The sequence below is a fragment of the Sus scrofa genome, chromosome 12 (genome assembly GCF_054392235.1).
Source record: "Sus scrofa isolate SSC_HxYL_T2T_F1_AM1 chromosome 12, Sscrofa_HxYL_maternal_Yorkshire_Landrace_v2.0, whole genome shotgun sequence".
Classification (NCBI taxonomy): Eukaryota; Metazoa; Chordata; class Mammalia; order Artiodactyla; family Suidae; genus Sus; species Sus scrofa.
Window position 1 is genome coordinate 38,603,320 of NC_139394.1, and position 71,586 is coordinate 38,674,905.

The following is a 71,586-nucleotide window of genomic DNA, read 5'->3' on the forward strand; positions in this document are numbered from 1 at the left end:
CCTGCCCCCATGGTTTTATAAGGCAGAGAGATTATCCAGTAATCTGCTAGGGTCACATCAGCTGTGGGGCAGATTTACAGGCCCAAATGGGGACAAATGGCATTCTTTTGGCTACAAGACTCTTTTAAGGAGGAAAGGGAGGGTGCAGGACTGAAGGCCAGATTTTACAGGCCTGGGAGGGGAAAGTGACTACCATTCTATGAGCCACACTGGACTGTCTTTCAGTCCAAGGGTATTGAGAGAAAATCTCCACTCTCCCCTCCGCATCCCAGACCCAGGTCTCTCCAGGGAGGACCAAGCGGCAGGGCCCCTTGAGAAGAGTGGAGACATCTGGACAGCTGTGACTGTTTGGATTAACGAGCAACCCAGTGAAGCAACACTTCCCATTCCCAGACCAAAGCAACATAAAGAATTCTTCCTCCAGCTGTTTTCACTGAGTCAATAAAGAGACTAAAAGCAATAGTCAGAGGAAGTTTGGAAAGCCTCCGTTCTATGTAAAACAGAGGTGGGTATCCAAAACGTTTTTAAAAAATGGTGTCAGATCCGTCTTGACTTGCCATCTGGTGATACTGTTGCTTGGGACTTGTCATGTCTCTCGTGATAGCTTCTTTGGAGGCAGCAACCATGCCTTCATCACCTATATATGCCCTTTAGTGCCCAATAGTGCCTGGCACACTGCTGGTACTCAGTAGCCATCTGATGAATCCAGCTGAACAGAAATGGGTAGGAGACCCAGCCTAAAACCCTCTTCAAGGAAAGTGAGTTTACAGCATGAGAAGAAATATTTTGATTTTTTTTTCCTTTTTCTTCCTTTTTAGGGCTGCACCCCCGCGCCACATGGAGGTTCCCAGGCTAGGGGTCCAATCGGAGCTACAGCTGCTGGCCTACATCACAGCTACAGAAATGTGGGATCCGAGCTACATCTGTGACCTACACCACAGCTCATGGCAACACCAGATCCTTAACCCACTGAGCAAAGCCAGGGATTGAACCTGCAACCTCATGATACCTGGTCAGACTCGTTTCCACTGCGCCACAACAGAAACCCCAAGAAGAAATATTTGAAACCCATCTTCTCTTGACTTTGCTCAAGCTGACTGGCAGGGGAGCGTCTCTTCCCAGAGCCAGTCCGGTATATTTCCATCCTCCCTTCTCAGTGGTCAAACCAGCCCATTAGTCCCTCCCACTCTCCAGCCCAGTACCAAGACGTATACACCTGGAGAAGCAGCAGTGCTTCAGAAATGTCTCCATCATCATAGTGAAGTGGTGAAGCTTCTGAGGTATTAATTAATCCATCATAACATTTGTGACCGGTTAACTTTAATTTGTCAAAATAAATCTGCAGTTTTTGCATGTTAGTAATACAGTGCTGGTATTGACAGGAAAAAAATCATCTGCTTACATAGAAACCTTCGTTTAGGAGCACACCTTAGGAAGGAAATGGATACACAATAAAAGGCAAATGCAGGCCAAGCAGCGAGCCCTAGAGCATAACAGGCTGGATGTCAGATTTGAGGATTATCTAATACAACCGTTTAGCTGCCAATCTGATAAAGGGGAAGCTCTCGACCAGGTAGGTTACAACCAGAAGGGAAAAACTCTCTGCTTTTTCGTGGGCGGTGGCCGTCGTGCCTTCAACACTTGGTTGAATCAGTTCATCAGCATCAAAAAAATTCCAGTTCCAAGACACAGGAGAATTTCACCACACAACCTACTTGGGCCTCCCCTTCCAGCGGCCCACCGCCACCCCCATCCTGCCAACTCTCTCCCTCCCAAAAGAACACACAACGTGTGACTTTATTATTGCAGACAAGCTTCTTAAGTGAATAAAGAATGCATACAAAATAGCATTTTAACTGAAGTCATACAATGAAGTCTCACTCCTGTTTATTATACAATGAAGTGATAAAACAATCATTTCTAGTATATATCTTTTTTTTTTTTTTTCTTTTTAAGATCTAATACTTTCAGGGTTCTGACGACCACACTCTAGCCTGTGGGTAGGGTCCACACCTGCCCCCACTGAGGACTGCTCCTTGGGCCACTGTGGAGGAAGCCTAGGCTGTCTCAATCTTGGAGGACTGCGACTGCCAGCCCAGCCAGAGAGGGACGGCAGGTCCCAGCAGGCAGAGCCAGAACCCGGTCCTGGGGCTGCTTGTCAGGAAATACGGGCTTCCTCCAAATGTGGCCACTACCTCCCCAATCCAGGCCTCAGCAGGACCAAGGCATGGGCCTTCCCTACACGAGTCCTTCCAGTAGTCCACACATAATGCTCTACATATTAAAAACAAACCATCTTGGTACTGTGGATAGGGACAGTTGTAACAAAGTCATAGCTACATATTTTTCTCTACATTTTGTTTATTGAGACAAACTAATTAAAAGGCACAAACATAGGGCATGTTTACATGGACATTATAACAAACATATACATTAAAAGTGTAGGAATGTGTTGCCTTCCTGCTAAACAGAAAGTTCCTAAGCTTTTATATATACAAAAGTTGTACAATTTAATGTCCTAAAGTACAAAAGATCATTTATAAAATTATTTTACACTAAGTACTATTTATTTTATTTTTTTACTACGTAGTTTAACCCCCTCGAACTGCTTTGTATAATGACACACAGATACCTGTCCCTGATGTAGGAAGTCTGCCTCAGATGCAAGGTATTTTGATGCTTGAACTGACACGGTGGGGTATAAATGGAAGTCGTCTAGTTTGATAGTCAGTCCTGCAAACATTCTGCAAGATTAACACAATATCCATTTCTCTTAACCGCAAAGTTAAAAAAGGAAAACACCCAAAACATATTGCAACTTAAAAAAAAAAAAAAATCAGACTTTTGGTTTTAGTAACTTAAAAATGCTTTAAAAACATTAATGTGTGGCATGATGGTATAGAGAGTATCTGTTTCCCTAGCTTTTGGTTTCTACTTTATGTACAGAGATAAAAACATCCTGCTAAGAAATAAAAAGCACATGTCTTAATGTGCACAATCACTGCTGGACTTCTACAGGGAGTGCAGACAGCTGTCTCCCTGAAAACCCCAGAAAGCTGATACGAGTGTTTCCTCGAGAAAAAGAAAAAAGAAAAAAAAAAAAAAAGTGATGTCCATATTTACAAAGTTGAACAAATCTGCACAATACTTGATTAAGAAACGGAAGGAGAAATAAAAAAAAAAAAGAGAGAGACACTGCTTGTTCTGAAGGGGCATACTACCTAGTTAGTGGTTAGAATAAAAATTGTATACAATTTAATATAAGACATAAACTCTAGTGAGCAACTAACACATCTTTCCCTGCTGAAACATCAACAGGCTGATTGGGAGAGAGAGGGGCATATCACATCCCAGTGCCTCCAGCATCTTCCAATTTAAAGCAATAGATTTTAACTGTTCCAAAGTACTCCTTGGCTCCTCAAGAGGAGTCCCACTGGCCTCCGTTTGTTAGAAGTCTGCCTGTCCGCACACTTGACTTCTCCTCTGTCAGTTGCGGCCTTTTCTCACCAAAACACAATTTGTATATTTTGTTTTTTCTTTTTAATTTTTTAAAAAAAAGTCCACTACAATGCTATGTTCCATCAGGATTAGTATGCTGAGCAATATTTACATCTCCAAATATCAGGTCACAATCCCTATTATATGTTGAAGTTAGAATGATAAATTATCATATGCTTTGCATATCAGAGCTGGTATCACCTTTCCCATAGGGAATGCTGCCTGAAATTAACATATTCCCAAAGGTAAAATGCATATTCTCTGAAATGCATTTTATTATGACAATGCATGTATTTACTCATAAAAACAATAAACACAGACAATTCTACACTAGCTCTCAATCTGTGGATTTAGAACTTCAGGTTAAAATCAGCCATCCACCTTGTACATATGGGGAGAAGAGTTTTGCTAGTGTTTAGAATAAAATGATTTCTTGGGATTAGAAACAGTAATGCTGTTTTGTTTTTTTTTGTTTTTTTAATTTTGAAATGGGTTTTGCTTCTTTATGATTGGTTCTAATTCTGGCATTTCATCTTGCCAACTACTATCCTGTTTAAGCAATGCGGTCAGCTAAAAGGAATTCTGGTTTAACTAAAGTGGTCCAGTGATAAGTGACATACACACCCTACTTTGAACAATCCCAGCCAAATTGGAGAAAAATGCTGCTACACTATTATTAACTAACATAATAAAATCTCCCTTGGTTTACTTTTTGCTTTAATAAACTAAAAGTAAGTTGCTGGTAAATATTTACTTTAACCCATATTTTGATTTTATAATACTGTTTACCAAGGTGGTGATGTAGGCAAAGCTTGGGGCAAGAAAGGCATGCTCTCTACAGGCCTCATTGCTATATTGAGAGGGGCCGCTAATGTCATAGGCGTGGGCAGGTTCATTGGAGACGTGATGGTGACAGGGTGTGCTATATTCACTGGGGCAGTGACGGGGGTGGGGAGGTTGACTGGGGTGGTGAGTGTTAAGGGAGAGGTCATGGATAATGGACTGGTTATAGTTACAGGGTGCCCTATGTTCATTGGGCTGGTTATGTTAACTGCACTTGAAACATTGACTGGACTTCTCATGCTCATTGCAGCTGCCACTGTGACTGGGTTTGACATAGTCCCAGACGATACAGAGGACGTTATATTGAATGGAGTAGTGAGAGTCACAGGTGTCGTAGCAGCCGTGGAGGTTTGGCACAGGTTAGCAGCTTCTAAAATAAGAAGACAAAAGGATCTTTAGATTCTCAAAAACAGTGAACACAATTCAGTTTCTCAATCAACTTCTTTTAATTAAAAAAGACAGACATTTAATAAATTACAGTTTTCAACCTGGTGGTCAACAGGAAGGGAGGAGCCTTCTGAGCACAAGCCTTGGGGCCAGGAATCCTGGCCTGAGAGCAGATCCCTTTACTGATACTGTGCGCCCAACAAGGACTTAGGCAACTGATTTAGCCTTGGTGCCTTAGGTTTCGAGTTTAGATTTACCTACTTACCTCATGGTGATGCTGGGAAGATCGGTTAATTTCTGCAAGGCTCTCTGAGGGGCAGAGATACCAGGTTGGGCTAAGTATTCTCACTAGCACTTCATGTAGTTCCTCTGAGTTCTAAAGACTTTCCTGGGAAGAGCCAAGCACCCGCAGAGCTGGGCCAATGGTTACACAATAACAGATAATCAGAAAAATCTTCTCATAAGGCACACCATAACTAGCAGAGAGAGGTGTGTGTCCTCCAGGCTATGTATGCTAAAGCCTTCTCAGAGATGAAGCCACATTCTGTTAAGGTTTTAAAAATCCATCATGTAGGGATTGATAAACAAGCTATTTTAATATCATCTGCTTACTTCAGACTTAGAAAAATCATTCTAGTTAAATCATCTTGTTTCTGGTTATGCTTCTTAAAGATGTTCGGAGAGTCAGTTTCCCTCAGAAGCTTTACGTTCTCCTCCTCATTCTGGTTTCCTTTTCTCTTTCTGATGCTGCCATAAGCACCTACTTAATGCCTAGTGTCATTTCACTGTACATATCACACACACCACCAACCATACTAAGGGGAGACTAACCAGACTAGGAGACCCTGAAGTGAGTCGGGGGACCATCGTCCTTGTTATCAGCAAAGCCAGGGCACCTTTTAAGGAAAACTTCCCTCAGAGGTGACCCCTCCAACCCCACCCCTCAAACAAAATTCAGCACCACCTGCTGGTGTGTCAGAAAAGAGCAGTAAGAAGACAGATGGGGGTGCTGGCTGTGGCTTGGCTGTGAAAGTGGAAATGCATTTGAAACTAAAAATGGAGGGCTGCACACACACACCACGGGTGGGTCAAATCACCTCAGGTGGACCCTTGAGTCAGGGAGCAGCCCTTCCTTGATCAGTATGCTGTAACCTTGGCATCACTCCACGCTCCAGATCAGGGATTCCCAAACATGGCCGATGATCAAAATCATTTATCTAGGGAGTTTTTGTTGTGTGTTTTTCTATTTTATTTTATTTTTTTGTCTTTTTAGGGCCGCACCCACGGCATACGTACGTTCCCTATAGGCTAAGGGTCGAATCGGAGCTATAGCTGCCAGCCACAGCCACAGCCGCAGCAACGTGGGGTCCAAGCTGCGTCTGTGACCTACACCACAGCTCATGGCAACGCTGGATCCTTAGGCCACTGAGCAAGGCCGGAGATCGAACCTGTGTCCTCATGGGTGCCAGTCAGGGTCATTTCCGTCGAGCCACCACTGGAACTCCCTGTGGTGTGTTTTTTAATGGCTTCCCAGGAAATTCAATCTTGAGATGTAGATGGAACTTGGGAAATCTATCGACTTAAAAAGCTCCTGAGATGATGATCTGATTGTCATTCAGGTTTGGAAACTTATATTACCTTATTTAAGCCCAATATTTAAAAGGGACCTGCTGATTCTAAGTTCAGGTTTTTAGGTCAGGGGTCTCTTCTCCTCCAAAATGTGACATTTACTAACATGAACACCAACACAGAAGTTTCTCTTTGGTCATTTCCAAAGAGATTCATGCTACAAATAGGAATACAATAGCATTTTGTTTCATGGAGGTCAGAAGATGAGCTAAACAATTGAGTTTTATTGTACAAGCACACTGAAATACAATACCAAGCAGAAGAGTGGAGAAAAAAAGAGAGAATGAGGGAGAAAACCAACTCACTTTTGAGGTGATGGCAGCCTTGCTAAAAATACTCTCCTGTTTTCACCTGGTGAGTTTTCACTCCCCCACGTGCCATCTCCCCACCTTTTCTTTTTAATCTAACCCTGTCCCTTTCTGTACCTTAAACTTTCACCCTTACTTCTCTGAGTAAAATATCCTTCACAACATGCTTTCAACCCACTATACAATTATCATGCCATATAAACAATTTTCTTCCCCACCCCCCATCCTCCACCCCTTCTATTACAAAACATTTTTTCAAAATAATGGCAAATATTCATTTGGAAGACAAGAATAAGCAGCACCTGAGACAAAAGGGAAAACCTGTCTGAACTGCTGAATTCTTTTTTATTTTTGCTTTTTAGGGCTGCAGCCATGGCACATGGAAATTCCCAGGCTAGAGATCGAATTGGAGCTGCAGTTGCCGGCCTACACCACAGCTGCTGCCACATGGGATCCAAGCCCAATCTGTAACCTACATCACAGCTCACAGCCATGCTGGATCCTTAACCCACTGAGCGAGACCAGGGAGTGAACCCGCATCCTCATGGATACCAGTTGGTTTCTTAACCCACTGAGCCACAATGGGAACTCCTGAACTGTTGCCTTCTTTTCCTCCAATGCCACTAGACATATTAAAAAGAATGTTTTTCCTTTTATCTTCAGCCAAGTACAAGATGTTTAGAAGGGATCTGAGGTGAGGGATAGCTGTGCCACATGAAAGCAAAGGATGAAGGAAACCACACAGCAAAGGAATTAGAGTGGAGACCACATGCAGAAGATCCCTTAAAATTGAAAATAAAACAATAAGACGTGACAAGGGTGCAGGAGGAAAAAAGGAGTCAGTCCTGTGCTGATGATGCACCAACAAAATGATTTAACTCAAAGAGCTGCACAAGAGTGCAGAAGCCAAAGCTACAACTAGTAAGTTAAAAAGCTGTGTTGAAAACTGATACTCCAACCAATTCTTTATAAGATATACATGAGAGAAAAGCAAACCACTCTCAGTTTTATAACAATTACAGTAAAAGTCACCAACAACTAAAATACATCCATGTTAACCTAACGCCAGCCCCAGTGACAGCCTAAATGAGATTAAGAGGCCAAGAGAAAAGACATCAGCATTACAGTCTGAAACGTAATAATAAAATTGAGAAAGAACACGGAAGAGCAGAAAATAGCACAGTTATAAGAAAATGAATTTATGTACATGTAAGGGTACTTCCTACCTCTAAGAGTGGGACTATTTCAGAAAGGAAAGAAAGGGAGCTCTCAATGCATGGAGGTTGATATAAAAATGAACATAAAAAAGGAATTTTGAGTGCACATAGCAAAGGACTAAGTTTGGCTCCAAATTTGTAATGAAAAGTAAATCAAGAGAAAGAACATGACAGAAAGTACTGAGTTTTTATTTCCTAGTTTAAAAAAACAAAACAAAAAATTTCTCTGGAAGCTTAGAAGCTTTGTTTCTAATAACTTTACCAGAAATTTCCCAGCGTATAGTATTTCCATAAAGCGTTTCCATAAAGCTGGATTCCTTAAGCCTGTGGCTGTTTTACTCTGCTGACTTGGCATACTAAAGGAAAGCCCTTCTCGAGCCATCTCTGAGCACTGGAAGCCTCATCTTACCTTTCTTTCTTGCCTTGACAGCTTCTTCCCACAGTCTCAATGTCTCTACCTGCTTCCCTGGCCAGCTTGTCACATGTTGCTGCTGCTGCTGTTGCTGCTGCTGCTGCTGCTGTTGCTGCTGCTTCTGGTTGCTGGTCTCTTCATTCATGCATGCTACTCCAAAGACAAACCAGAAACACTATATTTACCTTGAAAAAGTGTGGCCATTTTTTCAAAATCTGCAGCTTAGATACCCTACTCCTCATGCCTCCATGATCTTTATCATTTCACTGATAGGTTTTGTTTGTTTACTACAATCTTTGCTGCTTGTGTCTTTATTGGTCAAAACAGATAAATTAATTTGAAAAAATCTAGAGAGCTGCTGCTGTGGCTCAGCAGGTTAAGAACCCAATATAGTGTTCATGAAGATGCAGGTTTGATCCCTGGCCTTGCTCAGTGGGTTAAGGATCCAGCATTGCCACAACATTCGGCATAGGCCAGCAGCTACAGCTTCAATTTGACCCCTGGCCCAGGAACTTCCATATGCCACAGTATGACCATAAAAAGAAAAAAAAATCCACAGAGCTAGGGAAAACCAACAAAAAAGAGAAAAGAATGCTATGTTACATTAAAAAGTAAGTGTCTTTCAGGGAGTTCTCACCATGGCTCCCTGGTTAGCGAACCCGACTAGTATCCATGAGGACTTGGGTTCAATTCCTGGACTTGCTCACAGGCTTGCTGTGGCTGTGGTGTAGGCCAGCAGCTGTGGCTCTGATTCGACCCCTGGCCTGGGAATCTCCACATGCCATGGGTACGGCCCTAAAAAGACAAAAGACAACAACAACAACAACAAAAGCATGTGTCTTGTGTCTTTCAGAATGGAACTTGGACAGTATCTGCATGGAATAATTAATGCTCATCAAAATATCTAACATACTTGGTTACTTGACCACAATAATATACATGAAATTTCTGTAAAGTTCATGAAGTTTGACATACTGGATAATAAACCCAAGGTACAAAGGAGCAAAAAAGAATGAGATTTAGGGAGTTCCCGTGGTGGCGCAGTGGTTAACGAATCCGACTAGGAACCATGAGGTTGCGGGTTCAACCCCTGCCCTTGCTCAGTGGGTTAACGATCTGGCGTTGCCGTGAGCTGTGGTGTAGGTCACAGACGCGGCTTGGATCCTGTGTTGCTGTGGCTCTGGCTTAGGCTGGGGGCTACAGCTCCGATTCAACCCCTAGCCTGGGAACCTCCATATGCCGTGGGAGCGGCCCAAAGAAATAGAAAAAAAAAAAACAAAAAAACAAAAGAAAAAACAAAAAAAAAAAGAATGAGATTTAAAACACATTAACCGTTCTTTCTCATTCCCCTTTGGCCACCTATTTTGAGAATTTAATGTTTCTGCTGCATGAAATGCCTATATAACGGAACACAGAATTAAGAAAATACCTTATTCTGGTGCTTAGGGAGATCTAAAGAAAAAGCCTGGGCAAAAATGCATTTTATCCACAAGTCCCTGGAATACTCTATCTTCAACTCTGAATTAAAGATAAGGAAAGCATTTAAACTTTCAAATGGATATGATAACTCATTTCTCTACAGATTGGGGTTTGAAAGGTAAACTGATTTAACCTGCTTTTATCTTAGGCTCATTAAGGACAATCAGGAGGTAAGAAGCACTTGTGCTTGAGAATCTTCCTAACACTTAACAAAAACAATTAAATTGCCTGGCATAAGATGCAGTTTCTTAGTATGGCTTCTGCTGCCACAACTCCAACATACTAAAGCTTTTTACTCAAACTCACAGTAGAGGGGACACACTGAAAAGCAGCTGCAGGGGAACTGTGCTCTTCAGACAGGGGTGTTATTAGCAGAAAAGGACAGGATTAGAAGCAAAATTAATGCTTTAATTAAACGTCTCCACATAATTTAATTAATATGGAAGTGTATCAGTGCTGTCTGTATACATGTATGTAAAGTATATTTCCAACATACATAGACGCTCTCCATTGATGCAACTACACACTTTAATAACAGGGGGAAACATGTAGGGTAAACGCTAATATAGTCCTGAGAACACAAGTGAAAATACCTTCAATATATTATAAAAACATTTAGGTTCCATCAATGTCAAATGCAAAAGAAACACAGTTTCAAGTGGCACCTACTTTTACTGATGCCTTGTTTACATGTGTTACAGTTGATACTTTGGCTCTGCCCGTGTGTCTTTAAGTGGCTGGTGATGTACGCTGCACTCAGGAGCTTCCCACAGATGTTACAGGACACCTTGCCTTCGTGGCGCACCATGTGTGTCCGCAGTCTGTCTTTGGTGGCAAAGGCAGCAGTGCACGTCTGCATGAGGGAGGAAAACTTTTTTTAAATATAGACTATCCTGTTCTACTCATTTTAAAGTACGTTATATTCTAGGTATTATTACCCTACCCATGTCAGCAAGCAGACTGAGTTAGCTGAATTTTAACTGCATGTGTTACTTAAAATCATAATAAAACACTTGGTGAATTTTAGATTCTTACATTCTGGGGAGAAAAAAAAACATATCAACAGAGTAGTGAAAAGATGTAAGCTTAGACTCAGTTAAACCTGGATTTAAATCCAGCTTCCCTGGTCCACTAAACAGTGTTATACTGAGCAAGTGAGCTAACCTATCTGAATTTATTTCACCTGTAAAATGAGGATAATACCTACTTCACACAATTACTGGTGGATTAAAAGCCTGGCCCAAGGGCTCACACATAGCAGGTACTCATTCAATGACACTGGCTTCCTTTCTCCAATTGAATTTTTCTTAGAATTCAAATCATTTACTTAATAAAATCAGTCATTAACAAATGTAACTGAAAGAAGCCCAAAAAGACTTCCAGCCACAAACCAGAATTATTGATGCCTAAAACAGTCATTTGATTTAGCAAGATTCTTAACCTTTTCTTACCAGAATTTGTGCTGAATACAATCATTGACATGAATAGATTTTCAAACCACCAGAAAATGCTCCAATTTGGCAAAAGCAGAGTAAAACCCAAAAAGAGGTAGCATTTGTGAGAAAATTCATTTCTTCTATTTTAGTTAAAACAACCTGAACCATCAGCCCAGAAGTTAATTTAAAGCACTTCATTCATTTATTCATTTCAAATACACAACAACCTCTGACCTCTGCAAGATAATAATTTTTTCTCTTACAACAATTGTTGCCCAAGGAAAGAAAAATGTAGCTTAATAAAAACAACACATTTACTTTTTTTTTTTTTTTTGCTTTTTATGGCCGCACCTGTGGCATATGGAAGTTCCCAGGCTAGGGGTCGAATCAGAGCTGCAGCTGCCGGCCATAGACACAGCAATGCAGGATCTGAGTCGAGTCAGCAACCTACACCACAACTCATGGCAATGCCCGATACTTAATCCACTGAGCAAGGCCAGGGATGGAATCCACATCCTCACGGATACTAGTCGGCTTTGTTACCGTTGAGCCACAATAGGAACTCCCACATTTACATTTTTAAATCTTGCCTCATGGAAATAAAAGCTGTCATTTATATTTTATAAAACTAGAATTCAAACGGACCACATTTACTCAAGTCAGTGATTTTAAAACTATTCAAGAACGGTGAGATTTGATTGGCTCAGACCTTCTGGATAATGTGCATTAAGTGCTACACTAAGGATAAGTCATTTTAACTCTTACTTGGCATTTGAAGGGTCTTTCTGTTGAATGGACATGTTTTACGTGACAGCTTAAGTGGTCAGGCCTGTGAAAGAGAGAGTTTCAACAGAAGATGTAATGGAACAAACATAGAGAAATGCTACTTACTGTGATGTTTACATGCTTGGCAGATTTGGGTGGGGGCATTTTAAAGAAAGCTAGCAGAATTACCAACTTCCCCACCCCCCAGTGCAAGCCTCCTTACCTCTCTTACCATAAACGAAAGTCTTAGTCCTTTACCTGTTAATTTTCTCTCTTAGTCAACATCAAATTAATATTAGGTCTTGATTCTTTACAATCACAAAATACCCAAAGTTTAGTCCTAACACTTGCCAGAGACAAGTGTTACTATATTAAATTTAAAAGCCTTTAAAAATGAAAATTAGTGAAATGTTAGTAACCACAGAAAAATGGGAAAAACGTTCTTCTAAAAGTTTTAGGAGTATCCAAGGTCACCCAAACTTTCAGGATACGTTTCTTTGATTTGTGCAGTGAATCTCATGTCTAGTCATCCAACTGAATTAAAAACTGACGGCTTTGCAGTGATACAAAGTATTGACGTGCCAAATGAAGGCCTGAGTCCACCAAAGCACTTCCTAAATGAAATAAGTTAGTCACTATGTCACCACTTGTCAACCACACCAAACTGGATTTAGACACAGAGGTGCAATACCTTCATTCTGTCACCAACCTGCACTAATAACACAGGCCTGCACATGTCTATTCTCACACAAACCTTTTAGATCACATAGAGATTGTACTGAAGCCATAATGGGGAAAAAAAAAAAAAAAAAAAAAGGCAAAGCAAAATGCAGTACCTTGAGAAGCCTTTCCCACAAACACTGCAAGTATAGGGTTTGGTGATGCCTCCTTCATGAGACCTCACATGGTAAGTCATCCGGTCCTTCCTCTTGAAGCGCTGGTTACAAATAGGACACTCGAAGGGCTTTTCGTCCGAGTGGGAGAGCTTGTGCCGATTGAGGTGGTACACATCTCGGAAGGCCTTCCCACACATCTCACAAGCATGGTTCTTCTTGACAGGCTTACTGGGTTTCTTGACCGACTGGGTCACGGGCATAGCTGTGGTGCTGGCACTGCTGCTGGGGTTGGTGCCCGAGGAAGATGTAGTGACTGTTGACAAGATGCCTGCAATGGTTGAGACCAACGAAGTTCGGCTGCTGTCCCCAGCGATGGTGGAGATAAGGGGAACCACCGTGGTGGGGGTTTTCTTTGGCCGGGACACCAACTTGATGCCTGTGTGGCAGGACTCGTGGCGCCTCAGGTGATAGCTGTCCCTGAAAGCTTTACTGCAGTAAGTGCACACAAAGGAAGTTTTGGGTTTTTCTTTCTTAATCCCAATGGCATCCTTTAATGTTTCTGGAGCAGCCTGAGGTTTCTGAGTTATTGGTATTGGGAGCAATGGTTTCTGATCAGGGGGTTCCACAGCAGAGCTCAGGAGGGGCAGCAAGCTGTTCTGTGCTGCCTGCTGTTGGTGATGGGAGGCTTCATGGGCCTAAAACCAAACATTTACACTTCAGAAACTCAGCCTCTCACAATGACCTTCAACATTCAACATGCTTCAGACAATAAAGACCAGAAGAAATAATCAACAAGCCTGGAAGCTACTCTCTGCAGTGAAGGTGCAGTAGCCACCTAGTTACTCTCAGAGCTCCTAACACGAAGCATTAAAATCACTGCACAGACACAAAACTTTTGCGAATAAGTTGCTGACAGTGATCTTGCTTGCAAACAGCTGACTAAACTACACACCACCCTGGTTCATAAGGGACACACCAGCTGATGAAATCAGTCTGCATTAGTCTGTCAGTGCTGAAACCAAGTTTAAATAACTTGTCAAAAAAATTACACTCCAGACTTAAGTATTTAACAGTACCTTACTGCAGTAATGCACAAACCGTGCGTGCGCACAAACACACACACACACACACACACACACACACACACAATCATCTATTTGTCTAATTTCTACCCAGGAAAAGAAAGGCACTGTGTCACTCCTCCTTTCCATCAGAAACCTAATGACTGAAGAAGGAGGTTGTTGCTAAGTGACCAAAGGAATCTAGTTCTCTGACTACGTGTGCTAGTTGTTAAGTTTACTTTTAAGGTTTTCACTTAACTAAAAGATTTGGTTGAAATGGAACCTGCTGTTAATCAACCTGGAAGGCACCTGTGAAGGCAGCCCACAGCAAAACACCTGTCAGTTGTTTCTCAGTTTAATCTTACACTACAAGTCTGCATCCTTTAGCAACACTAGTTGTTTAATTAAACCCTAAACTCTCCAAGAGAGACTACTAAGAGAAAACACACCATAAATAATTAAAATTCATTTTCACCTTCTTCTAGCAGTTGTAGGTCTCCTTAAAGCATTAGACATTTGCTGTTATAATGTGCTTCTCTACTCCCAAACTAGGGGCTGGACACTGCCTGGAAATGTTTCAGCTGCACTGAAACCAAAATTTCATTGTGGAGCAGGTCCTTGGTATTTATGAGTAGTTACTCTCTGGTTTTGAGTCTTCCAAAATTCTCCACTACCTCCACAGTGATAAACATTTAGGAAACGATGGAAAAAATTCCTGAAATAGTTCTTCCTAATATGTTGTACTTTTTTTTTATCAACATTGTGTTTGAACTCTTCACAGTGAGCCCAAGCCCCTATCCTTGAGTTTTGTTATCCTAAAAGGATACATGCACTCAGAGGTAAGCGATCCAATATTTTAAGCACACAATGTCCTAGGAAGGGCCCATCCCATCATCTTAGACACCCTAGATACTTATTTACCCTTCTCACTCTATAATCATAAGTCCTACAGTTAACTCCATTAAGGAGAAAAAAACACAGGGACAGACAGTCACACTCACACAGAACTCCTCTCCTGACCAGTAAGAACATCTACCACACACCGCTCCACGTTACTCTGTGCTTAGCTGTTTACTCCACATTAACAGCTAAGCCTAGAACCAACTCCCCCGGATCATTAGGAGGTGGGGTATCCAGAGTTACCACTTTCAATTTGATAGTCTTAACTGACTCTATCTTTGAGTCCTAGAAGTACTCACAGAAACTGTGTACTTACTTATGAGCATCCTTCTGGACTTAGTGCTCATAATGAATTACAGTCCATTTTCCATTTAATTTATGGAGCTTCTGTAAGTGTCAGGGTCCTACCCAATTGACATCAGCAGGAACTTTACAGACTCTGGTCTCTAATCTTACCCCTTTCCAACCTGACTGTAGGATACCCAAGTTTCCATACAGTATAGAAACGGTTAATAGCTGAAGATAGCTCAACATATACTATTTCAAAGGCTAACTAACAGATCAGATAATAGGGAATGCAAATCTTCTGGACAAAGTTCAGACTTATAATGTTTAGAGGCATTTTTCAATTCTAAACAACCATTAGTTTGATGGAGTACTAAAAGCACTTACTGCCATTTTACCAATTCAGATGTCTGTGGCAACATAAAGTATTTTTACAGCATTGCTGAGGCTCACTCTCACACGAGGGTCACACCAGGTCCCTGCTTCTTGGGTGAAATGCTGTAGAATGCCTCGACCACTACAGGAATCACTCTCTGAGGATTCCTAGGATCCCCACACTTCTACATGAAGCCTTCTAAGAGGGGAACTGGATTTCCCCAACTTGTTCTCTGGGGGAGAGACAGAGTAAAATAACAACCATGGCCTGCCTTCAGTTAAGTGATTTAAAATATATATATAACTTCTGGGTAAACTTTTATTTGACTACCATCATCAAACCAAAGTTTTCATTTCATCTCCCATCTCTTTCAACTGCAAGGCTTTTTTAACCCTGCCCGAGCTTTCCTTTAACTGGGGCTGGCAAAAAACAAAGCAGATATGTTATTTCATCACCCAGGGTGGTAGGATATGGCACCGTGAAATTTCCAGTGCCAGAGGGCAAAAGATTTTGTTCTGAAAGAAATTAGCATCAGTGAGTCATATCTTGAATGTCCTGTTAGGAGAATCATCCATCAAACATTTTAACAACTATGGCTTTCACTTTCCACCAGGTTATTTGGAAAGCAAATTGTTTTCAAATATAAATTCAATAGGATGCTCCAGGAAACAAACAAGAGAGTTTAACTCTCCATTTCCCCCAGTGAAAATTACTTAAAACTGGAACTGAGTAAGTCTATTCATACCTTTCCAGAGAAAAGACTGAAATATTCTCTTTACCCATTCAACTGTCCTCGGCTCTAAATTATAAGTTTTCCAACAATTTTCACTGCACACATTGCCAAGCCCAGGATCAAATATTAGCTTTCACACTTCTCCATCAGGTGGAAAAAAAGATTTTAATAGCTGAAAAAAAAATTAAATAATATAAAATCTAATTAAAAAGTTGATCAATAAATGCTTGGCATTTGCTTTACCCAGGAAAAGAATAATTAAAGTATTCTAAAAGACTTTTTAACTAGTTTTCCAAAAATTAGATATGGGTTTCTTCTTCACATAAGGACCCGCCCCTCCCCTTAAATCTCCATGAAGAGAGAGCATGTTTAATATGGTAAATCTAAATCATGTGAAAATTGCTTCAGTGGCCCATTAATCCCATATTTTTAAATGACCACTTGAAAGATTTTCTAGAGAGGGCATTTGCCACCTTTACACCAACCTGGATGCAAGCTAATTACATATCATTTCTTTTCCAATGCATTTTAAATTGACTTATGACATTAAGGAGCTCATTAAATGTTACAACAATATTAGATCAGAATGAGAAAAGGGTCAAGTTAGTAAATTCCGCAGTTTTGAGTATGTTCAATTTTAGGAAGCCTGGATATATCTCAACAATTACTTAAAAACCAAATTACTCACATTGGAAAGAACATACGTCTTAAAACAATAAATTATCTCTACACAACAAGCAATATTTGAATTATCCAATTCCCCATATTAACTCCACTGGGATGGGTCCAGGGGCTGGGAGGATTTTTTTTTTTTTTTTTTTTAATTGTGCATCCGTTCCTGGTTAGTTCCAAAAGGTCTCAAGCGCCCAAGCTACACATTTGGGATTTGACGAAGCTATTCAAAGAAGGAAAATAACTCGGAGAGGCGGGAAGAACGCACTTAGAGTGCCGAGCTTCCTAACCTCCTCCAGTTCGGAAGTTTCCCCGTGAGCTCATCACTACTGCACACTAAGTGCTTCGTTTGCAAATAGTAACGAAGCAGGGGGAAAAAAAATAAGTCCTAGGTCTTCCAAATAGGGGTCTCCACCTAAAGTGGGCGGGCAAGAGGATGGCCAACGTATCGGCCACAATCACCTTCAAGTTTCTTGCAAAAAGTGAAGACCAACACCCCACGAATGACTCATCCTGGGGGCTTTGTAAGCGGACTTTGTTTGCTCTCTCCACTTGCCGTCTCCCCCACTTGGTGGGAGGAAACGTTCGAGGTGGGACGAGAGAGAAACGCACCCCGGGAGAAGGTGGGGCCTCCCGGAGTCCCGGCCCCCCCCCCGCACCGCCCCCCCTCCCCGCGCCCGGCCGGGGGATTCCCCGGGCTGAATGAGCCGGCGGGAGAGCTGGACAGAGGGAGAGGGTGTCAGCTGCCAAGGCTCGGCAGGGGCTTGGGAAAGAAAAGACGTAAAGCCAGTGAAAAAGTTTGGGGAAGGGACACACATTCGCAGCGCCCCCCAAATGGTGTAAACACGAGGGGGGGGCGGCGGGAAGAGGGAGTGGCGGGGAGCCCAGGGATACCCGCTATTCACGGGGATGGGGGGGGTGTCAGAAAGTCAACACACACGCACAAAAAGAGGAGAAGGAGGTGAAAAGAACGGAGAGTGAGTGGAAGATGGATGAAGTGGGGGGGGACTGAGTAGGACGTGGGGACCCCCCTCACCCCACGGTGCGGGCCCGGGCCCGGCGCGCCGTGGCCGAGTGGACCGCGCTATCCAGCGGCCCGGCGCCCTCCTTTCTCTGGGCCGCGAGTGGTGACAGCGACCGGCCTCCTCCCTTCCCCTTCAGGGCGGGAGGAAAGGGTGTGTGCGTGTGTGTGCTGGGGGGGCCCGGGGTTCACCCCGAGGCCTGCTCTCTTCCCCGCACCCCGTGAGGCCGCCTCCTTTCACCTCAGCAGCCCCGCTCCGCCGGGGCGGGCGGGCGGAAAAACAAAGGGGGATTAAGGCCGGGCCGGAGAGCGGAGCCGGGAGGGAGGGGAGGAGGAGCGCCCGCCCGCCAGCCCGGGGCCCGGCCCCCCTGTCCCCCCCGTGCCCCCCCCGGGGGGGGCCCCAGTACCTGGAACAGGAACGCGGTCCAGTTGGCCTCCATGGCTGCGGCGGCCGACCCCCCTCCTCCCCACTCCCCCCGCTCGGGGAGCCTCCTCAGCCGGAGGAGGCGACAACAAAGCGGCGGCGGCGGCGGCGGCGGCAGCGGCAGCGGCGGCTCCTCAACATGGCAGCGCCGAGCGCGGCCACTTCCGGTAACCTCCGGGACGCACCACCGCCGCGGCGAGCGCGGGCGGGGGGGGAGCCCCGACCCGGCCGCCGCCGCCCCCAGCGGCCCGGACCCCTCCCGGGCGTTCCCGCGGCCGGCTCGCCGTCTCGGAGCTCAGCCAGGGCCCGCCGGCGGTGGGGTCAGGGCCCCCGCGGGGGGGCTGGGGTGGGGCGGGGGGCGGGGATGGGGCGCGGCGTCCCCCCCCGCGGGGGTGTGTGGTGCTGCGGTCCGTGGCTCAGGCAGCTGGAACAGGGGGAGCTCAGGAGAGAAGATGGAGGACGCCAGGGTCTGGCGCTGGCTCGCTGGGCAAGGCTGGGCCGGCTCTCGTGACTCAAACCCGATGCCCAGCAGCATCGCTTCCCTATCAGACCCTCAGGGGAAGGCACAGACGGCGGCGGTCACCTGGCTCGTCAGGCCCTTTTTTGCGCAGCACAGCCCCTACCTCCAAACTGGGGGAAGCCCCTTCGACTTGGAGAGTCTCTCCACTCTGGTATTTCATCTCAGCGAAACCTTCCGCACTCTTGCTAGGATACGCATCTAACTCTGAGTGGCCTTCCAACTCAAGCAGGGAATCCCACTGGGGTGCAGCCACAGATCTTCCCTGGGCGGAGGGAGACACTTCCCACGCGTAGAGGTGTCATTGCTGGGTTATTCTTGGGTGAAGGGCTGAGCGTCCCCATCTTCCCTTTAACTCCAGATATGATGTGAAATTCTACCAAACACCCCCTCTCCCGCCAAAAAAAAATTTTTTTTTCTTAAAGTATAGGCAAATTATTTCAGTCTTTTAGTACAGTCCGCGCCCTCACCCCCCAAAACAAAAATCGAACTTCTGGTTGGACAGCGTCAGATGTCACTGAGGTGACCCTAGCCTGTTTGCAGTTCCAAGTCTTCCGTGTAGGCGTCACTGCTACTGGAACTTTGTATGATGATGCCCTGAACATTTTCTATCCATTCCTCACATAGAGGTAGCTACTGGGAATATTAGAAACAAGCTATTATTATACAAGTGCCTCCAGTCCAAGAAGTCTCCTGTGGCGGGAAATGAGGGGGCAGACTATCAATGATATTTTTATTAACTCTGGTTTTAAAAAATCCTTCAGATGGTCACATTATTTCAAGGCTTCAACATCTTTCGTAACTGACTCTTATCTCATCCGCTCCATTTATTCCTCTTAAGTCACATTCTAATCGAGGTCACCATCTCTGACTTCCCCCATACAGACACAATAAAAATAATACGGTGGCAGAATTCTATTGGTAAAAGAGACTGAGGAGGTATAGTAATTTGCCAGTCTGTGTTTCCTTTCCATCCACTACACACGTATACCCCTTTCCCTCAGTCACCAGAATGCAGGGGGTGGGGGCTGCAAAACATTGGTCTGGTTCCTTTTAGAGGCGATTCTCTATTGGACACTGCCAGGAGGCCTGGGGGATGAATGAGAAGCTCTGCAGTGTTTGGATCAGTGGCAGAAGCAGGTGACTTGGTCAGCCTCAGACGGGGGTGGGGTGGGGTGGGGGGGCAGAAAATGAATAAATAGTTTCCTGATTATATTCCTTAGCTAAGCTGCTACAGTGGCCCCTAAGTCTCCTACAAATGTCCATTAGTCACTTTTGGAAAGAGAAATAAAATGCCTAAGTTTATATGTATATAAGATAAGGAGAGAACTAAGATGTAAACTTAAGGAGTTAACTAGGTAAGCGAAAACCTTTTTGCTCTGACCTTAGACACTGCATATTCTTTTGTTTTCATTCAGTAAATGCAAGTCTCTGCTTCTTCCCTGTCTTTCTTAACATGTTCACTTCAAGGTCTCAGTACTACATCTCCTCAGTTTTTCTCTTCCCCTGTATAGCCTCTCCTACTTTGCTGCCTTTCAAACTGGTGAGAGTGAAGCTTCAGGATCATGAAAACTAGTACTGAATGAAGACCATTTTTCTAATGACGATATTGCTGGACTCTCTTGAACATCTTTTCCCAGGATCTAGAAAACCCTTCTCTAGTGAGCCTTCTCACAGTACCTCTGGAGAGGGTTTTCCTCACTACCATAAAGTAGATGTCCAGTGAAAAACGGTCCAGTTCTCATTGTTGAAGAGCTGGGATTCAGAAGTATCACTTTTTTTGAAGCAAATGGCTTTGTTTTTTTTTGGCTGTGCCCACAGCATGTGGAAGTTCCCAGGCCAGGAATCGAACCTGCACCGAAGGTGACAACGCCAGATCCTTAACCGGCTGCACCACAAAAGAACTCTGTGTAAACGGCTAATTTTTCTTTCTAACCATGAGATGAAACCAGAGTTCCTGATTGCTCCCCAAACCCTCCTTTAAAGAGAAAAATTAACGACCTTTTAAATTCAGATGAAATGTTAAATCTTGGGATATTTTTCTCTGGAAAAAGTTTGGAAAAGAGTACTCAAAAACCTTCAGCTCCAACTGTTTTGAGGAATGTAATGAAACTAAGATCAAAGACTCCATCCTTAGGACAGACAAAATCTTTAACCACAAACAAAACTCCTCCTCCTCAAGCAGGCTTCCACAGATTGTACTAAGGTCCATCAAAACACTAGCAATGTCGAAAGACAATAAATTCATCTTGATTATTGTAAAGAAAAAAAAAAAAACTTTCAGTGGTGTCACCTCCAGATAGGATGAATAAACCGAAATGTCTGGTAACTAAGCCAAAAAACACAAGTGCTACATCCACCCAAATAAAATTCACATTCCCTCCTCACCCTGTCCTTCTATCCATCTCTCCTACTCCGATGTGTATAACCTGTCACTTTATCTTCAGGGCCCCAGTTTCCTCATCTGGAAAATGAGGACAAGATAAATACCTAACTCACAGAGGTGTCTTATGGATTAAATGAGAAATGTATACAAAAAGCTAGACCATTTTCCTGGATTATAACAGGTGCTAAGTAAATATTTTTATTGGTGCTATTGAGTGGTTCTAGATTAACTTTTGGGCTGGGACCTCTATGTAAGAGCTCTGAGCCACCTCCTCTTACTTTCTCTCAAACTAACAGGTTTTTTCCCCATGCCCCATGCCTCTCTCCTTCAAAGAGCCCTAAGGGGAATAGCCAAAAGGCTAATGACACATGACAAAAGAAGAGACCTATTAAGATCAGCTTTTCTCAAGACAACTTTTAGCAAATGCTAAAAGGCAACAGGATATTTCCTTCCCATTTTGGAAAGGATTTTAAAATCCTGTGGGTACATTAAGGATTAAGATTAGATTCACCAGCCTAGGAATAGAAACTCTGCTATTGTCAATTACCTTTTCCAGGTAAGACTGCCCAACAAACCAAAACCAAGTCAAATTCAAAACTTTTTGTAGAGACCATCCAGTTAGAAGCTCCAGACTGGCAGTTAATGCACTACTTAACTCTTCATGCAAGAAAGGTAGAACTGACAATTAACAGGTCTACTAATAAAAACCAAGACTACAATATTTAGAAATACCAGAAATATCAGCCAGAGAGAAATGTTACCCTTCATTACCAGCCTCAATGGAATCCAGAAGGAAGCATACTCTACCAGACCAAAGGGAACAGCCCCCTGCCCCAGCCCCAGCCCCAGTCCCAAGACAAAAGCAAAAGCGACCAAGCTTGGGGAGAGAGGAAAGCAGAAGTAATCTCACTCCCCTCCTCCCTGCTTAGGGTTTAAGCCAATTGCCTGTGGCCCATGTGGTCAGAAGTTGGGTTTGTGTTTCAACTTTACTACCTAAAGTGTAATACTAGTTATTTCTGCTCTAACTAGTAAGGTGAGCAAGAGGAAACAACAAAGAATTTTCCCCCTAAATACCTATTTAAGTTCCTTGACAGCTGGAACATAGTCACAGAGAATAAAGGGAATGGGGAACAAATCTACCCATTTTCCTAGTAGACGTTTAATTCATCTGGTAGTAGAGGGTCCTTATACATTCTACTAAGAAAGGCCACATACCCAAGATGCCAAAAACAAGTCCAAAGCCATGGAAACACATCTATCACCTTAACTCTTCTTTGAAAAAAGGTGCCAGAAATCAATGCTCAACCTATCAGTTCCATCCACAAAGCATGTGAGTAGAAATACCAAGTCCTGAATAGCTGAAGAGGACATCCAACAAATAGCAAGCAAAACAGCATAGGACACAAGAAGGAAAGAAACTAAGACGGGTCAAAAATACACCAAGTAAGAAATTCAATACAACTGGAAAACATATTCTCAGGCACCAACATTTCTCCTTTGGACACCTGTTCCTCCCTGCCCTTAGATGCCCCAAGCCCAGAGTAATGGCTGAGCCTGAAAAAAAAGTTAACACTTAACAGGTCATGCAAACTTGGTAGGCCTGAACCAAACTGCAAAGCTTATTCAGTTACATCATACTAACAGTTAAAACCATAAATTAAATCCTTACATAAGCAGTTATTCTGGTACAAAGGAAAAGCTCTTTTCAGTGGCTATAGCCTCCCCCCCAAATACATTCCAGTGGAACTCTCTTGTGACCCAGAGGGTTAAGGATGCTGTGTTGCCACTGGGCTTGGGTCACAGCTATGGTGTGGGTTCAATCCCTGGCCTGGGAACTTCCACATGCCTTGGGCACGACCAAAAAAAAAAAAAAAGAAGAGAGAAAAGAGGGATTAACAGCACTAAACAGCATTGTGCTAGCAACCCATCTGTATTACCAGAAAAAAAATGATATTCATTTGAAAAAAAAAAAAAAATGGTACTTGTTAATGCCTGTCCAAATGTTAATGTGAAGAGTAGGGCAGAACAAAAACATACATATATCAAGTGAATATTCTTTAACCAAACTCCCAACAAAAACATCTCTTCAATTTCTTCTTCATACCAGACTTGAGGATAGTCCAGAGTTCAAACAGGATTCTGTTTCTCAGAGGTCTCCAAAGAGTTAGCATATTAATATATGCAGATTTTATGTCTCCCTCTTTCTGAGTTGGTGGTCCTTCCTCTCCCTTTCATTGGTCTAGATTTAAAAAAAAAAGCTTCATTGGGTCAATCTGATCTTCAGCTGAAGATCCCTCCATTCCTGGTAGTGAAGGAAACAGGGAATAATGAAATGAGCTTGAGGAATCTATGTAGTATGTTCCCAGGGTGAGGGAAGTGAGCAGTGGTGACCCAAGACACCGATGTGACATCACAAGACTAGTTAGACTAAGCTTTAGGAAGGCTGCTCCATTCCAGACAGCAATGCCAAGAGTGGCAACACAAGGCCAGAACAGTTTAAGATTTGGCTAAGGCTCCAGGGGAGAGATTTGCTTTTTTAAGGATGTTTCTTGACCCCGAGAAGTCTCTGAACCAGAAGCTGCCTAAAGTTCTACAGTGATCTGGTCCAGGCATATAAGCAAGTGCAGGGAACCTGGCAAGCTGGTTGTTAAAGCTCTACATTGGGACAACAGCTGTACTCCGCATTTACACCTTGGCTGTGTAATAAAACATCAAGCTTACCTGCTATCCACAAGTACTACTTGAAGCATTTCACCCTTGGTTGCCCAGAGTAGTAGCAGAAAGCTCTTTGCTTTACTTGAAGAAAGAGGACCAAAATTCCTAGAAGCAGGATAGATTTTGACTTGAACGATTGACAGTGGTACACAAGAAAGATGGGTCAGATTCAGAGAAACTAGATTTTTCCTTTATAGTAATTTTAGTCTCTTTTAACAAAGTACATAAGACTCTTCTCATCTAATTGGCATTAGTTAATTAGTCCTCTACCCCCAAGGCCTGACCCTGTCCTCTGCTGTTTTACTGACCTTAAGTGAATGCCCCCGACTCCCCAGTTCCCAGCTGTTTCCTCTTATTTTTCCAGCTTCCTCACCACACCCCCCAACCTCTCATTTCACTTTCTTTCCCCTTTCATTCAGCAGTGAATGCTCAGAGAGCAGATGGCAAGTACTCAACTCAAGCCGGTGAAAACGCTTCCTGAGCATCAGGTTTAAGGCAATCCCAGAAATAGGAATCCTGGGGGTTGTGATACACACTAGCTCTGCCTTTTAGTGATTTATACTTTAGACAGGAGAGGCATGGTATACTCTTCACATATTAAATATCTTCAGGCAAATTTATTAAAATTAGGTTTATGAAATGAGATTTAAAAAAGCCTTAGTTCAGCTTCTCAGGGACAAGAGGATTTTTTTTTTTGTTTGCTTCGGAATTGATAACTTATTCTTAATTTGTCCAGTCACCTATGTAATACATTTAGCAAAACTCATGAAGCCTTAGGAAGACCCATGTATGTTCTACACACAAGTTTATTTAGCTAAAGTTGGGTTATTCTGATCACTTACGCAAAACATGTGGAGGGATCCAAGTGGGTACTACAATCTGCGATCAGCCCTCTCACCCAGAAAATATAAAAGGAAACCTTGAATCCTAGAAGTAGGTTTGGGATTTGCTCCACGATGATCTCCCTAAAACCACAGGAATTTGGGGATGGAAACTTACCAGGGAAAATAGGAGGAGAGAGGGGAAAATGCATCCCAAGTCCAACATCTCCAATCAGTAAAGTTTAATTTGGCCTCTTCTCGTGTTCTAAGAGTCCTGGTAAACACCTGGTCCTAGAGGTGTTTGGGACTGTCTCTGAATCAGCTCAGAGACAGTCCCAGAGTCAGGCTGTGCCAATTCCAACCTAGAGTGAAATTCTCAAGATTTTGAAAGGCCAGCCAGGAGGACCCCCGAGGGACTAACTTCCTAGTTTATAATGAACTCTAATCAGCTTGAAAACAAAACAAAGACGTCCTAATAATGTAGGCTCTCCTTAGAAAAATGGCCTATGTGTAGAATTATGCCATAACTACTATCCTACTTCAGTAGACAAATATTTATCAAGCCTTTGTTAAATGTCAGGAACTGTACTAACCACTAGGAAACTTTTAAGAATCTCCTCCAGCAGAGAAATCAAAACTTGAAAAGAAATAATTATAGAGCAATCAGACATTTATACAAAGTATTTAAAAAGAGCACTAAAGGGGCTACTTGCTCTAATAATGAATGAGACTTTATCTCACTGGTTCACTGCAGATTATCATCTAGGGCTGCTGAATATCAAAATTGATGCTTAAAAGGCTGTGTGCTCAGGGCTAAGTGTAATGCAGACTGTTAAGCTACGCACCCCACTGTCTTGTAGCTAGGCTCTGGGCCATAGCTGCAGTGACTAGATTAACAACTTTGAAACAGCCCCCAGCAACTTGGATAAGAGCATGGATCAAAGATGGCACCATGGGACACCCTAGTGGCATCAGGTGGATATTGCAAGTGGTGACCGCTTGGGTCAAAGACTTCCTCTTAACAATCTCCCACTGGAAAAAGCATGGCTTTTTAAAAAGCAATATAGTAGTAAAATAAACAGAAATTTGTCACTAGAAGATGCAGATTCAAGTTCTGGGCCTGTCACTTTAACATCTAGAGCCTACTTCCACAAACTGCAAAATAAGGCTAATACCATTTGAGGATTGAAAGGAGTACTTCATAAACAGCTACTACTTTCACTAATAAGGCCATTTCCTCCCCCCCCCCAACCCCCAAAATTTTCAATTAAGGTAGAAGGGGCACAAACTCTTTCAGTCACTACTTTGGAAATAAGCCTAAATCTAATTGGAGGAACACACTACATATAAGATCTAAGCTATGTGGCCCATCTGCCTATGATCTCATGAACCCATTTATCCATAATCATTTAAGGTGCATGCATACTAACATTACTGGGCCATCTTGAAAGTAGTGTTAAAAGTTATTAACAGTCTTTGCTCTCAAAGAGTTTACATGTAGCTTGGGGAAATAAAACATACACACAACAGCTAAAGGCAACATGCAAATGTATGCATTTAAGACATTAAATGTTGAAAAGCAAAGCAGACAGTGCAACTGGCCCAACAATGTTTTGATCTTTAGCTATCATCAAGGTGCTGAATAATTTTTAATGGCAAATGGAAGATTTGGGTGTGTGCATTAAATGTGTGCTGAGTCTACTGGCTTTGAGAGAACTGCTGCTAGTTGATTCTCTATCAGCCCAAAGGCCAGGGTCAGGGGTCTGGAGTAATGTTAAGACTTTCCCAAACCAAAAAAACAACTATTATCCAGTTTCTTCACTCTATATATGAATTCCCTTTATGAATAACTACTAATAAAAAAGAACCAAGATGACTCAATCCCAATGAGGAATCTGCTAGAAACTCACTGAGTTAGGGCCACCAAATTCAGAGGTAATTTAAGGCTTCTTCTATAAAAAGCATGCTTGGGGGGAAAAAAAAGAGAGACCCAGGAGGAAGCAGCAAGAGAAGGAATTCTTTTACTTTTAGGAGACACTGAGTTCTGTATTGAAGTGTGCTCATCTTGCAAAACTTTGACTTTACAAGACTGATTTTGGGGAGGCAATGGTTTTCCAACTGTATTTGCTTTAGCCTGGCATTTAAATTAGTTGACTCTTGTAAAACACAGGCTTAACTGTGCCAGCTGGTTACATGTATTTTTTTTCTCAAGTAAATATGTATTACAGTACTACACAAACTGGTTAGTTGAAACTGTGGGTGCTGAACTGCAAATGCAGAGGCCTGACTGTAGTTATTTGGGATTTTCCACTACTGCATGGAGGATCAGCACCCCTAAGCCTGGCATTAAGGGTCAATAGTGACTTGCATCTATCACCTCTGAGGAATTATTTGATGCAACCTCAGTAATACTTTCTCTTATACCCAGTTAGCCAATAACTTGTGAGATAGTTTTCTATGACATTGCTTTTAAGGAGTACCAAGTTCTACTTCTGGTCAATGTTATTAAATTGTGCCAGAGATGGGAGACAAATCCAAATGGCATTTTGAGGCTATTTGGCAAGTAAACATATGGCTCACTGGAAAATGCAAATATGACAAAAGTTCTGCTGGGTAGAAAAAACTAACAGAAAAATTTCAACGGCAATTAGGAAAATTGTGGAGACTAAATGCATCAGAGAGCCATTACATGGGTTCAGAAGTTTGCTTTTCAGTTTCGGGAATTAAATTTAACTTGTTAATGATTGAAGCTGCAGGGTGACCACTAACAGGAGGGAAGGTGAAAACTCTGAAAACAAAACAAAGAAACAAACCCAAGCATGGTCAGTAAAACATTACTAGCTCAACTAGAGCAGGAGATGTGACTGAAAATGGTTATTAACTGTAGACTGTAACCCACTGTTGTTCTGTATTAGGGGAGTGATACTGTTTTAGGAAGATCAGACTTGACGGCCAGGATGGAGACAGGTAAGCAAAATCAGTTTAATGAATCTGGGTGCACAGACAAGGATATTGGTATGGCGAATGGAGATGGGAGACAAATGCAAACAGCAATGTGAAGAATTCTACCTATTAACTTTTTAATAACTAATTTCTAATTTAGCTCAAGTCAGATATAAGGGCACTGCGGCTTAGAACTGGTTAAGTCAGAGAATTTGACCATCAGTCATCTTGCCCCAACTTTACTACCTAGTTTTAGAAAACAAAGGAGTCATTTTTAGTTTCCTTTGTGGTAGTTTGCTTGCCCTGCCCCTAACCAACATTTTACATTCGTCTCATGCTGTGGATGTCACTCTTTATTTTGTAATTCAAGTTAAGGAAGTCTCCAAAAATTGTTAGAAACACTCCAGCAGGTAAAAGGATGAAAAATGTCTTAATGTTATTTAGCTTCTTCTATATAAACTGTCAAGTGAATAAGGACTTACTTCCAACTTGGAAATAGAAGAAACTGAGATTGTATTTACCGGTTATTTATCAAAATACTCAGAAAGGGAAATAAAACTGAATTAATATTTTGAGTGTCTACTCACAACACTGAGCTATGCATTGTGCTATTCCTGGGAAGAGAGCTGTAAGAAAAGACATAAACAACTCATCGATAAAGGCAGAATGGCTTAAGATGTGGTAGAACAATACTCTGCAGGAACCATGAGCAAGGACAAATAGTGCTTATTCAACTAAGTTTATTTAGTGACTATCATGTGCTAGATACTGTTTTGGTTCTTTAGAAAATAAAAACTCATGAGCCAAGTTAACATGAGGTCGAAGATGGATAGAGCAAGGTAGGTGACATGCTATACTAGAGGTATTTACACAGTCTGTGCCAACACAACATAATGGGCTAGTTTTCAGAGGTGATTTTTGAGATAGTACTATTCAGGGTATGTTACACTTCTCTGAATGAAGAAGAGATGGAGGGCATTGCAGGAGCAAGAAGGACAAATACAAGAAATACTGGGCAAATTCCTGGGTTATAGAGTCTACCAGGGAGAAGACAGAGGCCAGGAGCCAGGTTACCAACAGCTTCAGATTCAGCCCAGGACTTCCAAGGGCTATTTAAAGGCTGTAGGTTGTCCTTTGTTCAACTGATGTGGTAGTCCTTTCCTAAGTATTAAACCTTAATAATTAAAACCTGGAAGCTTTTTTCTCCAACTTACAAAGGCTCTCCTAACACCTAGGATCTTAGGGTACAATTCTGCCATGCCTTCTGGCACCTTAACAATCTCCAAGTTTAGCCTTTTAATGAAAATTTTTCTAGATTTCCATTTGAACAACTTTGGAATAGAATCTCTCTTCACAAGTTAAGTTTAGTATCGACTAAACTTGATCAACAAGGGGGCTTAAAAAACTTTGAGTATTCCTGATAACAATTTAAACAGGAAGTAAATTTGTGTCCTTTACATTTTTGCAATGTAAAGTTGGGGAGAGGAAATAACAACTGTTGAAGTGTGAGTTTATAATAATTTTCAGCTTTCTTAAAATAAAATGGCATTAAGTCAAGAAAAGCTTATACTGACTTTTTGATCACAAGATACTCTCTGAAACAAGGCCTGCAAAATAGAATATAACTAGCCAAACTGATGAATAAACAGGGTTTTAAACACACGAACAATCATTAAAAGTCTCAATAATGCTCAGAAATGATTGGTAACACTCCAAAAACTGTTTCACATCATAAAATCAAATGATGCAAGTTTCTGAAAGCATATTCACTGTATGACTGGCTAGATTTTGGGAAGCATGGGGGAGTGAACACATTTCCATACCCAATTCTTAAACTGCTGGCCTTACTATTCCATACCTGGAGATGTACTAAATAGGCTGAAAACCATGGAGACCCACATCTTCAGTTATTTTTCCCTAAGTCCTAGAACCTAGACATAATTTGTGATTCCCAAGTTCAGTACTCATTGAAGTACTATTCAAAACCTAGGAGTTCCCATCGTGGGTCAGTGGTTAATGAATCTGACTAGGAACCATGAGGTTGTGGGTTTGATCCCTGGCCTTGCTCAATGGGTTATAGATCTGGCGTTGCCGTGAGCTGTGGTGTAGGTTGCAGATGTGGCTCGGATCCTGCGTTGCTGCAGCTGTGGTGTAGGCTGGCAGCTACAGCTCCGATTAGACCCATAGCCTGGGAACCTCCACATGCCTCGGGTGCAGCCCTAGAAAAGACAAAAAGACAAAAAAACAAAACCAAACCTAGATGGGTCCAGAAGCTGAAAAGGGGAAGAACTTTGCCCAACAGTTGAGGATGCAGAAGCAAAATTACAGGAAAAAAAAACTTAGACCAAAAAATAAAAATCTAACTTTGGGGCTGAATAGTAAAATAGTTTCTGTCTTGCTGTATGAGGTTATAGCTCCTGATGGATTTTATACCATGGCTCCCTCTAGTGGCTAAATGATTTTTCCCCCTAGCATTTACTCAAAAAGGGCAGAGAGAAATAGACCAGTTAAAACAAAAAAAGCCCTTCCCTCATTAGCTATTTGGCATCCCTACAAAATTAATGTTTTGCTCAAATATATTTAATCAGGATGAGTACAGCATTCTAGAAAGGCTCTCAACTTCCACCATCTTCACACTGGTAATTCTATCAGCAGTTGTCAACAGTCAAGAAGACACTAACAGGTAGCTGAATATGTAACTCCTTTGAACCTTTTAAGAGATGGAGATGAAACTGGGAAATACTGGACTCTTTAAGTGTTTTCATTTGTGTTCTGAATACCTACCTAAATGGCAATTGCCTTATGCAAAAGCATGCATGATTTCTCTCTCTCATAACTCAGAGAGATCTCTTATGAAACGTTTATTATGAGGTTATTTTTGCCTAAGTTAACTTCTGTATGACAAAGACTATACAGAAGCACCAAGTGATTTTTGTAATTTAAAAAGAAAAAATCCTTCCCTCCCTCCATCTCTACAAAATCACAACCACATTCAGGTTAGCAAGAAGCACCCTCAGAGCCCTCAATCACAGGAATAAGCTGGTTTAAGTATACTGCAACCCCTCGTATCTATATTTAAAGCAAAAGTTTTTGCCAGGATTACTATTTATTCAATGACAATCACAAGAAACACAATAAACAAACATTTCCTTGTAATTTCTTTACTTCATGCCAATCCTAGCTTTTCCTATAGGATCAGATTGATCAATGTTCCTGTAAAAGCAGAAAGTACTGAGAAAAAATTGCCCCCGAATAGAGTATTACCCACTGTATGCAATAGGATGGCAGATTTCCTTCAATGGAGTACAGTTGTTTCGAGTCCACTACAGCAACAGAATATAAAGAAAGGAGTCATACCTTTTCCTTATGGCTGCTTCAGCCTAAAAAATGAGGAACTTAACAGCCCAAATAAAAGATCCACAGTAATGGGGTTTGTTTTCACTCACATGCCCCAAATTACACAGAAGCTTTTGCCCTGTATATTCTATTACAGTTCTACAATCCCTTATCCAAACTCTTTGGGGGTAGATGTACTTGAAATTCAGAGCTTTTTGCACTTCACAGACTTATCACATAACATCCTCAGGAAAGCCTCTGGCAACTGACGATGGTATAACGAAACACATCAATATTTCTGCACGAAGACAGTTTAGTCACAGTAAGTACAACACAAAGGCACTGATTTTGGTCATGCTTTATATTCAATTTGCTCACCACCACCAAAAAACTTTTGTTTTCAGATAAGAGATTGTGAACCTGGTTTCTGCCTTTGCACTCTTCATACTGTGATACAAAGTTAAATCAAACCAAAAGATGGTTTTAACAAAACTTCAGTCTAACAGTTTCTCTTTTAATACTATTTATGGTAAATACACACAACTTATTTTTTAGTTTGCAATTTCATTACAACTTCATGTACAAAGTAAGCAAAAAAGGCACACAAGAAATTCATCTTCACAGACACTTGAAAAAACATCAGCCCTAATGACCAAAGATCTATCAAAGACAAAACTGAAAAAGTTGAAATTCTAGATTCATATTGAACTTAGTAAAAGCACTACAGTGACTAGATACATGAACACTCCAAATTTATTAAACTATAAATCCTAAAAAAAAAAATTTTTAATGAGGAAAATCTATTCATATTACAGTTTTTCAAACTATTAAACTTAACTTAGTTTCTAACAAAATTCAGATCCCAAACAATTAGGAATCAGAAAATGAGTTTCTTACCTTTTGTTTCCAGAAGGATGTGGCTGAACAGCAAGGTGAGTTACTCAATCTGACGTTATGAAAAGTAATTGCTTCTCAGAGATTTAAAATGTTTCCTTGGTTAGAAAATAAACTAATTACAGGCCCCCTATAATATTCTAAGGGGACATAAATGAAAGGGGAAAAATTTTTAGGTCCAAAAGGGTATGACTTGTTTAGTAGCTGCCAATATGGGTAGTGGCCTAAGGTCTATTAGCTAAGACTGAAAAACAAAGTCTGCACCTCCCCTCAGCACACTAGCGCTCTGGCTGATCTTACCTTTCATACTTACAACACAGTTGGGTCCTTTCTAATCTTAAATAGCTAGACAAACAGTATTTTCTATCTCACTTCAATCTGGGGATGGAAGTACTAAAACTGTGAGTAGAGCACATCTTTCAACTTAGCTTAAATGCATACAACTTTGATCTTAATTTTGGTCTTGTTTCCAAAATACTCAATGAACACAAATAAATCCAGGCTTAAGACTAGGCCACATTCACGTTTCCAAGTCATTTAAAATTATCAATGTATATTCTACCCAGGAAATAAAAACTTTTACTTTTGAACACTCTATTGAATACTAGAGCTTCTCAATGAATCTATACCAAGTGCTTTAAATATTTTAATGGACTCCTAATTTTGTACTTATCCCTCTTCTTCCTAACATTCCACAAGGTTCATTTAAATATGTTGGGTGACTATGCAACTCCTTGGGTCCATTTCCTCTACTACCAAAATTACTCCTAGTTTCCTAGGTTTGAAATTGTCACCTGAATAGCCATCTTTAATTCTGCTGCCAACTATAATTAATACCCAAGGAAGGTTTTACAATATAGCTATCTTTTGGGTGCAAAAATAAGAGTGGTTTGATGGGTGTGACTAGCTGTCAGGAAATCAGAAGAAAAAAAAAAGCAGAAATTCTAAATAAAAATCTCCTCCTCCAACTCTAAGTTGAAGATTTAGCACCAAGAGGCCATCAAGTAAAGATACAAAAACTAGTAGACTACAAAGATATAATCACTGCTTTGCTGTTTTGGATACAAGAATAACTTCCATGGTTGAGAAGACTTTCAAGGTAAAATTCTAAAGAACGACCAGCTTTGTATTAACAATGATTCGCTCAAACATACAGCTAACCTTCTAGTGTGCTATTCACATCTCAAAAAGAAAATGTTATTTAACAATTCTAATCTGTGCTGAATTTAGTATTTAATACTTACCAATTTTTCAGATGAGTTTGAAACTCAAAGTCTAAGTGCAACACTAGTCACCTAGTCATCACCAAATTTTGCACAAAACCCTATGCTGCCTATACGATCACTAAACATAAGCAGCCATCTATAAACTTTTAATCTTTTTTTTCTTTTCTAGGGCTGCACCCACAGCACATGGAGGTTCCCAGGCTAGGGGTCTAATCAGAGCTGTAGCCACCGGCCTATGCCACAGCCACACCAGATCCGAGCCGCATCTGTGAACTACACTACACCACAGATCACAGCAATGCTGGATCCCTAACCCACTGAGTGAGGCCAGGGATCGAACCTGCAACCTCATGGCTCCTAGTCATATTTGTTAACCACTGAGCCACAACGGGAACTCCTTAATCACTTTTTAATTAAAATACTGGAAGCTTATTTTTCAGAGACTAGATGACCCCCCCCCTCAGTTACCATTACATACAGTTGGTGTATTCTCACCTTATCGTCCCCTGAAGACTTTTACAAGAATTAACAGTGGCTAATAGCATTTATTAGAAAACTTCAAAGAACCTTTAATTTACTAACACATAAACACGAGAATCAGTATCTTATAAATTTAAAGTGAGACTAGTTAAGTCACTCAGTAAAAAAAAATCTTACAAGAGGAAAAAGGACAACCATGCATAGTTTTTTAAAAAATGTTTATTTTTTTCAAAGAAAAATGGCAATAGCCAATTGGAAACCTACTTATTCTTCAACTCCAATTTTGTTTTCTTTAAATTTAGAAGTGACTTACTGATTTACTATTTTAAACAAACCCCCCCTTTCCCCTTTAAATGTTTACCATCTACTCGTGCTGAATCCTTCCAAGGAGATTGCTCCAGCGTTTATCTCCAGGTCCTCGCTTTGCTCCTTTTACCAAAAATGCAAAACACAATTCCATCGTGCATCTTAAGGGCTCCAATCGTCAAAAATAGGAAAAAAAAAAAAATCTTTGGAATAGCCAATTAAGTTGAATAAAAAAAAAAAAAAAAAAAAAAAATCCACACGAATGCGGTTTGGTTGGGGCAGGAATCCACTCCTATGTTCCTGGTAATCTGATCCCGCTCCATGAATCCTTGTAATTCATCCTCCCTATCCTATCCACATTATGATTTGAATCCAATGATCCAGCTCCAAGGATTGGGATCCAGTGAGCCCTCTCCAATCCAAACCTTTATAACCAGCAAAACCAAAAAAGAGGAGGCAAAATGTTAGATACTGTAATCAAAAAAGGTTTCTGGGGAATGATGAGTTATGTCTGTCATCAGTTTAACAGATGTACATCAATAACTATCAAATTCCCCAAAACAAGTTTCTGAATGGTGTTCAGATAAATTTTAGAAACTTAATCATCATAGAGACTAACTGGAAGAAGCATTTTATATTTACAGTTCAACTGATAATGCCAACACTTGTTACTGTACAGCGTATTACAGGTTTTGTGGTTGCAAAAAGTTATGTAGTTTAAAAGTTTACTGGTATTGCTACCCACCTAAGTCTAAACTAAATCTAATGCTCCCAACTGCAATTTAATTTGTAAATTAAAGTGTTTTAAACATGAGTCAATTATGAATATTAAAGGGGAACGTGAGACTTAAAAAGTATTCCCAACTAGATTATCTACACCAATAAATTGGAATTCTATTATTTTGCTTTCATTTTGTCTTAAAAAAATGAAGTAGCAACGCTATTATATCAGTCACACAGAGGACATGCAGATTTAGCAGTATTGATATTATACTCTATCTGGTTGGAATTAAAGACACCCTGTACCCACAAGTACACCAACAGCAGGTCACACATTAACAGTTGTAACTAAGCACTGTGACAAATTAATCAGTTCTTCCCACATTAGTCCCTAATAAAACAAAAAAGGGAAGGGAGCAAAACAAATTGTTACAAAATGGGCCATGTAATTTTGCCACAATTGCCAGAGTTTTAAAGAGTAAAGCAATTGTAGCCAAATATAACTGCATAAAACGTTTTCAAGTGTTTTAAGATAGATGTATATAATCACTTTAAACCCTTGCCTTTTAGTATAAGGTCAATACTGCCAATTTCATCTGTGACAATAGCACTTGGAGTCATACCATTGCCTCCATTATTGATCTGATCCTCCTCAATCCTCCTTTTGACAATCCTAAAATGATTGAAATGTGCTCCACAATCCTTAATCCAAAGCATTCTTAATCCATCTCTTCAGATATGTCTACAGAAAGACACATGAAAAGCAAGATAAACATAAGAACTTCCCCAGGTAAGATAACCACCAACACCCCCAACATCCCAGTTCACACAAACCAGAGCAGAATAGACATTTACACAGTATCACAGTCTGAAGAGCATGGAGAGTTAACTAAATTTAAACAATCCTGTCTATGACATCACTTAAAATACAATTTATCAGACATGAGGGGAATGTAGATGTTAGGAGCAAGGGGATATTACACAAGAATGCAATTCAACACTTTAGCCCACTCTGAACAAAAACAGTTTTGAATTAAAAAATGAAAAGATTGTACTGAATAAAGGAAAACTGTATACAACATGGGTTCTACAAAAAAGTGTCACCAATCATCTTATGTACGAGAGCGAGATCTGCTATGACGGGGAGAATAGCGTGGTGATCCTCTGCTTCTCCTTGGGGAATAACTGCGACTCCTGCTGTTGCTTCTGCTACGGCTTCTGCTACGACTACGGCTTCGAGATCGAGATCTTCCATAACTTGGACTTCTGGGCCCATCAACTTTAACCCGGATGTAGGCAGTTTCTCCCTATTGGATAGACAGAACTTTCGATTGAAAGATCTAAGCTTTCACCTGTCTTCAGGCATGCTGAATGAATCAACGTAACTCAAACCAGAAATCTGGCACTTTACTGGGTTTTTACTTGGACACCCTTGCCTGAATCTTACCTTCAAATTCCACTGTTAAGACCACTGTATCCAATTCTGGCCAAGGAAAAGAATATAACCTACCTCATGAGATCTAAACTTAGTGTTATCCAGTTTTCGAACTGCATAGGTCATATCTTCTTTCCGTACAAACTCCACGACACCAGTGCCATCTCGGTAAACATCAGCATAACATACATCACCTGCTTCACGCATGTGATCCTTCAAATCCTGCCAGCTTCCACTTGGAGGCAGTCCTGAAAAAGTGCGTTTTCTTTCAATACCAATTATCCTAAGTTTCACATTAAACATAAAGGTTACATTAAAACAAGACTTAAAACCAACGGTCTTTAACATCCCGGTTTAACGAGCTGTTAAAAGAGTTCGGAATCAAGAGTCCAAAATTATTTGTAAAGTTAAGGCTCTTCTTATCTTCTAGGTACTGCAACCTAATTCGCTAAGTCTCAAATAGAGTAGTCCTTGTTAACTAAAGTCACCCAAGGCACTCCGGTTTAAGTGAAGACCTGGCATGAAAACACCAAGAAAAACTTCAAAACGGTGTGCGGTCCCCTTATCATCAATCCGCACGGACCCGCCAACTCACCAGAGACAACCACTCTGTTTTCAGAACGCCTGGATGGGGGGCCATAGCGCCCTCGGGGAGCCCCGCCGCCACCACCCCCGCCGCCGCCTCGGCCGGTACCACGGCCGCTTCGAGGAAACTCCACCCGCAGACGGTATCCATCGTAATCATAGCCGTCGCGACCATACACCGCGTCTTCTGCGTCTCTGCGTGACCAGAGAAAGCCAAGGGGTAAGGAAAAGAAGAAAAAAAAAAAAAAAGGGCCAGGAGGGGCGGCTCACTCCGCCGGGGAGCGAGCGGGCCCCCGCACATGCGCACCGGGGTGGAAGAGCCCACATGCGCCGCATAATAGGAACGGCCCCTCCCCCACCCAGAAGCACGCCAGGCTCCCGACCACTCCAGCAGCCCTCGGCGCCTCAGTTTCCCGCTCCGAGCCTGCGAGTCGGCTCTAGGGACGTCCGTGGGGCCCGGCCACCAGAGGAGCCACGCCGACTCGGCTCCTTACTCGACTCCTGCATGGGCGATATCGTCTGGCCCCCAACCCAAGAACCCACCGCCCCATTCCCCAAGTGAAGGCCCCGGAGCCTTCCCCAACTACTCCAACCTATTTCCTCAAGGCCGCAAGCCCCTGGCCGCCTCACCGCGGGTCCTCGAACTCAACGAAGGCGAAGGGCGGTCCTCCGCGGCGATTCTTCAGGTCGATGTCGCGGATAGCACCGTATTTGTAGAACACGTCCTCAATGTCCTTGGTTCGGATGTCTGGAGGTAAGTTACCCACGTAGATGCGGCAATCGTTGTTCCCTGCCGGGCCACGGATCACACCACCTCCCGACATGGCGGCGACGAAAAGCGCGGACTCGAGAACAGGCCTTCCCACCAAGCCTAGCGAGCGGGAGAGCGAGCCCGCAGCGACACCACGTCTCCCGCGGCCCCTCCAAAATGGCGCCTTTATCAGCTCGGCGCACGGATATGGGGGGGAGGGAGGAAGAGAAGCGGGAGGAAGCAGCTATTCGATCTCACTACGCACGCGCAAGAGCGTAACGGGTGCTGCGAGAGTGACGCTCGCGCAAGCGCGACGTCACCCTCCGCGCGAAGGGAAAAAAGTTCCCGCCTTCCCGATTTGTCGAGGGGTTTAATAAGGGAGTGACCAGCCTTGTGGCAAAATTAAATATAGAGCTCTCGTAAAAGGGGTTATTAATCTCTGTCGAATCCTAAAGAATCAGCAGTTTCCTCAGGAATGTTTCTCTCAAAAAAACGGCGTCTTGAAAGTATTTGGTGAAACCTAGCCTAAAGCTAGGTCCCACCATGCTCTGCGCTGTTAACGGCCTTTGGCGGGAAAGACTGCCGGGGGCGGAGTCAAAGGGGGAGGGACCAGGCGGTTGCTCCGGAAACACGGGCATCCTTGGAGAGTGCACCTCGTTCAGGAGTCGCGTTGCGGGTGAATCAACGCGGAGCCGAGACGTGACTTTGTCTTCCCGCCCCATCTGCGAACGGGCCGTGGACTGCTTGGACGACTGTCTAATGCAGGGGAACCTGGCTGAGACGCTTTAATAAATATTCTACGCTAAGTACCGTTCCACCTTCGGTTCAGAACTGACCTCAGTTCAACGCTCCTTGTGCTCGTGGCGGTAATTCCTGGCGGCATCAGCCAACCAGGACCCAGACCTCTGCTTCTTTTTTAAATCACCTATCGCCAGGGCCCAGCGCAGCGGAGAGGTCCAGTGAAGGTTTGCAGAATGAATTGTGTCTGTTATTTCTACAACGTCTTTCAAAGAACGAAAAAGACGCGCGCCCTCCTGTTTGTATTGCAGAATCCTGACGTTCCTTCCTTTTTTGGAACTCATTAGCAAATCTCTCAGGTAATATGAATGAGCAAAGTGGATGTGTGAGGATTTCTGTGACCACTGGAGACCGAAGTGGCGGCTTAAGGACTCATCTCGCCAGCATGTTGGTCCAGGGAGATAAGAACTTGTTACATTTTGCCACGGAGCCATCTGAAATCTGGATTTTTATATGAAATACTGGGATTTTAAAATATTAATGGTGAATTCAAATTAAAAAAAAAACCCTGTCATAAATATGCTGAAACAGGTCTGCACCCTGATTGAGAGGATGATTTTCTTCATTTTTATTTATTCGCATCAATCCCTCTCCCCAGTGATGTGATGCTGTTTACAGAGATACCAGAAAACGTTATTGCAATTGAATGGAGAAATCACGGAGAATATAAGGGGAAATTAAAATGAAGTCATGGATAAAGTTAATACACAAAATGGCTGCAGTAAAAATTTGTGAGTTCTAAAGATGGATTACAAATTTGACCCTAGTCATCATGGCAGTCACAGTAAAGAAGGAAACAGTATATTCAAGATCCAAAGTGCCTTAAAAAGATTTTTCAGAAGGTCATGTTTTCAGTTCTAAAAGGCGATTGCATGTATTTTAACAGTGTTCTCAGTAATCCCAAAATGCAAATTTAATTTGCTGCTCAACAGATTCACAGAAGATCTTTAGTAGTAGTCCTTGAAATCTGATGGTTTTCAAAACTGGGTATCGCACAGTTTTTTTGTCTTTTAGATCATCCTCCAATGATAGATATTTTTTTTCTTCCTGCGGCATGTGGAAGATTCCAGGCTAGGGTTAAAATCAGAGCTGCAGCTGCCAGCCTACACCACAGCCACAGCAATGCAGGATCTGAGCTGCATCTGTGACCTATGCCACAGCTTGCGGCAACGCTGGGTCCTTAACCCACTGAGCAAGGTTGGGGATCGAACTTGCCTCCTCATGGATACTAGTCGGATTCTTTTTTTTTTTTTTTTTTTGTCTTTTTGCTGTTTCTTGGGCCGCTCCCACAGCGTATGGAGGTTCCCAGGCTAGGGGTCGAATCGGAGCTGTAGCCACTGGCCTATGCCAGAGCCACAGCAACTCGGGATCCGAGCCGTGTCTGCAACCTACACCACAGCTCACGGCAACGCCGGATCCTTAACCCACTGAGCAAGGGCAGGTACCGAACCCGCAACCTCATAGTTCCTAGTCGGATTCGTTAACCACTGTGCCACGACAGGAACTCCCAAGTCGAATTCTTAACCTGCTGAGCTACAACAGGAACTCCTCAATGATACATTTTTAAACCAAACTTTCAATTTAAAAGAAGACACTGATAATTTTTAAAATGAGAAGCTGACTAAAAGGGACACTATTTCAACAAATTTATTTAGTCCTATTTGGTTAGTAGCAGAAGAGATGAGAGGTTTTTTTTTTTTTAATTGCAGGTGTACAATGTGTTGGTTCTTACATTCAGTAGGTTTACTGAGCACAGTTTCTTTCTGTTCTAACTTTCTCCATTCACTTGTTGTTATTCAGATTTGTCTTCTGTTGATTAATATTAAGTTGATAATAACCAAAGTAGTTTAAACATAAGTGCTTATAATTTCAAGGCATCTTCATTCCAGAAAAATAAGAAAACCATGAATTTGCTTCGATTTATTCTTGTCCAATTTAATGCAGCCATTTCTGATTTTGTTCAGGTATGCGGGTAGAATTTAGTATACAGTGAATAGGACATTCTTATTTCTCTATCAGCTTCTCTTATTTTATTTGAATGTCACCAAATTATAGGTTCTAGGGTCTATGACAAGGTCAGGAGCTAGCAGGAAAAGTCTGGGCGGCTGTTTATCAGATCTCCTAGGATGACATTAGCTGAAAATGATTACATTTAAGGGTGTGATCTTCTACTGTCAGTATCCCAGACTGGCATGTTTTGGTCCACAAGAGTAAAAAGCAAGACAACAAATATCCAAACCATTTGTTCATTTGTTTGGGGCTGGGGGCGGGGTGAGGCAGTTCTTTTTCTTTTTCTTTTTTTTTTTTTTGTCTTTTTTGGGGCTGGTTCCCAGGCTAGGAGTCTCGTTGGAGCTGTTGCCCCTGGCCTATGCCAGAGTCACAGCAGCGCCAGATCCGAGCTGTGTCTGGGACCTATACCACAGCTTAAGGCAACGCTGGACCCGTAACCCACTGAGTGAGGCCAGGGATCCAACCCGCAACCTCATGGTTCTTAGTCGGATTCATTTCCACTGCCCCACGATAGGAACTCCTAGGCAATTCATTTTTGATAACCAGGATATTCAGATTGTACATACCAAGAAAACTTTTGGCAGGTCTAGAAAGCAAATCAGGCAGTTTCTTAGTAAATGAGGAATCAAAAGAAAAGGAAGTGAATTGTTTTGAGAGAGAGTTGATTCAGGTCTTGGTGAGACCTGATAAATGATCCCTGCCCCTCAACAGGATCACACCCTCTGGATTTTGTCTCTCTGTTCCCTGAATAATACTGGGTCAAGATTGGCAATTCTCTTTCTGTAGTCTTATCTTCTTTCTCTAAATAGTTGCTAGACAGTTGAGTTGATTTCTGCTAACCTGATTGTAACCACTTCGGTTTTGGCTCCTGAGATTATATCCTCATCTTAATTGGAGCCTTGGAGTGTTTCTAAACTCCTCAGTTACACATCCACAGACAGTTTTATAGATTGCTCCCACAACCAGCTAATTTATTAAGTATGGATTTTACCCATTTAGTTCTCAGAAGCTGCCTTATTTTCAACACTTTATGTAAATTACTTCCTCAAAAAGGAACTTTTTAAACGCTTTCGATTCAATCCAGTAAGTATAAAGTGTCAGCACCGTATTTTGCCTTGAGGATAAAAAGGAAAGAAAGAAATTCAGAGTTAGTTACTGTAAGAGTTGAAGTCGCAAGACCCAATTTTTCAGTGATTTTCCAAACACTTAAAACTCTATGCCTCTTAGAATGATGTGATAAGATAGTTGCACAGCTCTTTAAGTATACTAAAAATCGTTGAATTGTACAGTTGAAGGGAGTGAATTATATGTAAATTATAACTCTACAAATTTTTTTAAGCGACTTGGGGAAAAAATATCTCCAACAATCAGCAGAATCACGCTTTCCATTCTTCTAAAGGCATTGTTGGGGGTGAGCGGTGCTGTAGAGTAATTTGCACTGAAACATGGCTTCCCTAATTTGGAAATTCTGTTTTCCATATTCATGTGTCAACCTCTCCTGTCCCTTCTGGAGATGACTGTTACTTTTACTAGGTGGACACAAAGATTAGGACTCTTGATTCCACTGTGTGTAGGAATCACCTCCAGGAACTGTTCACTTGTGTAATTCTCTATTCTCTTGTTCCACTTGTTTTAATGACTAATACTCTCTGAAGACAAAAGGAAATAACATGGTATGTTATCTTTTTGTTTTATTTATATTTGTCTCATCTTCCATAGTAAACTATGTTGAGGACAGGTTTCTATTGTAACTCCCTTTATTACCAGTAAATTTTTTGTTAAAATGAGTGTTATTAACTATTTACTGACTGCTCTTTGAAAAAGATGGGGCACAGAATGTTTCTATAGAAACTGCATCATGTTTCTGTCAGTGAATAGACACAATGGGTGTTTCACATTTCCTGGCCACATGATGGCCACTTTTCAGGCCCAAATAAATTATCTAGTAATATAGGCTTGGAAATCTTATTTTGGGACTGGCCTCCCTCATTCTTTGATAATTCTTGTTTTGTTTTTGGCTGATTCTTCCCATCTTTATTATCCTATTATGGATAACAGTAGTATATGATATTACCAGAAACAACTCTTAGAATGGTGTATTCCAAAGAGTTATATTTTCAGAGTTCCCATCATGGTGTGGTGGAAAATAATCCGACTAGGAACCATGAGGTTGCAGGTTCGATCCCTGGCCTTGCTCAGTGGGTTAAGGATCTGGCATTGCCAGGAGCTGTGGTGTAGGTAGCAGATGCGGCTCGGTTCTTGCATTGAGGTGGCTGCGGCATAGGCCGGCAGCTATAGCTCTGATTTGACCTCTAGCCTGGGAACCTCCATGTGCCGAGGGAGTGGCTCTAAAAAAAAACACAAAAAAAAAACACAAAAAAACCCCAAAGAGTTATATTTTCACCATGTCTCTCTCTCCTATTAATATTATTCCTCTCTTCCTCTTCCTGCTTAATTCCTTCTCTTCAAAATTAAAACTTCGGGAGTTCCCTGGTGGTACAGTGGGTTAGGATCTGGGATTGTCACTGCTGTGGCTTGGGTCACTATAGCTCCAGTCACTTCTGTGTCATGGGTTTGAGCCCTGGCCCTGGAACTTCTACATGCCATGGGTGCAGCCAAAAAAAACCTCAAACTCTAGTTCATCATTATTGTACCTTTCCTAATTGGGGTAGATGGCTGTTTAAAGAATTATTATTAATATTGCAGATATGCTTTATTTGCTAAAGATTCTACCTTTTTTAGCAATTTAATCTATGTAATAGTGGTATTATTTGTTAATACTAGTGACAAATATGTATATAAATATATATTTTTTTGAAGTTTTCAGAGTGTGACTGTTTATTTCCCTTTATAAGTTAAATAAGGAGTTCCCTCATGGTGCATTGGGTTAAGGACCTGGCGTTGTCACTGCATTGGCTCAGGTCATTGCTGTGGCACAGGTTTGATCCCTGGCTGGGGAACTTCCACATGTCTGGGTGTGGCCAAAAATTTTTTTTAATAAATTTTAGGGAGTTACCGTCGTGGCGCAGTGGTTAATGAATCCAACTAAGAACCATGAGGTTGCGGGTTCGATCCCTGGCCTCGCTCAACGGGTTAAGGATCCGGCGTTGCCATGAGCTGTGGTGTAGGTTGCAGACGCAGCTCGGATCCTGCGTTGCTGTGGCCGTGGCATAGGCAGGTGGCTACAGCTCCAATTGGACCCCTAGCCTGGGAACCTCCATATGCCGTGGGAGCGGCCCAAGAAATGGCAAACAGACTAAATAAATAAGTAAATTTTAGGCAGTTCCTGTCATGGCTCCTTGGTAGCAAACCCAACTAGTATCGAGGATTTGGGTTCAAACCCTGGCCTTGCTTAGTGGGTTAAGGGTCCAGCATTGCTGTCGGCTGGGGTACAGGTCACAGATGTGGCTCAGATCCTATGTTGCTATGGCTCTGGTGTAGGCTGGCAGCTACAGCTCCTCGCCTGGGAACTTCCATATGCTGCAGGTTTCCTCCTGTTCTCTCTCTTGTAGTAGTAACTACTTTGTTAATAGTTGGAAATGTAAGTAATACACTTTTTCAAGTGATGCGTTGCTTACACATGCTTCATCAGCCCTTACTACAGTTTAATGCTGATCTACCCTGCCAGCCTGCCCAGCTGAGAAGAGAAGGTGTACTCTGCTGCAACAGTTTTGTAGTGTAACTGACTCCAAATTGCTCATTGTGAGAGTGCACGTCTGTCGCTGTTCCTGCATTGAAGTGACGTTGCACGCAGAGTCCGTAACAGGTTTTGTTCTACGTAAGGATCTATATTAATGTCCACTCACTGTGGGATTTGTGGATAAAATTTCCAACATTTGCAAATTGTGTTCCACAGTTTGGGAAGGCCAGCAGCTCTCAGGCTGGTGCTGGCCCCCAGAGGACTGCTAGATGTGGGTACCTGAAAGGTCTACACTCTAGAGCCATGCCCTTGGGATCCCTCCTTGTCTGGCTCCTACCTGCTTCCATGTGGTCGGGAGCTACTCTGCTCACCAGCTGCAGTTCCTTCCAAGTTAATTTCTACTCTGTAGAATCCACACTCCAGAGGGAAAAAAGTTCCTTCCCTGATTGAGAGGCTCCATTTCCTGTGTTGGGATCTATCTTTATATAAGATGATTGAGAATGACAATGTTTGCCATTAAAGGAATTTCTTGTCTTTTCTGCAGGAACATAAGCTCTCCCTCCACCTCCAGCAGAACAATTCCCTCGAGTCATCATGAGCCAACACTGATATATTTTCCAAAGACTGGATTATACTCTTTTTATTTAGGGTCAAACACACTCATATGGAAGTTCCCAGGCTAGGGGTTGAATTGGTGTTGCAGCTGCTGGTCTGCGCCTCAGCCACAGCAACACAGGATCTGAGCTGTGTCTGCAACCTATACAACAGCTCATGGCAATGCTGGATCCTTAACCCACTGAGCAGGGCCAGGGATCCAACCTGCAACGTCATGGTTCCTAGTCAGATTCATTTCTGCTGTGCCACGACAGGAACTCCACAAGTTTGAATATCCTTTAAGTGATCTTTTGGCTCTCAGTTTCTGAAACAAGTGCAAGGCACAGCTTAAACAAGAACATATACATCCCGGCAAAAACGTTTCTACCTTCACACAGAGAGATTCTTTCTTTCTATTTTGGCCGCCCTACAGCATATGGACTGCCTGGGCCAGGGATTAGATCTGATCTGCTGTCTCAACCTAAGCCAGAGGTGTGGCAACGCCAGATCCCTATCCAAGTGTGCCAGGCGAGGGATCAAGCCTGCATCCCAGCGCTCCCGAGACACCCGCCAATCCTGTTGCGCCCCAGCAGGAGCTCCAAGATTTCTATCTATACATTCCTAATCCCCTGTGTTAATATGCAGTGTTATAGCATGTCTTTGCCAAAAATAATGGTTTATATGCCTAAGCAATATATTCAGCTTCTCAGTCTGAAATATCTGCAATCTGAAAAAAGCTTTCTTTATATTTTTTCCCAGGATGAATAAGTGGGTGTTGTTTTAAATTTGTGCAACTATAGAGCCCCATCTGGTAGGCTCCCTAGCACAAAAGAAGCAGTCTAAAGGATTATTCAGCTGTACCTCTTTACAGCTACACTAACTGCTTATCACTTTAAAATTGTGTTTTTTTAGGAATTCCCGTCATGGCGCAGTGGTTAACAGATCTGACTAGGAACCATGAGGTTGCGGGTTCAATCCCTGGCCTTGCTCAGCAGGTTAAGGATCTGGCGTTGCCGTGAGCTGTGGTGTGGGTTGCAGATGTGGCTCGGATCCCGAGTTGCTGTGGCTCTGGTGTAGGCTGGCGGGTACAGCTCCAATTAGACCCCTAGCCTGGGAAACTCAATATGCCATGGGAGCAGCCCTAGAAAAGACAAAAAAAAAAAAAAAGAAAAAATTGTGTTTTTTTAGCTTCAACTAAATCCAGGTTTTAAAAAAATTAAGGGTATTTATGTTAATGTTTTATCAAGTCATAATTCCAGAATATTTCTTATCAATTACATACACATATGCATATTTGGGATTCTAGTTACAGTTTCCATCTGATAAGTATACTCTTAAAATTATCCAATTACCCGTTAAAGACTATTTCTCTCTCCCATGTCAAGGAGAATGTCTCTCAACTTCTGTGACTTTGCAATTTGGCCAAAAATGGCCCCCTTTTGTTATGAGCTGTGTGAAAACAGGCTAGGTCAAGGTATTTGCCCCACCTATCCTGCCCCAAGCTGACATAATTGGTGTTCCTTCAAACTGATGTTCTTTAACTATTTCAAGTTTTTTTGTTTGTTTGTCTTTTTACCTTTTCTAGGGCTGCTCCTGCGGCACATGGAGGTTCCCAGGCTAGGGGTCGAATCGGAGCTGTAGCCACCAGCCTACACCAGAGCCACAGCAACACCAGATCTGAGAGCCGAGCTGCGTCTGCAACCTGCACCACAGCTCACGGCAATGCCGGATCCTTAACCCACTAAGCAAGGCCAGGGATTGAACCCACAACCTCATGGTTCCTAGTCGGATTCATTAACCACTGTGCCACAACAGGAACTCCTGTCTATTTCAACTTTTATTTAAATAAGCAATTGCAATGATTTTCTCTTAATAAAAAATTAAACAATAACAAAAAAGAATATATTTCCCTAGATGTGTATACACCAGTTTGTGTGCAACTATTTGAATGCCAAAGCCGTAACCCTGACAGATTCAGTCTTCCTTGCAGAGCTGCAAGCATTCTTGAGCCTTTGTCTTAAATAAAAGTTAAGGACTTGTTTGGGGTGGTATAAAGTAATAGAGGCTCTCACTAAGCATGATTTGCACTGAACTATGTCATTAAAGTGCTTTCCAAAATTTATGCCGCTGTATTTTAGGAGATCTGTGCCATCCAACTGCTGTTAGGTAAGGCTCCAGTAATAAAACAAACCCTCAAATCTCAGGGGCTTAACAAAATAGCCAAGACTGACTTACTGGCAACCAGGAGTGAGCAGCAGCACTTAATCTTACATGTTTTATTCCGGAATCCGGAAATCTGGTGCGGTGGAAAGACAGGACTTTGAATGGGATGGATTTGGGGTTAATCCCATATTACCACTTAACTACATGGGTGATCTTGCATAACCCCCTTAACCCACTTAAGCCACTGTTTCTTCATCTATAAAATGGGCAGGGGGAATAATAATAATACTTTAGTGGCTGTTGTGAAGATTAAGTGGAATAACATGTAGAAATCAACTAGCAGTAGAATGCTCTACGCACAGAAGTTTTTAATAACACTGGTTCTTATACAGGCTCTCTGTTTTTGGTTCAGATGTTGGTCTACTTGACTCTGGAAGGAAAAAAAAGTGAGGCTCAAATGAGTGTCTTGTGACGAACTTGATGTTGCGGATCGACAGCTTAGTAGAAAAGAAGGTTGAATGTCTTGCCTAAATTTTGTGTTTAGATATGGCCTATGCTGAAAACAGTTGAGAGATCGTATCACACAGAGCAACAGAAGTGCCCCTGGCCACGTAGAACGCAGTCTCTAGCGCTATCCAAATCTGTAACCAGAGGAAATGTGATGTAGCTCTTTTTTTTTTTTTTTTTGTCTTTTTGCCATTTCTTGGACTGCTCCCGTGGCATATGGAGATTCCCAGGCTAGGGGTCGAATCAGAGCTGTAGCCGCCAGCCACAGCCACAGCCGCAGCAATGCGGGATCTGAGCCACATCTGTGACCACAGCTCGCAGCAATGCCAGATCCTTAACCCACTGAGCAAGGGCAGGGATCGAACCTGCAACCTCATGGTTCCTAGTCGGATTCGTTAACCACTGTGCCACGACAGGAACTCCAGGAAATGTGATGTAACTCTTGTCTTTCAATGTTTCTGGAGAATGACCCCCTTGTGGAAAAGCTGACTGGATGATAAAAACCTCCTGACCAATGTACTGCTTGTCTTTGTGGCTTTTTTTTTTTTTTTTTTTTTTTGCTTTTTAGGGCCACCTTTGGGGCACATGGAAGTTCCTAGGCTAGGGGTTGAATCAGAGCTACAGCCACTGGCCACACACACAGCTCATGGCAACGCCAGATCCTTAACCCACTGAGTGAGGTCAGGGATCCAACCCACATCCTTATGGATCCTAGTTGGGTTCGTTAACCGCTAAGCCATGCAGGGAACTCCCCTGAGTGTGTGTGTGTGTGTGTGTGTGTGTGTGTGTGTGTGTTTAAACCAACTAGTTGGAAAAAAATCTCACCTTCCCCCTTGCTAATCTGTTTGGTGTGCTGAGCAGAAGCCTGTTTTTGGAAAAGTACAGACTTTGGAGTTAAGCATATCTGAATTTGAGTCCTGATGCTTCCGCTTACTGTATTCTCTGGGATGTCTAATCTTTTATTTGTTAACTTGCCCATTTGTGTATTCATGCTCATTCAGAATATCTCTGGAGCACTCTCACTATGCCAAGGGGACAAACATAAAGGGACATGACACCTGCCCAGTACGATTTGCCCTCTGTCTACCACAGCAGCCTACAAACCTTCCTGCCCCCTCATACCATCAATAAAACATTTTTGAGCTCAAACCCTTCATAGATGTACATCTTAATGTATTGTATAGACTTCATAAGACACTGGATTTTAAAATGTGTCACCATCTGGGAGTGTATACCCAATCTGAGAAACTACTGGCCTAGTGGTAAGCTTCTCTGAACTTCACTTTCCTCATTAGAATTATGAGGAAATCTTTTTCATGGTACTGTTGCTCTCTTATACACTTAACACGTTTCCCTGAACACTCTCCAGGGTTAGATTCCGTCTGAGGGACTAGAGATAGAGCGCTAATGTCAATTTTTTACTGTCTAAGGGAACGCTTAGGTTGCAGGGAATACTATTTATACTTACGTTTTAATTGATAATACAATTGGCATTCTGTATCTGCCAGTTCCATCTCTCCACATTTAACCAACCACAGATTGAAAATATTTGAAAAAAAAATTCCTGGAAAGTTTTTCAAAGCAAAACGAAATTTGCTGTGTGCTAGCAACTATATAGCATTTGTGTTGTATAAGGTACTATAAGCAATGAAATAAAATTATTTTAAGGCAGGCCAAGAAAAATTAAACATAAAAATCTCTCCTTTTAAGCCGCTACCCTCTCCCCTTGAGCGTGCATAGTGCGTCTGCATCATACATTAACTAGATCTCCTTAGAAGACACAGGAATGCCTGCTTACCAAAAAAGCAATTTCCTCCCAGCACCAGCAGGGTAACTCCCTAGGAGGTAATATTCCTTTCTCAATTCTGTAAGGGATCACGATAACCTGCTACTTAGCTTGTGGGACTATGTGCACTGTCAGTATGTTACTTTGATGTATAAGCCTGTGTCTCAGACGCTTACATAGCTGTGCCTTGACCTCTGACAGGCGGGACAGTTCTCAGATCTTTCATAAAGACTGTCTCTCAGGTTATAATCCTCAGATGGCTTGAAAAAAGTTCTTCCACTTCTTTCTTAGTTTGACTATTGACTAATTTTTTGCTGACATAAGCCATCCAGAGATGATTTAAAGTATGTGGGAGGATGTGCCTAGATTACATGCAAACACTACACCACTTTATGGCAGGAACTTGAGCATCCACAGAATTTAGTATCCACAGGGAATCCTGGAAACAATCTCCTTTTAGATACTGAAGGATGGCTCTATATTAAAATTCTTAAGTTTTGTTTGTTTGTTTTTATTTCTTATTATTTTTATGGCTGCACCTGTAGCCTATGGAAGTTCCTGGGCTAAGGGTTGGATTGGAGTGGAGCTTCCAGCCTATGCCACAACCACAGCAATGCCAGATCCGAGCCACATCTGTGACCAGTGCCAGATCCTTAACCCACTGAGTGAGGCCAGGGATCGAACCTACAACCTCATGGAATTCTAGTTGGGTTCTTAACCTGCTGAGGCACAATGGAAACTCCGGAATTCTTAAGCTTTAGGATCTAATTTTTCTTAAACCTAAAAACCTTTTTTAATTAAAAAAATTTTTTTTATTTTTAGGGCCGCACCCGTGGCATTTGAAAGTTCCCAGGCTAGGAGTTAAATTGGAGCTACAGCTGCCAGCCTACACCACAGCCACAGCAATGCTGGATCCAAACTGAATCTGCGGCCTACCCCACAGCTCATGGCAATGCCAGATGATTAAGCCACTGAGCGAAGCCGGGGCTCGAACCCGAATCCTCGTGGATTTTAGTTGGATTCGTTTCCACCGTGCCACAAAGGGAACGCCTTAAAATTAAAAATCTTGATGGCAGAGTTCCAGTTGTGGCTCAGGGTAATGAATTCGACTAGGACCCATGAGGATTCGGATTTGATCCCTGGACCTTCTCAGAGGGTTAAGGATCTAGTGTTGCCATGAGCTGTGGTGTAGGTCCCAGACTTGGCTCGGATCCTGTGTAGCTGTGGCTGTAGTTGTGGCTGTGTCTGGCAGCTGAGCTCCAATTCAACCCCTAGACTGGGAACCTTCATATGCCACAGGTACCACCCTAAACAGCAAAAAAATAAAAATTAAAAAATGCTAATGAGCATTACAAAAAGGCAGAATGCTAAGGAGAATATTATCAAAGAGATTATTTCCCAGAACTGAAGGACATGGATCTTCAAATTGAGGGTTTTTTGTTTTGTTTTGTTTTGTTTTTTTGGTGTTTCTTGGGCCGCTCCCACGGCATATGGAGGTTCCCAGGCTAGGGGTCTAATCAGAGCCGTAGCTGCCAGCCTACGCCAGAGCCATAGCAAGGCCAGATCTGAGCCGCATCTGCAACCTACACCACAGCTCACAGCAATGCCAGATCGTTAACCCACTGAGCAAGGGCAGGGATCGAACCCACAACCTCATGGTTCCTAGTCAGATTCGTTAACCACTGGGCCACGACGGGTACTCCAGGATCTTCAAATTGATAGATACCACCAAATACCCAGTACCATGAAGAAAAAAAGGCCCTCACCAAATTACATATCATAAAATTTTAGAATATCATCAATAAAATATCCTAAAAGCTTTTAAAGAAAAAAGAACAGGTCACATACAAACTTCCTCCCTATCTCTCCTAGGCATCAGAATATAATTAGATTTCTCAGTAAAACCCTGCAAGCTAAATAACAACAATAATGGATAGTAGTCAGGTTCTTAACCCCCTGAGCCACAACGGGAACTCCCAAATACCACACCCTTTAGATCTTCCCCTTTCCTTTTCAGTGCCTGCTGTCACCCTCAAAATAATTTCCTAGGGTAGGACAGCCTTCCATTACCCTCATTTGATTGCTGAGAGGCCACTGCCTGGCTTTGCACAGGCTGTTTCGGGGGTCATTCTCTGCAGTCACGTCACAGCTCTAGCTGGAGGCGTCCATGACTGGCACCAGCTTCAACTGCTCCTTTCTTCTCTCCCTGGTCCAAGCCAGACCATTTCTCCCCTCAGCTCCCGTAATCAATGACAAAATGCTGTCTGGATGGCGAGTCTACTCTTTAGGAAAGACTTAAAACAAAAGCAACAAACCAAAAAAACCAACAAAACCCAGTCAACAGCAATTTTTTCACAACTTCCTTAAACTTGTTTGTTTGTCTTTTTTGTTTTTTCTAGGGCCGCACCAGCGGCATATGGAGGATCCCAGGCTAGCGGTTTCATCAGAGCTGTAGCTGCTGGCTTACTGCCCCAGAGTCACAGCAATGGGGAATCCAAGCCACGCCTGCGACCTACACCACAGCTCACAGCAACGCCAGATCCGTAACCCACTGAGCAAGGCCAGGGATCGAACCCACAACCTCATGATTCCTAGTTGGATTTGTTAATCACTGCGCCGCAATGGGAACAGCACAACTTCCTAAAACTTGATTGAGAAATATTTTCCTGAGTCTCCAGTTCACCAAGATCTTCCTGAAGGAGTCCTACTGTTGGCTTAATGTTACATTTTAGGCTTTCTCTGCTTATCTGGAAAGAGGGAAGAGTTCAAGGGTGAATGGAGTCCAGCTTCTCTCTGAGATTCTCTGAGTTCTCATTTCAGCTTTACCTCCTTGTAAGCATTTTCTTTCTTTCTTTTTCTCTCTTTTTATGGCCCCACCTGGAGCATATGAAAGTTCCCAGGCCAGGGGTTGAATTGGAGCTGCAGCTGTGGCCTACACCACAGCCACGGCACCACCAGGTCCTTAACACACGGAGTAAGGCCAATGATTGAACCCACATCTTCTCAGAGACAACATTGGGTCCTTAACCAGCTGAGCCACAGTGGAAACTCCCATAAGCATTTTTGAATGGTCTCTCGTAATAACTGATCTTACTGCTGCCTGTACTTTTACTTCCAACGTTTATAGCGTGGGTGCTGGAGGCGGTGAAAGGAAGGAAAGGTAGGGTTCCTGTTGTGGCTCAGTGGGTTAAGAATCCAATTAGAATCCATGAGGATGCACGGTCAATCCCTTGCCTTGCTCAGCAGGTTAAAGATCCGGGGTTGCTGCGAGTTGCAGCACAGGTCGAAGATGTGGCTCAGATCCGGTTGCTGTGGCCATGGTGTAGGCTGGCAGCTGCAGCTCCGATTCGACCCCTAGCCTGGGAACTTCCATATGATGCAGATGCAAACCTAGAAAGACGCAAACACACACACACACACACACACACACATACACGAAAGCAAGGAAAGCAGAGCAAGGGTTAGAACCTGGGCCTCTGCAGTTGTTTTTTTGTTTTGTTTGTTTTGTGCCAAGCCCATGGCATGCAGAAATTCTCCAGCCAGCGATTAAATCTGTGCCACAGCAGTAAACCAAGGCACAGAAGTGATAATTCCGGGTCCTTAACCTGCTAGGCCACCAGGGAACTCCAGTTAGCTCTTTCTCTGTGTCCTCTCATGACCCAACCCTAGTCTCTGGAGCACAGAGCCAGGGGACCTTGAACCCTTGGCGTGATGATTAATCTTACTGTAATATGAACCACAAGGGCCAAGCCCAGTGCTTCACTTGCATTATTTTATTTATTTCTCCATCTGTTACTTCCTATTTTATAGACAATAAACTGCAGAAGAGAGAAGTTGAGACTCTAGCTCAAAGTCAATCAGCTAGTAAAACGATTGTCTAGCAGGGGTACCCAGAGGTGTCCAAGCCTTAAGGCAAATATTGCCCTTCTGAGAACTAATGTCCATTCCGATGATTCTATGTCCAGCTGAATGGGGTTCTCAAATGGGAGAGAAAGGACCATAGGTGCTGTGACCCTTGATACCCAGAGTGGGCCCAAAACAGTCACCTCGCAGCAGATAAACCGGTAATCCCAGCATCCCTTGGTGAGGTTCTTGGAATGTGGAAGTTTCCAGCCTTTCCTGAGTGATGCAATTTCAGTCTGGTTTGTGTTCTGAAAATACTGCTGCAACGAACCTTTTGCCCTTACTCCACTTTCTGTGGCCCCAGATAAACTCTGAGCCTTTTGTGTCCAGTTCAAACTTGGATAGCAGAAACTTTAAATATTTGAAAGGACCTCATGTCAAGTTGTTGCCATAAAAATCACAAACCCTGGGACCCAAATGATACTAGGAAGAAAAAAAAAAAAAAAAGGACAAAGATTCTTTTGGTGGCTGAGATGCTCATAAAACAAAGCAAGCTTTTCGCTGCCTAGGAGAGGAAAACACGTGAAGGGTGTCAGAAGAGATGCAGTGATTGTCATTGGATTTAGGTCACTCAGGTCTGGAAATTACCTGAGAGGCAGAAGTTTGCTTAAAAGCAGGAGCATTTGTGTCAGGTGGAAACAAATGAACAAACAAAAAAGTCAAAATCATTCAGGTTAATAATTTAAGACAGAAAAAAAGGAGGCCTAGAGAGTAAGATGCTTTCCTGAAGGTCACCTGTCTGAGAGAGGCAGTGACAGAGCCAGGCTTCGGTTCCAGGCCACTGCAAGCAGCTCTGCCCACCTGGTGAAGTCCTGAGGAAGCAGGTGAACCCGTGAGGCAAGAAGTGCAAAGCATCTTTAGGGGGAACCAGAGCAGCATAGCCACAGAAGGAGACAGTTTGGTTTGGGAGTTTGAAAAGTTGGGTGATTTGAAGCTCCTCCAGGACTTGGGCTATGGCCTGAGGGCAACAGGGAATCCAGAAGCATGCCTGAGGCAGGGGCGGGGGGCGGGTGCAGTAAAAATAGGACTGAGGGCTACTGATCTGTTGCGCTGTGCAGGCTGCATTTGAAGACAGGTATTTTAAGGCAGGGAGGCCAGTGAGTACGCTATGCTGGAGAAGGTATGTGCTAGAAATTCTTTCTTTTTTGGGGGCCCCCCCACACTTGTGGCATGTAGAGGGTCCTAGGCTAGGGGTCAAATTGATCTACAGCTGCCAGCCTACGCCACAGCCACAGCAACACCAGATCCGAGTCACATCTGCAACCTACACCACAGCTCACGGCAACGCCGGATCCCTAACCCACTGAGCAAGGCCAAGGGTTGAACCTCCAACCTCATGGTTCCTGTTTGGATTTGTTTCTGCTGCGCCACAATGGGAACTCCCTGGAAATCCTGGGGTTTTATATTTTACTTCTTAATGTTGCATGTATGAGTGTGTGTGTGTGTCAGAGAGAGCGAGGGAGACAGACAGACACACACACACACAGGTCTCAGCGTGAGGCTCAGACTTGTTGGGATTTGTCTGGGGCACAGGTTGGGCTGCAATCCAGAAGCACGGCCTCTCAACTCCTTTGGTAATTTCCAGACGGTCCATTTCCATCCTCCTGTGCCCACCTGCCTGCCCACAGTTGAAATGCATCGGCTTCACCCCAGGCTCTCGTGTACAAAGAGGTCTGTTGATGATACATTTTGAACAAAGAGGCAAGTGGCACCAAGGGCTCCACACCCCCTCCCACCCAGCCCAGAGCTGAATTCCTCCCACCCAAACAAACGGAGCAGATTCTTAACCCAACGTACCACAGAAGGAACGCCCTGTCCTTCTTTCTTAAGATTGTTTTGGTTCTTGGGGGTCTTTGGTGATTCCATGCCAATTTGTATTGATTTATTTATTTAGTCTTTTTAGGGCTGCACCCACTGGCATATGGAGGTTCCCAGGCTAGGGGTTGAATCGGAGCTACAGCTGCCGGCCTACAACACAGCCACAGCAATGCCAGATCCGAGCTGCGGCATCTGCAAACGACACCACAGGTCACGGCAACGCTGGATCCTTAACCCACTGAGCGAGGCCAGGGATCGAACCCGCAACCTTGTGGTTCCTATTCGGAATTCATTAACCACTGAGCCACAATGGGGACTCCAAGTAATCCTTTACTCTTGCCGTGCTTCTCACCGTGTTGGTTTCTCAGGCTAGTCGGGTTTGTAACCCACTGAGCTACAGTGGGCACCCCCTTGTGTGGTACTTGTAACTGCAGAGGGGAATTGCTGTCCCTCCCTGCTTTCTAGCATCTGAGGCATGTGTGAGCGGTGGTGGTGGTGACCTCTTCAAGAGCAGCCTGAGGGAGTTCCCGTTGTGGCGTAGTGGTTAACGAATCCAACTAGGAACCATGAGGTTGCGGGTTCGGTCCCTGGCCTTGCTCAGTGGGTTAACGATCCGGCGTTGCTGTGAGCTGTGGTATAGGTTGCAGACGCAGCTCGGATCCCGCGTTGCTGTGGCTCTGGCGTAAGCTGACAGCTACAGTTCTGATTAGACCCCTAGCCTGGGAACCTCCATATGCCAAGGGAGCGGCCCAAGAAATGGCAAAAAGCCAAAAAAAAAAAAAAAAAAAAAAAAAAAAGAGCAGCCTGAGACATTTCCAGGGACTCCCTACAGGAAGAGTCAAGAGCCAAAGAAATTTGGAAACGTGGGCAATACATGATCTTGAGCAATTTATTTCCCTGAGCCTTGGATTCTATATCTGTAGAATGAGCTTAGTCATCCTTACAGCTGAGATCCCATGAAGTGCTTTCTAATTGAGAAATGGGTTGTGAGCATCAGGAATCGGGACTTTGAAACTACTTAGTCCCCCATCTTGGGCTGTGTGGACTTGACGTCACGTTGTTTCTCTTCTATCTTAGTGTGAGTACAATTTGTTGGACAGAATGGTGGTGGGGTTGGCCTGGGTCTCTTTGGAACATACATGGTGTGGATAAGCTCTGCAGAGCAGCCTGTTTATTTCACACGTGCCCTCTATTGGGCCTTTTTTTTCTTTTTTTTTTTCTGCTTTTTAGGGCTGCACCCACAGCATAGGGAGGTTCCCAGGCTAGGGATCTCATCGGAGCTACAGCTGCTGGCCTACACCACAGCCACAGCAACGTGGGATCCAGCTGCACCTGTGACCTACACCCACTGAGCGAGGGGCAGGGATCAAACCCATAAACTCCAGCTGCACCTGTGACCTTAACCCACTGAGCGAGGGGCAGGGATCAAACCCATAAACTCATGGTTCCTAGTCAGATTCATTTCCATTGCGCCATGACGGGAACTCCTCTCGGTCCAAGTTTTGAGAAAATGGGTGAAACACCACTGCTGCTCCATCTTCATCACATCCCAGAAAACCCCAGCCAGAGCCCTTTAACAATTTATGTGATTACTTAGTTTCCTTTTCCAAGATATTTTTTCCAAGATATTGAACTCAATTAAATAATTAAAAGAAAGAAAGAAAGAGGGCCAAGACCTCTCTGCTCCGTCCTGAGCTTTTCTTTCCATTGCTGGGCTTATCCCTCTATTTGCAAACAGGGGTGTAGTTAGTTACACCACACTTTTTTTTTTTTTTTTGGTCTTTTTGCCATTTCTTGGGCTGCTCCCTTGGCATATGGAGGTTCCCAGGCTAGGGGTCCAATTGGAGCTGTAGCCACCGGCCTACACCAGAGACATAGCAACGTGGGATTCGAGCCGCGTCTGCAACCTACACCACAGCTCACGGCCACACCGGATCCTTAACCCACTGAGCAAGGCCAGGGACTGAACACACAACCTCATGGTTCCTTGTCAGATTCGTTAAACACTGCGCCATGACGGGAACTCCCAGTTATACCACACCTTAAATTTTGTAGTATATTATGCTGTGTTTCACATGGCACCCTTATAGCTCTGTCCATATGTCTTTATTTCAAGAATCTGAGTATAGGGCATGGCCAACATTGTCAGTGAAATTAACTCTGTTAGTGTTAATAAAATAGCATTATATCCCCCCCCAAAAAAAGAAAGGGAGAGTAGAGTTGCATCAGGAAAAAAAAAAAAAAAAAAAAAAGAAGATATCGAACCCGATTCTCTCTGCTTCTGAGGCAAAATATTAACTCAGGTAGTCAGTGTAGCAGCGCGGGCTTCGATGCATTCTTTGACATGGCCATGGATTAACATTCCTGGTTTAAGGGCTCCAGGGAGTAACATCCTCACAGGCCTTGTTTACTGTAGCGAGTGTACCTACACCCAGATGGACATTAATCCCTAACCCCCTGTGGCTCAGTTTATGGGAAGAAAAGGGCAAAGAAACCATGAGACTTACAGGACATTCCCACCCCAAGACCCTACTGGACAAGGAATAAGGCCAATGGGAGAAAACCACATCTCTCTGGACCCTACATTGGTACCCACCCCTCATCTTTAAGGAATGAAACCCCTATAGGACAATAGAGAAAGGGGGGCTCTTCTCCCCCCTCCCAGTAACCCTGGGCGCTATCTGCTTTCCTTCAATAAAGCGTTGCTTGCTTGCTGCCTGCGTGTTTGCGGAGTTCATTCTTCCACTGCCGTGAACAAGAACCCGGATTCTGGTACCATCTTTCCGGCATCCCTTCTACTTTTGCAGGGACAACACCTTCTCATTTCTGAAAAGAGTTTTCTTGCTTGCCCCTTATTCTTTCAATAATGTTGTTTTTATCTTCACTTGCCTCTGGGTGTTTAGTGTGCCCTGTGAATCGTATTCACTCGCTCAGATGGGGAGTGGAGGAAGCGTAGGCCAGGAAACCCCAGCACCCCCCAGTTAATGCATAAGAGGCTTCAGCTTTGTGATTATCACAATTGTTGCCTAGTGGAACAGTGAGCCTTTAGTTGGGTTCAACCTTCCCCTATTAGTATTACCCTATAATTTAACCACAATTAGCCTCCCAGAAACAAAGACATAGGAAACAAGTAGGCAAAGGAGGAAGATGGCAGAAAACAACAGTAGTCAGGGGTTTTCATCAAAGACCCTGTGTTTAGAAGATACAGGGTCAGAGAAGAGCGATGTTGGAGCTTGGAAAGAAATAACTGGCTTAATGAATAAAAGGACTTGAGTTTTACTTTCTGGCATTGAGGTTGGGATCTGCTCCCATTGATCCCATGGTCTGGGCTGAGCACGATTTGTTTAGGAGCAATGAGGACGGAAAAAGGTCTTGAGGGGTGACCCCTGTCCCTGTCACCTTCTCTCCTTGGGGGTCTATGGGAGGAAGGTCTTGGAGAGGGTTCTCAGAAGTGGTGTTTCTTGGAGTTCCCGTTGTGGCTCAGTGGTTAACGAATCTGACTAGGAACCATGAGGTTGCGGGTTCGGTCCCTGGCCTTGCTCAGTGGGTTAAGGATCTGGCGTGGCCGTGAGCTGTGGTGTAGGTCGCAGACGCGGCTGCTCGGATCTCGCATTGCTGTGTCTCTGGCGTAGGCCGGTGGCTACAGCTCCGATTGGACCCTTAGCCTGGGAACCTCCATATGACACGGGAGCGGCCCTCAAAAGGAAGAAAAAAAAAAAAAAAGTGGTGTTTCTTTGTCTCACCTGGCTTCCTCCCTTGGATCCCAAAGCAAACCTTTGAGCGTATGTTGGACTCAACCTCCTTTCTGAGGGGCTCACAGAGGCCCAGGACTGGACATGACCATGTCCGCTGACTCTGTGTCCTACCGGGAAGGGTAGGTGCAGGCAGTGTATACAACCAGGGCTGGAAGTAGAGGATTGTGAGGTAGAGATGTCCTTAGGAGGAGCGTCCTTAGGTCCTTCTAAGGGACGGTTGCTGTAGAGAAAGAAGGAGTCCCAACATTTGAGCAACCACATAGCAAGGAAACTCTTATGTCCCTCTCCTCCACGGGACTGATCCAAGAAGAGAAGAGCTGACTGTGAAATTTCACCCAGCCTGGTCCTTCTTCATTTTTCAATAAAAACAGCCACCTTTGACCCAAGTCAAATTTGGGGGTTTGTTTGTTTATTTATTTTTCTTGCTTTTTAGAGCCGCCCCTGAGGCATACAGAAGTCCCCAGACTAGGGGGTCAGTTCAGAGCTGCAGCTGCTGGGCCTATGCCAGAGCCAGAGCAATGCCAGGTCGAGCCACATCTGTGACCTATGTCACAGCTCACGGCAACACCAGATCCTTAACCCACTGAGCGAGGCCAGGGATCGAACCCACAGCCTCATGGATACTAGTCTGATTTTTTTAACCGCTGAACCACAGTGGCAACTCCCAAAGCCAAGGCGTTAAGGGCAGAGTTGGTTGAGGGAGCTGTGGGGATGTGGCAGGGAGTTGGGGGAGGTTGGATCAGAGCAGGATGAGCAAGAAGCTGAGTGCCCAGGCAGCTATCAGTGAAATCGTGAAATGCTTTGGAAGTCTTCCACCTCCCTTTACTCTCTCCACCTCTCCTCTTCCCAATCAGGATCCAGTCCTTCCATAAATCCACTCATGTATTTCATTCCTGAGCACCCTCAAGGGTATTAGAATTTTCTGGTATTCCAGAAGGTTCTGGAAGCACAAGACTCCGTTCCACCAAATCAGAAGACAGGGTATGTAGGAAAAAGGAATTCTCCCTTCTTCTGACTCTCTTGGCATTAGATTATTCACTTCTCATGGTAATCTTGTGACCCTAAGCTGGAGTCTTTCCAGGACAGTTCCAATTTTTTTTAAAATTTGAATTTTAATTTTTTTCTTTTTTCTTTCTTTCTTTTTTTTTTTTTTTTTTTTTTTTTTTTTTTTTGCTATTTTAGGGCCACATCCACAGCATATGGAGGTTCCCAGGCTAGGGGTCAAATCAGAGCTGTAGCTGCTGGCCTACGCCACAACCACAGCAACTCGGGATCCAAGCTGTGTCTTCCACCTACACCACAGCTCACGGCAATGCTGGATCCTTAACCCACTGAGTGAGGCCAGGGATCGAACCTGTATCCTCATGGATCCCAGTTGGGTTCATTAACCACTGAGGCATAAAGGAAACTCCAACAGTTCCAATTTTAAATATTTTATCTTATTGTCCCCATAAATACTGGTGAGGCCACATGCCCTGAGTTTGTTGTGGAAAAAAACTGTAAGTACAGAACTAGCTCGGAGCATTTCCTGTCCAGCAGAATCTACATAAATCTTGCCCTTTCCTGGCAGCTAGGCAGAGTGGCATTTGGAAGATTTGCTGGAATACCAGTGAGGCAGAATAATCACTCAGGTAGTCAGGTAGGAACATGGGCTTGATGGGTTTCTTTAATATGGCCATTGATTAACATTTGTGGCTTAATTAAGGGCTCCAGGAAATAACATCCCCACAGGCCTTGTTTACTATAGGGAGTGCACCTACACTCAGATGAACATTATTCCCTAATCCCCTGTGACTCAGTTTACGGGAAGAGAAGGGCAAAGAAACCATGAGACTTATGGGACATTTCCACCCTTAAGACTCCTATTGGACAAGGACTGATACATGTAACTGGGCATGGCCAATGGGAGAAAACCACATCTTTCTAGACCCCATGTTCATACCCCCCCATGTTTAAGGGATAAAAACCCCCATAAGACAATAGAGATGGGGGGCTCTTCTCCCTGCTCTTGGGAACTATTTGCTTTCCTGTAATAAAGGCTTTACTTGGAGTTCCCGTCGTGGCGCAGTGGTTAACGAATCCCACTAGGAACCATGAGGTTTCGGGTTCAATCCCTGGCCTTGCTCCGTGGGTTAAGGATCTGGTGTTGCCGTGAGCTGTGGTGTGGGTCGCAGACACGCCTCGGATCTGGCGTTGCTGTGGCTGTGGTGTAGGCCGGAGGCTACAGCTCTGATTCGACCCCTAGCCTGGGAACCTCCATATGCAGTGGGAGCAACCCTAGAAAAGGCAAAAAAAAAAAAAAAAAAAAAAGACTTCGCTTGCTTGCTGCCTTGTGTTCTCAAAGTTCATTCCTTGGCTGCATGAACAAGAACCCGGATTCCAATAACATCTTTCTGGCATCACCAGCTAAGGAAAAGTTAGCTTGCAGGTACGTATTTAATTAATACGTATTTTGATGCCTGATTCTGAAGCCCCCTGAAACTTATGCAAAAGCCCACCCTCATAATGAACAACTTGTTTTGTTCAAACTAATTTTCACCTTTATGACTCACTTGTAGATATGTGGCTTCAGCTTTCCAAAATTCTCTTTCCCACTAATTCCCTGATAAAAATCCATTTAAGAGGGAACAGAGTCTTCGACGTTATAATGAGAAATAAGAGTTAACTGGCCCATTCCATCTGGAGCACTCTTTTTTTATACTAAGGGTCGTGAAATCAATTTAGTGGGTCCTGACTTATGACAAAACTTCAAAAATACAGATAGATGGAGAAATATAGATTTAGTTTAAGACAGAGACTAGAAAAGGGAAGAGAACAGAATATATCAGAATACATGATACTTGGGGAGTTCCCGTCATGGCATGGAAACGAATCCAACTAGGAGCCACGAGGCTGCGCGTTTGATCCCTGGCCTGACTCAGCGGGTTAAGGATCTGGCGTTGCTGTGAGCTGTGGTGTAGGTCGCAGATGTGGTTCCAGTCTGGTGTCATTGTGGCTGTGGTGTAGGCCAGCAACTGTAGCTCTGATTTGACCCCTAGCCTGGGAACCTCCAAAAACCTCCAAAAAAAAAAAAAAAAAAGACTTGAAAAGTTCAAGAGGTCACACAGTTTACACTGAGACAGAAACTGCTAAGGCAGATCCTCCCCTTAGGGCTGGTTCCAAAGGGAAAGAAAAAAGGTAGCTGCCTAAACCTTGGGTGGAGGGAGGAAGGGGAGGTGGGAGGAGCCTGATCAAGGATGGAAGGACAGACAGTGCAGAAAGGAGAGAGGAAAGGGCCTGAGTAGAAGCCCACTTCCCATCCCCTCCCCAGTGGCAGCCACAATGCACTGAGTGCCAACAGCATACCAGGCACTCTGCCCTGTGCCTTAGTTGAGTTCTCCCTTTCAAGTCTCCCCACACCCCATAAGGAAGATGAATACTATTATGACTGACCCATTTTAGAGATGAGGAAACTGAGGTTCAAGAGGTTAAATTAACTTGTTTGAGGTCCCACAGCTTATAGTTGCAGACAAGACTTGGTCTCACACTCAGGTGTGCCTGGTTTTTCAACTCATGCTCTCATGCAGTCACAGCAAGCAGTGCCTCTTCGGCCTAACAACAGGACTGGGTGTTGGCCCAGCATCAACGATCTGCATAGGCCAGCCACGGGCCTTACCTGTGAATGCAGGGCAGGTGGGGCCAGGAAGCAAAAGAGCCCAGGTTTTGGAGCCCAGGGCCAGAGGCTGGTGGTTGTGAGGGTGGCAGCCCTCCCCCAGCCCTGCTCCCTCTTGCTGCAGACTGCAGCTTTGCCATGGCAGAAAACAGAATACCACTGCTAATTATAACCAAACAATGAACAATCACAGCCTGCTGGTGGTTTAGTGCTCGTTAGAGGCCTGGCAGGAACTTCATTAGAACTTCCCTGCCTCCTGGAGTTCCCGTTGTGGCTCAGTGGCTAATGAACCCGACTAGGAACCCTGAGGTTGAGGGTTCAATCCCTGGCCTTGCTCAGTGGGTTAAGGATCCAGCATTGCCGTGAGCTGTGGTGTAGGGTACAGATGCAGCTCAGATCCTGCGTTGCTGTGGCTCTGGTGTAGGCTGGTGGCTACAGCTCCGATTCGACCCCTGGCCTGGGAACCTCCATATGCCGCGGGAGTGGCCCTAGAAAACACACACAAAAAAAAAGAAGGAAAGAAAGAAAAAAAAACTTCCCTGCCTCCTGCCTCCTGAAGGTGGTGGCAGGAGCTCTGTGTTCCAGATTTGCCTCCCTTGCCACTCCCTCTTCTGAGCCCAGTCTGTCCAATTCGGTTGGTGCTTGCTTAGCTTAAGATATGAGGGCTGTGTGCGGTGCTGCAGGCGGGTAACAGAGGCAGAACTTCGTTCCTGCCTTCAGTAAGCTCACCATCCTCCCAACAGTCTATTGATCAGAAGCAACAAAGCCAGGCGCATTTGAGCCTGGCAGAGGGGAGAGAGGTCTTGGACAGCTTTGTGTCCTTGGTGGCTTCTCTTTGAATCCCTTTCTTAGGCGCTGTAAAAATTTATTTCTGCCCTTCATCAGTGTGGGGCACAAAAGTGCTTGCTCTGTGTAAATGATCTCCAGTGGTGCTCATTTCTACAGGATGTGGGAGGAAGAGAACGCTTTCAAAATCTTGGGAAATGTAAACCTGCGCCGATAAGAGAGACACATCAATGTGGAGTTTCCGCTGTGGTTCCGCAGGTTAGGAACCTGACATAATGTCTGTCAGGATGCAGGTTCAGTCTCTGGCCTGGCTTGCGGGTTAAGGATCCAGCGTTGCCATAAGCTGTGGCTTAGGCTGCAGAGGCAGCCTGGATCCAGAGTTGCTGTGGCCTGTCGTGTAGAGCAGCAGCTGCAGCTCTGATTTGCCCCCTAGCCTGGGACTTTCCATATGCCGCGGGCACAACCCTGAAAAGCTAAAATTAAAAAAAGAAAGAGGAGTTCCCATCGTGGTGCAGTGAAACGAGTCTGACTGGGAGCCATGAGGTTGCGGGTTCGATCCCTGGCCTTGCTCTGTGGGTTAACGATCCAGGGTTGCCGTGAGCTGCGGTGTAGTTTGCGGACACGACTTGGATCTGGCGTTGCTGTAGCTCTGGTGTAGGCCGGCAGCTGTAGCTCCGATTCGATCCCTAGCCTGGGAACCTCCGTATGCTGTGGGTGCAGCCCTAAAAACACACACAAAACACACACACACACACAAAAACACACACACACACAAAAAAAAAAAAGAAAAGAAAAGAAAAGATAAAAGAAATTTAAAAAAAGAAAGAAGAGGAAAACATTAAGGTCTTACATGCAAATTCTTCCTCCTCCTCCGGGAACCACCATAAACATGAGGCATACGATGGTCCTGGTGACAGAGGACTCCTGAGCTTCCCTAGCAGAACACCTGCCTGGAGCAGTAGAACATGGTACATAGTTATGGGATGAATGAATGAGGCACTGGGAGGGACATGAACGGGACATGAGGCACTGGGAGGGATGTCATTTTCCAGGTGAAGATCAAACGGAGCCCTGCCTCAGTTTGCCCAGGAATAAGGGAATTCCCTGATGTGGGGCTTTCAGTTTTCAAACCAGAGAAGTTGATCTCTCCATAAGGGGCTGTGATGAGTAAACCCACGTGGGCAGGGTAGGCAGGAAAGAGGACTTGGTTCCAACCAAGTTTTTTTCATTCACCAGGAAGCTAGGAAGCATTTTTCCAGGGGCCTGTGGGAAGGCAGTCCTTTTTTTTTTTTTTTTTCGTCTTTTCAGGGCCGCACTTGTGGCATATGGAGGTTCCCAGGCTAGGGATCTCATCGGAGCCTATGCCAGAGCCACAGCAACGTGAGATCCAAGCCATTTCTGTGACCTACACCACAGCTCATGGCAACGCTGGATCCTTAACCCACTGAGCAAGGCCGGGGATCGAACCTGCGACCTCATGGTTCCTAGTCAGATTCTTTAACCACTGAGCCATGACGGGAACTCCAGGGAAGGCAGTTCTTAAAGGAAGAAAGAGATATGGCCAATAAATACATTTAAAAAGTTTAAATGTGCAGTTCCCATTGTGGCACAGTGGAAAGGAATTCAACTAATATCCATGAGGATGCGGGTTCAATCCATGGCCTCCCTTAGTGGGTTAAGGATCCGGTGTTGTCATGAGCTGTGGTGTAGGTTGCAGATACAGCTTGGATCCCTCGTTGCTGTGGCTGTGGTGTAGGCTGGCAGCTGTAGCTCCAAGTCGACCCCTAACCTGGGAACCTCCATATGCCATGGGTGTGGCCCTAAAAAAAATAGCAAAAAAGCAAAAAAAATAAAAAAATAAAAATAAATAAAAGAAAAAGTTTAAATTTACTGGGAATATCAAAATACAAACTAAAGCAATTTTCACTATTTGTCAAAGATTTTATTTTATTTTATTTTTTATTTTTTGGTCTTTTTGCCATTTCTTGAGCCGCTCCCACAGCATGTGGAGGTTCCCAGGCTAGGGGTCGAATCGGAGCTGTAGCCACCGGCCTGGGCCAGTGCCACAGCAACGCAGGATCCGAGCCGCGTCTGCGAGCTACACCACGGCTCATGGCAATGCCGGATCGTTAACCCACTGAGCAAGGGCAGGGATCGAACCCGAAACCTCATGGTTAACCACTGCGCCACGACGGGAACTCCATGTCAAAGATTTTAAAATGTATGAACACACTGGGAAGCCAACACTCATTGACTGCTGGTAGAACTATAAATTGTTTCTATCTTTCTGGAGGGAGATTGGTCCTAGGTTAAAAAATGTTTTTCAGCTATCCATGCCCTTAGACCAAATACTTGCACTTATTAGAATCTGGGCCCAAGGAAATAATTAGAGATTATGGTAAAATCAGGGCACAAAAATACTTACTTGTTCATGACAGCTTCATAATAAAGTCAAGTTGAAGGAAACCTAAATAAAATTTCTTCTTGGGAAGCCAAATGAAAAAAGCAAATTCCTTTCGATTTTTAAGCAAAGCAGTTCGACTCTCCTTTTGTTCTGTTCTCAACTTTCAGATTCTGTCTAAAAGCCTATGTTTTAGACTCGATTCTTTCCAAAGAGGAATTTTACCATTGGCCCTAAAGATATCATTTCCAGGAGGTACCATCATGGCTCAGCGGTTAACGAACCCGACTAGCATTCATGAGGACTCAGGTTTGACCCCTGGCCTGGCTCAGTGGGTTAAGGATCCGGCGTTACTGTGAGCTGTGGTGTAGGTGCAGATGAGGCTCAGATCCCGAGTTGCTACAGCTCTGATTCGACCCCTAGCCTGGAAACCTCCATATGCCGTGGGTCCGGCCCTAAAAAGACAACAAAAAAAAAGATATCATTTCCAGCCACTCGACTTTCACTTGTCATGTAGGCTATTCTGCCCAGTGGTATAATTACTCTTGCCAGAGCATTTTTGACTGTAAATAATAGAAATCAACTCAAACTATCTCAAGAAGAAGAAGGAAAGAAAGGTAGCAGATATTGTTGGTTATAAGGGATCCAGGCAAAGCTTACCAATGGAGCCTCAAGGAGGGTTCGCCTGAGATCTTCTGGATTGGCTGCTCCTTCAATAGATGGGTTCTTTCTTTCATTTTACCCAACCGAGTCTCTCACTCTGGCCCTTACGAGCTGTGTGCCTGTAAACAAGTTACTTAACCTCTCTGTACCGCAGTGGCGTCATCTGTAACCAGGGATTATTAATACCTGACATAGCAGGCTGTGGTACAATAAAATACCATTGGTTGTTGCCCTGGCGCTGAGCTCCTAAAACTCTTGGAAATTCCATGGGAGTTCCCGTCGTGGTGCAGTGGTTAACGAATCCGACTAGGAACCATGAGGTTGCGGGTTCGGTCCCTGACCTTGCTCAGTGGGTTAACGATCCGGCGTTGCCGTGAGCTGTGGTGTAGGTTACAGACGCGGCTCGGATCCCGCGTTGCTGTGGCTCTGGCGTAGGCCGGTGGCTGCGGCTCCGATTCTACCCCTAGCCTGGGAACCTCCATATGCTGCGGGAGCGGCCCAAAGAAATAGCAAAAAGACAAAAAAAAAAAAAAAACCTCATGGAAATTCCTAAGTGATGGTCGTGTATTTTGTTATTCATAATGAGCTCTTTTGGACCACAACTGAGTTTATGCTAATGAGATGACTCGGGGTAGAGGCCCTAGGCAGCTTCAGGATGGAGGCTGGCCACCAAAAAGATCTAACAGGTAAGGTTAGAGGAGGGGAGCTTTCAGCCCTATCTCCCAATTTCCGGAGAAAGATGAGGGCTGAAGATACTGTTCAAGATAAAAACTCTTGGAGTTCCCGTCGTGGTGCAGTGGTTAACGAATCCGACTAGGAACCACGAGGTTTCAGGATCCCTGGCCTCGCTCCGTGGGTTAAGGATCTGGCATTGCCGTGAGCTGTGGTGTAGGTCACAGATGCTCGGCTCAGATGCTGCGTTGCTGTGGCTCTGGTGTAGGACAGCAGCTGTAGCTCCGATTCGAGCCCTAGCTTGGGAACCTCCATATGCTGCTGGAGTGGCCCTAGAAAAAGGCAAAAAGACAAAAAGACAAAAAAAAAAAACCAACAACAAAAACAAACAAACAAACAAACAAAAACTCTTGGGAGTTCCTGTTATGGCTCAGCGGTAACAAACCGGACTATTATCCATGAGGATGAGGGTTCCATCCCTAGCCTTGCTCAGTGGGTTAACGATCTGGCATTGCCCTGAGGTATGGTGTAGGTTGCAGACGTGGCTGGGATCCCAAATGGATGTGGCTGAGGTGTAGGCCGGCAGCTGCAGCTCCGATTGGACCCCTAGCCTGACTCTTGAACCTCAACATTCAGAGTTTCTAGGTTGATGAATATATCCACATGCAGGAAGGGGAGTGCATCCCAACCACACAGGACAGAGGCTCCTGCCTCAGGACCCTTCTGGACCTACCCTGTGTACCTCTTCATCTGGCTATTCATCTCTATTCTTAATGAATCAATAAAAGTGAGTAAAGTGTTATCCTGAGATCTGTGAGTCATTCTAGCATCCCTACACTCAGCATCATTCCTGCTCCCTTCCTGTCTATTAGATGATCTCTCCCCAACTCTCTTTCCGTTAATTAACCTCCTTCCATCACCTACTCCATCGTCTTATCTTAGAAATGGTCACCAGCACTAACAGTGCCAAGTCCAAAAATCTCCCTTTCAAGCAGCTCTCTCTGGCCGCTACCTCTTATCTGTTCGATTGGCTTCCCACTCCTCGATTCATCCACCCTCTCTGTGATTTCTCTTTCATTCAGGGATTCTTTGGTCGTTCATTCATCCTTCTAGAGCATCGGTTCTCTCCCTTCTCAGCTTAGAGTTCATGGTGCATCCCAAGAAACACATGAGGCATATGTCTTCGTTCTTTGTAATGACATTAAAACATGTCTGCGGAGTTCCCGTCGTGGCGCAGTGGTTAACGAATCCGACTAGGAACCATGAGGTTGCGGGTTCGGTCCCTGCCCTTGCTCAGTGGGTTAACGATCCGGCGTTGCTGTGAGCTGTGGTGTAGGTTGCAGACGCGGCTCGGATCCCGCGTTGCTGTGGCTCTGGCGTAGGCCGGTGGCTACAGCTCCGATTCAACCCCTAGCCTGGGAACCTCTATATGCCGAGGGAGCGGCCCAAGAAATAGCAACAACAACAACAACAACAACAACAAAACAACAACAAAAAAGACAAAAGACAAAAAAAAAAAAAAAAAAACATGTCTGCAAGTTCTTCGACGCTTGGGTTCATCTTGGGCTGCCATAACAAAATATCATAGCATGGGTGGCTTAAACAACAGAAATTAATTTCTTCTCTGTTCTGGAGGCTAGACGTCTAAAATGAAAGTTCTAGTGAATTCAGTTTATGGTGATACCAGGCTCTCTTCTTGGCTTGCAGAAGCAGTGAGCTCTCAGTGTCTCTTCTTTTTATTTATTTATTTATTTTTGTCTTTTTTCTTTTCTAGGGCCGCTTCTGAGGCATATGGAGGTTCCCAGGCCAGGGGTCCAATCGGAGCTGTAGCTGCCTATACCAGAAGCCACAGAAGCGCCAGATCCAAGCTGCATCTGCCACCTACACATAGCTCACAGCAATGCCGGATCCTTAACCCACTGATAGAGGCCAAGGATCGAACCTGTGTCCTCATGGATGCTGAGCCAGCAGAGGAACTCCTCAGTATCTCTTCTTATAAAGGCACTAATCCTATCAGATCACAGTCCCATCTTCATGACCTCATTTAACCTTAACAGCTTACTTAGAGGGCCCATCTTCAAACATAGCCATGCTAGGGGGTTGGAACTTCAATATATTAATGGGTAGGGGGGAGACAAACATTCAGTCAATAACAATACTCCTACCCTCAAAAGGTGAAGTCTAGGAGTTCCCCTCATGGTGCAGCAGTTAACGAATCTGACTAGGAACCATGAGGTTGCAGGTTCGATTCCTGGCCTTGCTCAGTGGATTAAGGATCTGGCGTTGCCATGAGCTGTGGTGTAGGTTGCAGACACGGCTTGGATCCCGAGTTGCTATGGCTCTGGTGTAGGCTAGTGGCTACAGCTCTGATTCGACCCCTAGCCTGGGAACCTCCATGTGCTTCGGGAAGCAGCCCTAGAAAAGGCCAAAAAAAAAAAAAAAAAAAAAAAAAGATGAAGTCTAAATTCCCTCCCCTTGGAGTTCTTGTTGTGGCTCAGGTGAATGAACCCAGCTAGGATCCATGAGGATGTGGGTTCAATCCCTGGCCTCACTCAGGATCCTGTGTCGCCCTGAGCTGTGGTGTAGGTCACAGGCAGCCTCGGATTCTGAGTTGCTATGGCTGTGGCTGTGGCCGGTAGCTGCAGCTCCGATTCAGTCCCTAGCCTGGGAACTTCCACATGCCTTGGGTGCAGCCCTCAAAAGAAAAAAAAAAAAAAAAAAAATCCCCTCCTCTTGAACTTGGGCTGGACTTGGTGACCTGCTTCTAACAAATAAAATGTGGCCAAGCAGCGCATTGTGACCTGAGTCTAGGCCATAAAAAAAAAGCTTCTGCTTCGTTCTCCCTCTTGGATAGCTGGCTCTGTGAGCAGCCATATGTCGTGTTGTGGGAACAGCCTGTGTGGAGGCTCCCGTGGAGAGGAACTGAGTCTGTTTGCCAACAATCACCTCTGGCTCACCAGTCACATAAGCGAGCCATCTCGGAAGCAGATTCTCCAGCCCCAGTCAAGCTTTCAGTTGACTGTAACCCCACTAACGTCTGGACTGCAGCCTCATGAGTTCATCCCAGAACTGCCCAGCCAAGCTGCTTCCAAATTCCACGATCTGTCTCACAAAAAATGATGAAATAATAAATGTCTATTGTTTGAAGCCATAAATGTTGAGATAACTTTTTTTTTTTTTTTGCTTTTTAAGGCCACATGTGCAGCATATGGAGGTTCCCAGGCTAGGGGTCCAATGGGAGCTGCAGCTGCTGGCCTAGGCCAAAGCCACAGCAATGCCAGATCTGAGCCGTGTCTGAGACCTACACCACAGCTCACGGGGCAACACTGGATCCTTTAACCCACTGAGCGAGGCCAGGGATCAAACCTGCTTCCTCATAGATACTAGTCGGGTTCGTTTCTGCTGAGCCACAATGGGAACTCAGAGGTAATTTTTTTAAACAATAATAGGTAACAATAATACAACCATCTTGATCTTCTTCTTTCCCAACCTGTGGGCCTAGCAAACACTGGTCAAATCTAATTTTCACCTATTCCACGCCTGTATTCTAGCTGCAGAATGTGGCTAGAGAAAACACATGATTGCTGAAAGGCATCCCTTTAAAATCATGGCCTTGGACTTCTGACTGTGGCTCAGTGGGTTAAGAACTCAACATAATGTCCATGGGGATGTGGGTTCAATCCCTAGCCTTTCTCATTGGGTTAAGGATCAAGAGTTGCTGCAAGCTGTGGCCTAGGTCACAGATGCAGCTGGGTTCTGGTGTTAGCATAGTTGCAGCATAGGCCTGCAGCTACACCTCCAATTTGACCCCTAGCCCAGGAACGTCCATACCCCTCAGGTGCAGCTGTAAGAAGAAAAAATCAAATCAAATCAAATCATGACCTTTAAGGAGTTCCCTTATGGTACAGTGGGTTAAAGATCTAGCACTGTCACTGCTGTGGTTCCGGTTCTGTCCCTGGCCTGGGAACTTCCACATGCCTTGGGTGTGGCAAAAAAAAAAAAAAAAAAAAAAAAAAAAAAAAAAAAAAAGAAAGAAAGAAAGAAAGTAAAATCAAATCACATCATGATCTTTAACCTCAGCAGGACCATATTGTTGCCCAATATCCTATAATCTCTCCCCAGGGCAAGTCACCGTCCTACTTGGGATGACTGTGTCACATTCCTCCCTTCCCAGGCCCTCACACGACTCCCCCTGCTTCTCACTTTCGGCCAATGATATCATTTTTTTTTTCTCCCACTGAGAAAATAGAAGAAATCAGAAAAAAAAAAATCTTTATCATCCCACCACCAAAAATACCAGCCTCCAGTATGCAGGCCTCCATTCTCCTATGATGACTGGACCATCTGTGCCTTTTTCTTCTTTTTTTTTTTTTTTTTTTTTTTTTTTTTGTCTTTTTGCCATTTCTAGGACCGCTCCCGAGGCATATGGAGGTTCCCAGGCTAGGGGTTGAATCAGAGCTATAGCCACTGGCCGATGCCAGAGCCACAGCAACGTGGAATCCGAGCCATGTCTGAAACCTACACCATAGCTCACGGCAACGCTGGATCCTTAACCCACTGAGCAAGGCCAGGGATCAAACCCACAACCTCATGGTTCATAGTCGGATTCGTTAACCACCGAGCCACGATGGGAACTCCCATCCATGCCTCTTTCTGAGGCCTGGTCCTCTCCCCCTGTGCACTGGATCCCTTCCTTTCCTGCTTATTAAAAGACATCACTCCAGCAATTATCTGCTTGTTCATTCACATTGTCAAATTTTTTCTCTCTAGTGGGCCATTCCATTAGCGAACTACTCAGGGATAACATTAATTTTTTTTTTTTTTTGTGGTCTTTTTGTCTTTTTGCCATTTCTTGGGCTGCTCCCGAAGCATATGGAGGTTCCCAGGCTAGGGATCCAATCGGAGCTGTAGACGCCAGCCTACGCCAGAGCCACAGCAATATGGGATCCGAGCCGCATCTGCGACGTACACCACAGCTCACGGTAATGCTGGATCCTTAACCCACTGAGCAAGGCCAGGGATCGAACCCGCAACCTCATGG

The 71,586-nt window shown here is 43.9% G+C and overlaps 2 protein-coding genes and 1 long non-coding RNA gene across 38 annotated transcripts; all 3 read right to left on the bottom strand.

Moving 5' to 3' along the window:
- Positions 1–2,343: 2,343 nt before the first annotated feature.
- Positions 2,344–18,965, bottom strand: VEZF1 (vascular endothelial zinc finger 1). Of its 35 annotated transcripts, none has more exons than XM_021067265.2 (8): positions 18,266–18,418; positions 16,212–16,337; positions 15,444–15,664; positions 12,811–13,505; positions 11,975–12,038; positions 10,443–10,626; positions 8,292–8,444; positions 2,344–4,711 (listed from the first exon to the last, which is right to left on the bottom strand). In XM_021067265.2, exons 3-8 carry the CDS (start codon positions 15,447–15,449, stop codon positions 4,284–4,286), a joined length of 1,530 nt encoding a protein of 509 aa, XP_020922924.1. In that variant the 5' UTR covers positions 15,450–15,664; positions 16,212–16,337; positions 18,266–18,418; the 3' UTR covers positions 2,344–4,283. The 35 variants fall into 35 exon arrangements, with proteins under 35 accessions (XP_020922924.1, XP_084841116.1, XP_020922921.1 ...); XM_084984990.1 differs by having other exon boundaries at positions 8,292–8,447; XM_021067262.2 differs by having other exon boundaries at positions 10,443–10,644.
- A 4,131-nt stretch (positions 18,966–23,096) lies between these two features.
- On the bottom strand, positions 23,097–24,039 carry LOC146398180 (uncharacterized). Its single transcript, XR_014821267.1, has 2 exons — positions 23,907–24,039; positions 23,097–23,424 (listed from the first exon to the last, which is right to left on the bottom strand). It is a non-coding gene; the product is annotated as an uncharacterized LOC146398180 (long non-coding RNA).
- Positions 24,040–33,801: 9,762 nt separating this feature from the next.
- SRSF1 (serine and arginine rich splicing factor 1) lies at positions 33,802–37,560 on the bottom strand. 2 transcript variants are annotated; one of them, XR_306516.4, is made up of 5 exons: positions 37,277–37,559; positions 36,657–36,841; positions 36,137–36,309; positions 35,250–35,933; positions 33,802–34,331 (listed from the first exon to the last, which is right to left on the bottom strand). XR_306516.4 is itself a non-coding variant. In NM_001038007.1 (4 exon segments), coding segments are annotated over 4 exon segments (747 nt in total). In that variant the 5' UTR covers positions 37,471–37,560; the 3' UTR covers positions 33,804–35,738.
- Between the last annotated feature and the right edge of the window lie 34,026 nt (positions 37,561–71,586).

Coding starts and splice junctions, on each gene's coding strand:
- VEZF1 (XM_084985009.1), bottom strand. CDS start 18,962: ATGAAATACCAGAGTGGAGAGACTCTCCAAGTCGAAGGGGCTTCCCCC. Junction 12,039..12,810: donor TGTGGGAAAGGCTTCTCAAG/GTACTGCATTTT, acceptor TCTCTTTCACAG/GCCTGACCACTTAAGCTGTC. Junction 8,448..10,442: donor TAAACAAGGCATCAGTAAAA/GTAGGTGCCACT, acceptor TTGTCTTTGGAG/TAGCATGCATGAATGAAGAG.